The 61095-nt window shown below is 46.0% G+C and overlaps 8 protein-coding genes across 9 annotated transcripts; 6 read left to right on the top strand and 2 right to left on the bottom strand.

Moving 5' to 3' along the window:
• Positions 1–1163: 1163 nt before the first annotated feature.
• On the bottom strand, positions 1164–12011 carry arih1 (ariadne ubiquitin-conjugating enzyme E2 binding protein homolog 1 (Drosophila)). 2 transcript variants are annotated; one of them, XM_056598398.1, is made up of 14 exons: positions 11524–12011; positions 9488–9555; positions 9245–9392; positions 7831–7923; positions 7682–7737; positions 6867–6933; positions 6651–6757; positions 5728–5770; positions 5354–5425; positions 4786–4916; positions 4569–4629; positions 4056–4316; positions 1369–1481; positions 1164–1250 (listed from the first exon to the last, which is right to left on the bottom strand). In XM_056598398.1, the coding sequence occupies exons 1-14, from the start codon at positions 11809–11811 to the stop codon at positions 1166–1168; spliced, it is 1593 nt and encodes a 530-aa protein (XP_056454373.1). In that variant the 5' UTR covers positions 11812–12011; the 3' UTR covers positions 1164–1165. The 2 variants fall into 2 exon arrangements, with proteins under 2 accessions (XP_056454373.1, XP_056454374.1); XM_056598399.1 differs by having other exon boundaries at positions 4572–4629.
• Positions 12012–12340: 329 nt separating this feature from the next.
• hexa (hexosaminidase A (alpha polypeptide)) lies at positions 12341–19839 on the top strand. Its single transcript, XM_056598400.1, has 14 exons — positions 12341–12657; positions 14082–14186; positions 14313–14378; positions 14594–14640; positions 14742–14852; positions 14935–15036; positions 15299–15431; positions 15728–15908; positions 16033–16119; positions 16512–16584; positions 17483–17663; positions 17898–17988; positions 18090–18197; positions 18467–19839. Exons 1-14 carry the CDS (start codon positions 12417–12419, stop codon positions 18528–18530), a joined length of 1590 nt encoding a protein of 529 aa, XP_056454375.1. The 5' UTR covers positions 12341–12416; the 3' UTR covers positions 18531–19839.
• A 1551-nt stretch (positions 19840–21390) lies between these two features.
• On the top strand, positions 21391–23892 carry LOC130389774 (photoreceptor-specific nuclear receptor-like). The gene is made up of 8 exons (XM_056599711.1): positions 21391–21481; positions 21616–21760; positions 21868–21971; positions 22117–22449; positions 22737–22918; positions 23034–23274; positions 23393–23498; positions 23650–23892. Exons 1-8 carry the CDS (start codon positions 21391–21393, stop codon positions 23780–23782), a joined length of 1335 nt encoding a protein of 444 aa, XP_056455686.1. The 3' UTR covers positions 23783–23892.
• A 157-nt stretch (positions 23893–24049) lies between these two features.
• On the top strand, positions 24050–27761 carry stoml1 (stomatin (EPB72)-like 1). The gene is made up of 7 exons (XM_056598405.1): positions 24050–24404; positions 24843–24949; positions 25046–25195; positions 26244–26447; positions 26707–26935; positions 27029–27226; positions 27409–27761. The coding sequence occupies exons 1-7, from the start codon at positions 24239–24241 to the stop codon at positions 27603–27605; spliced, it is 1251 nt and encodes a 416-aa protein (XP_056454380.1). The 5' UTR covers positions 24050–24238; the 3' UTR covers positions 27606–27761.
• A 6263-nt stretch (positions 27762–34024) lies between these two features.
• Positions 34025–38166, top strand: LOC130388842 (cholesterol side-chain cleavage enzyme, mitochondrial). Its single transcript, XM_056598402.1, has 9 exons — positions 34025–34299; positions 34474–34629; positions 34714–34913; positions 35281–35484; positions 35829–35986; positions 36073–36239; positions 36486–36564; positions 36905–37096; positions 38017–38166. Exons 1-9 carry the CDS (start codon positions 34025–34027, stop codon positions 38137–38139), a joined length of 1554 nt encoding a protein of 517 aa, XP_056454377.1. The 3' UTR covers positions 38140–38166.
• A 3561-nt stretch (positions 38167–41727) lies between these two features.
• On the top strand, positions 41728–42780 carry LOC130389773 (stomatin-like protein 1). The gene is made up of 3 exons (XM_056599709.1): positions 41728–41941; positions 42035–42232; positions 42415–42780. Exons 1-3 carry the CDS (start codon positions 41728–41730, stop codon positions 42684–42686), a joined length of 684 nt encoding a protein of 227 aa, XP_056455684.1. The 3' UTR covers positions 42687–42780.
• Positions 42781–43090: 310 nt separating this feature from the next.
• On the top strand, positions 43091–47081 carry LOC130388841 (cholesterol side-chain cleavage enzyme, mitochondrial-like). Its single transcript, XM_056598401.1, has 9 exons — positions 43091–43547; positions 43722–43877; positions 43962–44161; positions 44505–44708; positions 45053–45210; positions 45349–45515; positions 45759–45837; positions 46161–46352; positions 46746–47081. The coding sequence occupies exons 1-9, from the start codon at positions 43273–43275 to the stop codon at positions 46866–46868; spliced, it is 1554 nt and encodes a 517-aa protein (XP_056454376.1). The 5' UTR covers positions 43091–43272; the 3' UTR covers positions 46869–47081.
• Positions 47082–47380: 299 nt separating this feature from the next.
• On the bottom strand, positions 47381–55329 carry ccdc33 (coiled-coil domain containing 33). The gene is made up of 10 exons (XM_056599708.1): positions 55279–55329; positions 54451–54650; positions 54103–54166; positions 50711–50906; positions 49892–49980; positions 49660–49791; positions 49420–49516; positions 48798–48916; positions 47542–47631; positions 47381–47464 (listed from the first exon to the last, which is right to left on the bottom strand). Exons 1-10 carry the CDS (start codon positions 55327–55329, stop codon positions 47381–47383), a joined length of 1122 nt encoding a protein of 373 aa, XP_056455683.1.
• Positions 55330–61095: the final 5766 nt, after the last annotated feature.

Raw genomic sequence — 61095 nt, 5'->3', positions numbered from 1 at the left:
ATAGTGCAGTGTTCCCGCCCACCCCCACTGCACTGTCGGTGTACTGCCCTCGTCGGACCTCCCCCACCCAGAAGGTGCTTAAAGATGGCCATTCTAAGCCATGTCGTGAAGGAGGGAAAAACAAGAATAAGAGTGAATGTCACTCAGTTTCACGTAAATAATCATTGCTGTATTAATGTTAAACATCCATTTTTCTTTTTAGGGGGGAGGGAGGGGCTACATTAAAGCATTAGCATCGGGGCAGAAGGACAGGTCAGGTGGATTCCATCACACCTGCCATCTTTTCTGTTTGATTCCTAAACCTGCTGTGCACAGCCAAGGAGTCCTTAGTTTAATCACTTGGCAACCGATATAAAGCCCCAAGTCACCGTAGAGTGGAAGAATGTGACAGGTGCAGTGAACAGATGGGAGGACGATGCCCAGGATCGCTGCAGACCACCTTATTGCAAAGGGGGGAACAGAGACTCTACGAACACCGCAGAAATACACCTTTTTATATTGGTAAAGAATAAATATTTCTAAATTTAAAATGATGCAAACACGTGCCACTCTTGCTCTTTAACTTCCATGCATATGGATTATTTACAAATTGAAAAATACAGACTCGCTTATTTATCTTTTTTCTTTTTAAAAGATGTTTTTCTTTTTCCCTTTCTCTTTCCAAAAACGTGTTTCGCCCGTTCGATTCAGCCAATCCACATTAAGCAACCCAGACAAGAATCTCACCACATAAAGCAGACATGGCCTGGACACTTAAAGCTGTGTTGAAAACGTTGTCACACTATAAAAAAAAAAAAACGGAACAAAAGTCAAAATCAAAACACAAAAGATTCACAAGCAGAAAACAAAAAAATAAGGGAAAAAACAAATAGTTGAGCGGAGTTGTTGCAACACAAGCCAAAGAGGACGTACTTATTGGATTCTCTGCGGTCTCAAGACTCATTCTGTTGCTAACAATACTGTAGTACATTTAATCGTTTAATTTTACTCACTATTTCTTTAAATATAATTTGTTTTGACGGTTTTGTTAAACAAATCCAGGAAAAGAAAAATGATGCAAAAGTGGTTGGTTTGCCGAGGGAGAGGTTTCAGGCTGCCCTGTTTAATTGCATCTGCGCTCTAGTTTGTCAAGAGACTCAAGAGTCTGTTGCATGGGGACGTGTCCTCAATCCTCAATGTACTCCCACAGGTCCTTCTCGTAGCCTTCATGCACGTGTTGTAGTAGGACTCTTCGTCTGCTCTCACAGTATCTACAACCCCACACACACACACACGCACACACACAAACAACAAGAGTTAGCAAGTTCTTAACTCATCAGTGTACTTGGGGCGGCTTCGGACTTGGGCATCAGCGTTTCACAGACCTACCTGTACTTATCTTGCACTTTCTGCTTGATGTCCTGCAAGGAATCCTGTGAAATGTCTCGCTCCAAGTAGCCAGAAAGCACCTCGGTAGCATTTTCCAGATCAGCCTGGTTGTTCTGATAACGCACACAAACAATCAATTACATTTCACCCTCCACATTGTCGACTTGCGCACTTTGCTGCGTCACTTTAAGATCCCGGGGACTCTGACACAAAGGGGATGGATAAGAAATTATGAGGTGCAAAATGACACAAAAATAACAACTTGAACGTATTGTACATACATTATCATAAATTTCCCCCGGGCCGTCATATAACATGCTTTCTGTACGGGATCAAATGAGTACAGATTCCTAGTTCACCTGGCCTGACAATGCCACACCAATTCAAAACAGTTTGGACCCTCCAAGATCATTCTCGATTCCCATGGCTCGTCATCAACGTGTGGAGACCAAAATAGCTCTGGACGCAAACGGAGAGACCTACCACCAATCATAGCCACCAACCGGTGGTGGGATGCTTATTACCGCCCCCCCCGCTTATTACCGCTTATTACCGCCCAGTTGGAAAATTCTACTTTTAGCAAATTCTGTTAGAAGTACAGCAAACACAACTCCTCTGCTGTAAAGGCGGCATGCCTATGGAAAACCTTCCCGAAGAACATCAGTACAATAAATAAACTGGATCCCTTCAAAGTTGCGCTAGCCAAACTACTGAAGTCATTCCCTGACACATAGCCAACCAAAGGCTATACAGCGACGAATGATAACTCACTTCTTGTGTGGCACCTGTAGAAAGGATCTATCGACGGGGTGATGGGTGGACATACATGATACTGTTGACCCGATGCGATCCCTGCCGGACCTACTCTATGAAGAACACATCTTCTCAACAAAAGCCTCTTAAAAAAGATGCTAGGGTTCTTCTAAAAATATATAAATTCCAGTTTCTTTAATACAGTGGCAGAAGCGTTTCAACAAGCTTGACTCCTCAGAGGTAAGTCACTTTGGATGAACAAATCTGTCTGCCAAATGCGATAAATGTAAAATAAACTGCAGGAATGGCGCTCCTCTGTCCAGTCATTGTATCAAACCTGCCCTGTGTGGATACAGGGTTGTGATTGGCCGAGCTGGGTCAGGTCTGCTTGAGATCTGACTGACCCGGAGGGGACCAAAGCAAATAAAACATGACTCAGATCAGTCTGGGTCCTAGGCTAGGAGTTGATGATATGGGCAACAAAAAAATATGTCATTTTGACTTTTTTTCATTTTGACTGAAAACGAAGCAGTCACTTGTAAATGAAAGCAGCAAACAGATTCAAACATTAAGAAGTTGTGTAACATAACTAACAATAGATGAAAAAAATAAAAATAGCAATATTAGCCTCTAAAAAACAGCATGTTTGTGGAAAGCTCATTGTGGGACAGGCTCGTAGTGGCTGTTATTCTGCACCACGGCTGAATTTCTTGAACGTCTTCAAATACTGTATTAGGGGCCCACTAACACCTATATAAAAGCATCCATAAAGTAGCCCGCCATGGGATCTTTAAGTCCCGTCAGAGACGGTTGGATGTCCTGAATGGTGACGTTTGTGGGTAACTAAAACAGACTCCTTTGAAGAAGTAAATGTGCTTCACATCAGGCACGTAATGAACAACCATCCCGGTTGAATTATCCGGACACATGGATATGGAATCATGTCAACTATTTACATCAGTGAGGAAACGAAAATGAGCTCTTTCCAACAATTTTAAACCCTCTCAGCCTCATGTAGGCTATTGAAGACAAGCTCCGTCTTTTCACCGAAATATCTAGAGGATTCAATAATAATGGAATTTCACCAGACTAAAAGAGAGCAGCGAATGGCAGTGTGCTACACTACATACTGAAGAGGGCCCATCTAGTCCGGAGCTAATTCACTTCGGAAACTCTTGTTACCAAGAAAATGGGGGCGGAGCTTGTTCTGGCCCTGTTGGTCTTTCCAGAGCAACAGCTTGCATCAGACAAACTATCCATGTCTAACAGTGGTTTCCCTCCCTCCCCACAAGGGCGCTTTATCCCTGCGCTCTTAGCCACTTTTCTACGACTGAACAACGGCCGTGTACACAGGCCCTAAAAGCTGCCTTCACACTTATAGCTCAGTAGACTCTGCCCCATTCGGAGGTGAAGATTCTTTGTTGCGCTTTAATTTTGGTTTGGTTGTTGGCTTGTCTCCTGGATAGACCATCCGGGGGAAATGGAAATTTCTTCCTTTTTGCGGACAATCCTAATGAAGAACATCAACTTTGTGTGGTCATGGGTTTTTACATTTTGCTCCTACAACTTAAAAATAACTACGTTTCCACCATTCAGCCACTGAATAATTAATAACCCTCCCTGTTTCAGTGAGTAACCACCAAATTGCTTTATATAGTCGTCAGACCGTATTTTGACGAAGGCTTTGAACTCCAATGCCAGGTCTGGTGTGGCTCATGACTCATTTTAACCTGGGATGAGGTAACGTACACCTGGCTGTTTACCTTTATTCATTTCCAGTTTGCAGCCAAAGACATTCAACCCAGAACGTATTGTTGCTTGGTTGTCTTCCTATAGTTGGGTGGCTTCACGCCCACGCCTGATAACACCATCTCCAAACCAATAAATGCTTTTCCACATAATTCAACAACGCTGCAATTTAACAGTAGACGCACCTCAAAAATGATGGACTGGTTGTTCTTCTTGAGGTAGAAGGCAAAGACGTAGGTGAACATGAGCGTGGAGCGGCACTGGCACAGCACGTCCACAGCCTTCTTCAGGAACTGCACCTCGATCCACGACATGTTGTGCTGCTGCATCTCCTCCATCTTCTGCTTGACCTGCGCGTACAGCTTGTGCTCGAAGCGCAGGCTCTGCATGTGGTTCATGTAGCGGTTGCAGTAGAAAAGGTACCTCTGCAAGGCCGCCCTGGAACGCTGCGAGAGAGCACAACACCTCCTTTTGTTACAGTGAAGAGGCAGCGCTGCCTCCTGCTGGGCAAGCGGGTGCAGCCAGGCCAACGTGTGCTACGGTACCGTTCAGAGTGGGGGGGGACATGATCCCTTCGTCTCGGCAGTGTGGGAATACGAGGTTAGCAGAGGACACATTGTATGGTACATTGTATGGTACATTGTATGGTAGCGAATTCAAATATAATCAAGGGTACAGGAGGCTAGAAACATCACTACAACCTCCTGTGCGTCGCGGGCTGCCTTGGCGTCATCCTCGTTGTAGCGGTTGCAGTTGTACCTTAAAAAAAAACAATAATTGCATTATCACATTAGGTTACCAAATGATCACACATAAGCATATTATTTGCAAACATTATTCAATTAAATATTCTATGAATGTGACAGATGTATGACACACAAACACACACACACAGAATTTGTTGTCTTAACATACCAGGCAGAGCCATGAGGTTCCCATGGGCCTAGACATACCCAGCAGAACTCAGCTTTGCAGTTCTGGTTCCGACAAACCATGTGATTGCAGCCTCCATCTTTCTCAATAGTCACATGGCATTTCGGACACTCCTGTTGGAAGAGGAGGAGAATGGGACAGAGTACAGCGTGGCCGTGAGCAGAGTTCCGGTCAGCGTGTTCACGGGGACATACACGCTTGCAAAATTAAAACGATTGGTCATTGAAAATACGTAATGCTATATAGCAACGTGTAGTCGTTTAGCAGATGTTTTTATCAAGAGCAACTGACAAGTGAGACTGGCAACAAACAAGTTGCATAGAACAACAAGCATACCGGCCAGTCAATCATGATATTCATTAAAAGAACAATTGTTATTGCGAAAAAGATTTGGTTGATGGTGCATTGGACAAAAAAATTAGCCATCAATGGCACAGCTGTCAATTAAAGTGCAGAAATAGGGTTATCATTTTAAGGTAAGAGAAAGGTGAATGAAACCACAGTTAATATTTTACATTTAAACACTCATGGTTCTTAGACTAGTGCCTACCTTGGTATTTGCGGCAATCCAATTTGATGTCTCACTGTCATCATCACATTTCTTAATCCACTTCCGCAACCACTGAAATAAACAAACCAGAGTCAGTGAGAAGCGCTCAAACAATTGAACAGCAGGTCAGTTTTGAGGCAAGTCAGGAACGGCACTAATGGTGTTGTGGGCATGGTCTGGGTCCCACTTCCTGTGAGAAAACTGTCTCCTGCAGGCTCTGCAGCACACCGAATGGGAGGCTAGAAGCCTTTGTTTCAGTTCTTCAGCCGCATTATACAAAAAAATTAAGGAAAAAACCTTTCAAACATCTCAAGTCACGAGGAGGGGGGGGGGGGGGGGGGGGGGGTCAAGAGTAAAAGTTTGTTTGAACATACCTTGCACTTTACAGGATCATGCCAGTTCTCTCCACAGTTGAAGCTGCAATGAAAGACAAATGATAAATAATTGAGTTGGAACCAATTCCTTTTAGTATCGCTCTAATCGCTGTTCCACGAGTCGTACTATGTTACAGCAGAACTTTTAGGGGGGGGAGGAGGCACAGAGCCTGACCAGGAAACCAGATACTACAGGGGGCGGACACACGCCTTACTTCCTGTTGCGTAGGGAGATATTAGACCGTCCAACTCCAAGCTTTCAGAAGGGATTTTAATAAGTGTATTGGTACAGGTCAGGACATGTTTTAGTTTTTTTGATTGACTAGTGCCGAATGGGTGTTCGCTTCCTACGCTCCTCCAGGTCCCCGCTTCCAGCAACATGATTGATCGATACAAATAAGAACCGTAAGAAAGAGAAATCCCCTGGTTCACCCAGCTCGTCTGCCATCAGACTTTGGCTATTAAATGTAAAATATTAATCTAAAGACTGAATTGTTAGACTATCGTTCAAACTAGTGCTCTTAATATTAACAAAATGTTACTAAAAATAAAAGTAGCCAATAGGAGGAATCAACAGTGTTTACATCAACTGTGATTATAACCATGGGGAACACACTACTGTTGGTCTTCATTGACCGCAGAGGACTGGGAACCTCCCACAAGCTGATGTTTTAAAGCCATATTAAACAACAAGCTATAAACAGCACGACGGCTGCTTTGGCTAGGCTCTATGCATGCACATTGCTGATGTCCAGATGGATCCAGGAATCCTGGGGAGGCTCCAAGAGTGTCCTGCTGGCTCATCTATGCCACAGGCCGAGCGGTGGCTTGTGAGCAGACTACGTCCTTTGAAGGTATAAGTAACGCTCCACTTTTAGGGGAGCTGGAGGGCAGCTGTGGGCCCGGCCATGACTTGCTCTTACCAGAACTGCCGGCCGCACTTGCACCTCACAGGCTTGGCGTCGGGGTACTGCACTTTGACGACGTGATGGCAGTCTGGCGCAGGGCACCACTTTAACAGTCTATTACACTGAAGAGGGAGACACGGAGAACAGTATGAGATCACGTACACCATGTGAAAGCCGGGGCATAAATCCATAGATGGCATGTTGCGTGGCAGGGATATCAGGCCATCTTACCTCTACAAAACTATTTGTAATTAAATGCTGGTACTTCAACTTCACTTTTGAATCTGTTATGAGGCGCCTGCAGGGAAGATCAACACAAACATTAGCATCCATTGCATTGAACCAGCATCTGAGGTCACATGTCCCATGGTGAAAACAAAACTGCCACAATACGGAGGACAAAGCTCTGCGTTTCTAATGGCGATATGCCAGCAATGCAAGCAAGAACCTCATTGAGGAATGGCACAACGCCTATGAGGCCAACTGTTGGGCCAAAGTTAAATTAGTGTTATACATAGTTCCACTTTATAGCGGTAGTATTCATAGATGTCCTTTTTGTGTATGAATCGCCATACAAGCTAACCTGATAACACATTATCCACCACCCTTATAGAGAGGGGGGCCAAGATGTGGATTAAGACATTACTATCAGCCTCAGCACTATGCCAACAGAGTAGCCTAGATGCCAATACAACAAGGACAACCTCCAATCTCGGCCTGTCCCACCATGTGCAGGGGATGGGAGAGTAAACCAGAAATCACCAGAGGATACAGCGTTTTCATATATGTCTTTGTACTCTGTTAATTCATCAGGGTTATTAATTCTTAGAGGTAGAGCCAGCCGATTAGACAGGCTGTCAGCAGGAGGTTCAATTTTTTTCAATCAAAAGACTGACTTCACTAATCACAATACAGAGCAAATGAATACAATACAACATGGTTCAAGGTTTAATTCAGAGATACTGTTATGGCTAAATGGGCGGTCCATTCAGAAAAAATGACATCCTGGGTGGCAAATACAAATGAGGCAAAAACAAGATACTCACATAACTGTGTTGTCATCAACCAAAATGTCACAACTATGAGCGGGACAAGAAATTGTCTGGAAAGAAGAGGGGGAAAACACAGGGGAATGACTGATTTGTCTGCTCTTGAAATATGCTCATCTAAACATTTGGTCGGTGCTGGTAAATACCTGGCCCATCCCTTCCTCTATGATTTTGGTGGTCAGGTAATCTCCCCAGCACTGCATGCAAAACTTGTGTCCACACTCCAGGCCAGTGAAGTACTGTGAAAAGGGAAGAAGATGATGCACCAGGGATAATAACCAAGCCACAATTACATGCATAACAGCAAGAGGTAACACAACTGAGGAAGGCAATGTAGGAAAAGCTGTTCTCCCACCCATCTGTGGAGGGCTGAGCGGTGCAACAGTGTGACTGCCGTGTGACACACCGGTGTGTCGATAGTACACCCGCAAGAACCACCCCAACCAACCCAGCACTGCCTATTCCCCCCCATCGACCAGGACAACAGCACTGTGTGCTGTGCTTGCAGATTATTTGTGTCCATTTAAGTTGATATGATTTAATGAGTGGTGTGCTGAAATATTGTATCTTCTTTGATAGTCTCCTCTAATTTGGTTCTGAAAACACGGCTGATTTAGAAATTAGACGGACATTACTTAAATCTCAAGCTACGTCTTGCTTTCGAAAGATGAATGCATGCATTTATAAAATCACATAACAGTTACAATCAAAAACAATAAGACACACGATATAGCCCATTAGGCCTACTAAGGAAAGCCTCAGTAGGAGATATGGATCTAATAATAATAATGGCAAAAGTAAGATTTTCTAATTACATAATAATAATAATTGGAACCAATGAATAATAACCACTCACGTAGTTGAGAAGTTGGTTATGACTATTTAGTGTATAGTGTATCAATGTACAATTTGGGACAGTTTCTTAAATATTGAGACATCATATATTTGGTATACAAGTATATTGTATGTGAACAATACACAAACATAACAGTGATATCTCAGCGCGGTGCCATCATGACTGATCTCCTTAGCTTCCAGCGTAGCGCTTTTATCTGGTGACGCTGGTTTTGGATCTAACGGCCCACCGAGCCTCATGGGCATTTCATCCTGCTCAGACGGCCACGCGGGGCTTTTGTCCCGAGGGTCATTCATTGCAACGTTGGGGTGCATGAGAAATATACCATCAAACAACTCTAAGAATATTCAGAAACTATTGAGCCCCTCTAGAGTGTGTATTATTAGGAGAAGAAATATGATACTGAATACAAAACAGGTATGTGCAACAAGTCTGTGCAGAACAGTGTGGAACTGGAGATTTGGACTAAGAATCTTAAAGAAAAGAAGTAAAAATGAATTGTTTCTGCAAATCAGACCATGAAAAGGGGATCGTGGTCTGTCCACCGAATGAAACGTGCCCGTTACATATCTCAGAGGGTCAAGTCGACACACCGTCTATTGCACACATGCACAGCTCACGGAGAAAAAAGACAGAAGACGGGTGACCGAGAGATTCCCAGATGGTAGTCAGTCTCAATGTCCATGCACTGTGAGGAAACTCACCGAGTTGGGGTAGTTGAGATAGCAAATCTGACATGGCATGTCCTGTGCAGATGATCTCGTGTTGATGGATGGACGGGTCCGAGACTTCTTACTAGGGTTGATCACATGACACTCTGAGAACAGCTTGTCCAGGTTACCATCAAAATATCTGGAGGGATGAAAATTAAGAGAATACATCAATAAAAGATGGCGTATGAGCGTCAAATGGAAGTAGATGCACCTTTGAATTGCAGTTATACGTGCCTTTCCATGAGCTTCTCTTTGTCCCAGTTGAAGTGACTGAGAAGAATACGGGTAATTGTTGCTGGATTCTGGAGGGAAGAACATTGATATACATCAACATGCAGTTTGTATCAACTCTACAACGCCTGCTATTGGGCCTTTAAGGTCAAATAAAGTTTCCTATGTTTGGTCGAGGCCACCAGCATAACATATTTAAAGCATTGGGCTCAGCGTAGGGATTGTTTTTACTTTGACTGCCTGATGTAACATGCAAATGTCAGTCTCAGAAAGTCTTACAGCAGTGTACAAAATGTCAAGTGACGACAGAGAAAGATCACTGCGGCGATGACACATTTTTCGGAGTTCATATATGCATCTTTGGGGTGGCTGGGGTGGCCACCAGGTGGCAAACCTGGTGGCTGTACTATGAGGGTTTAGTGGCCTAGACATCTACTAGTGTGAAGGTGCAATTCCGACCCAATTAAGTTCAAGAGCTAATCAATTTGGATCATGATTTGAGTGCAAGATATTTTGACACTGGGGAGATTCCAGAGCAGGACAGTCAAGAGGTCAGGGTGTTTCCATTTCAGAATGATTCTGGGTTCAAATCCCAATGTCTGCAGGTTAGGCACCCCTGAACAAGAGGCATGACACCCATCTGCTCATTGATGACCTGCATCTAAAAAACGTCTCCCCTGCTGTACGTCTTTGCAACAGTTATCCCTTTACAATAGCAAGGATTTTCCAACTATAAATACCAGCATAATTTCACAAGGTATAGGTCACAGCCTATACTAGCAAGATATAACCGGAGTATTTCCATTTCATTAAACTATCTCGCTAACTTTAGTTAGTATTCTGCATGGTTTATAAAATGATCTATTTGTATTTTGACTGCAATGTTTGCTGCGAGCCTCCCAGCTTGTCATTCCCGCATTAATGTCCCCCAGTGGTAACTCTGCCTCAAGTCTGTCACAGAAGCGTTCAACACCTCGGGACGCACACCTGCCAACGCACACCGTTACAAAGTCAACAAATCACACTGACTTAAGTCTATCAATCACTGATATGCTCAGGTGCTTTGTATTAAATGTTATTTTATATACATTTGACAGCGTCTTCGGTCAGCTTTTATTCTCTCTATTTCCACCAAGAGAAAGTAATATGCCTCAATGCTATTTTTAGTAGACACCCCACCAGTGTCTACTGCCCTCATGTCAGCTTGGATTGCGTAAGGATACCTTTATTTGTGTTTGGCAGGATCAAGCAACAATAATAACACTGTGTTATAGTGTTAATCTTTGTTGTCATGTCAAAGTCTAACTACAAGGCCTAAATAAGGTCAGGTCACGACCAGGCTCATGTGTCGCCTCAGACCACACTGAGAAGTGCCAGTAAGACAATTAGCTTTAATCAGAATAGAGCCACGGTCTTCCAGTAAAGCCTACATGGGATGTCTGGTTTGGAATCATTTGAACGGGTAAAGGTTTGAGATGAGAGAACGCGTCAACAGGATTTGACTAGCCGCTAGCGATAGCAGCTCTAGCTTCGCTAGCGCGATGACAAATCCTTCCTTACCCTGGCGAAGATATTAACTTATTAAATCGCACACTAATCATGACACAGGACAATGTTTGGCACTGGGGGGATTGCTCGGGTGCTAGCTAACTACACAAACAAACGATTACAAGGATGTATTTTTTATTTAGTCTGTTAAGTCACAGCTAATCGGTCGTTAGCTGGGAAAGCGATGCTAGGTGCCAACTTCTCAGTCGGGAGCCGACTACTCCCCGGGATCCATTACATCGCAACAGTAACAACTTAAACGTGGGTAATCTAATTTTTCTTAATGGTTTGAACAATTACCACCATCCCAAAATGATTACTTTATTAAGAATGGTTCCAAGTCATCCTAACAGTTACTTTTAAACACTGCTGACTGTGACACTGACACTCCAGCAAGTAGCCTAGCCCTAGCCGGCTAAGCTAACGGCCTGCTCGGGATCCACTCCCACCACCCCAGGTTCTCCTCCATGGCTGACATATCAAAACCCTACCTGGATGACCTCGTTGACCTCCCGTATACACTCCACCATATGCTGGAGGATCTGCTCCGCGGTCAGCACTTCAAAACGGTAGTCTTCTTCCTCCTGCCCGGGGCCGTGTCCACTGCCCCCGGTGTCGCCGCCGCAGTCGTCCCGCTCCCCGCCCGCAACCACGGGGTCGACCAGCTCCACCTCGCCGAGCTCCAGGGTGTCGTCCTCGGGCTCCTCTTCCACGCTGTCCTCGCTGCATTCCTCCTCCTCGTCGTCGAACTCATAGTTATAGCCCTCGTCCGAGTCCATTCCTAGGAGTGGTTATCAACGGGGTGACAAGCACTGAGCCTGAGGACCTTATCCGTGTGAAACGGTGTTCTGTATAATCTCACGAATTCGTCCCGACCCTAATTTTCCACCTCAGCCGAAAAATAACAACAAAACGTCGCGGCGGCTGCTACTAAGCCAACAAAGAGAGCCAGCGTCGCTCTCTGACGAGGCCCTTACGTCAGATCACGGAGCCCGTACAAATCCAATAAAACCAAAACAACCCCAGTGCATGTTGAAAAACACGTGCAACGACATAATATTATAGTTCTGAAGCGTTGCCTTAATAAAAAATATTATATATGCGGGTTATTGCAATGCAAAGTATTTCACACCTCTGCAGAGGTTCATGCACATTGCACATATTTTGTGGTGCATTATAAGTCTGTTAAAACAACTTGCCATCGGCATTGTTTGCTTATGTATTTATTTATTTTATTTATTTAGTCTTTAATTGTTGTACCCATGATAACCACACCTTGTCCCTACCCGTAAGTCATGTGACTGCTTGACTGGGAGCACCTGACTACCCGGTACTACCAGCGCTGAAACCTAGTGGAGCCTGCCCTACAATCTGACCGTCGGTAATGGCGAGCTGTACAATATGTCTGCCTGCGCTGATGATGTTAGTGTTGGACCTTAACACAGTGGAAAGCATGTGGCCTTTACCACAGAAACTTGCCATTTCAGAGGAACGGTATCCATTGAGCCCGACTCATTTCAACTTCTATTATGGAGAAGATCAAGCCTCCATTATGAAAGACTGCTCTCTATTGGACTCTGCGTTTATCAGATATTTTCCTCTGATCTTCCCAGATCTGACTTCAGGTAAGCCAGTTTTAAAGTAAAAAGGCTTCGTGCAGGCGCTCAGCCCACCCACTACTCTCCCAGGCTAGATATAGTTGTAGTTGTACTTCTTTATACGACGCTGAAGTTGGCATCCGATTCGCAGCATCCGATTCAGCAGCTGGTCCACTTTAAATCGGTCCTGATTGAAAACCACTACACCTAGACTCTTCAAATCTGGACTAAATTATCACAGTGAGGCTATACATTATAATAAACATAGTTACAGATTTGTGAAACATTTTTTCTATTTGTGAAAATGCAATACAGGCTTATTTTAATGCTTTTTAGGGGTCCAGACCGCATTAGAACGGGTCCTGATTGAAAACCACTACACCTAGACTCTTCAAATCTAGACTAAATTATCACAGTGAGGCTATACATTATGTAAAACATAGTTTCAGATTTGTGAAACCTTTAACCTATTTGTGAAAATGCAATGCGGTCTGGACCCCTAAAAAGCATTCAAATAAGCCTGTATTGCATTTTCACAAATAGGGTAAAGGTTTCACAAATCTGAAACTATGTTTTACATAATGTATAGCCTCACTGTGATAATGTAGTCCAAATTTGAAGAGTCTAGGTGTAGTGGTTTTCAATCAGGACCGATTTGAAGATTCTAAGTGGTTTTCAAGCCGAATCGGATGCTGCGAATCGGATGCCAACTTCAGCGTCGTCTTCTACATGGCGGTTGTGTTGGGTATGTGGTGGCATTGCAGTCGTGTCAGATATATGAGTGGCGGAATGCTTCATGGTCACTGCATTGTGGCGAGGGTTGTTTTGTTGTGTCAAGTCCTTTGTAGAGTCAATCATAATACCTATGCTTTATCCCCATAGTCAAAAGGTCTGGGGCCACCCAGATCTATTGTCTATGAGTATAATGCAGTTATTATGATATTACTTTTAATCGTGCCTTCCATAACATTTCAAGGGGTATAAGATAGCCTATATGAGGGTGTATAATAAAAACAATAAACAACATAAAGGTGAGCTGCTGTTGATAGAAGTCATTGTAGCATGCATGACATTGTCCAGCTTACTATGTTTTGTGTCTAGAATGCACTTTACCAACTTAGTCAAGTTTGCTCAGTTTCAAAACGTATGGCCCGTATAATATTGCATAGATGGACTTAAGCACAGTTTATTACTTTTAAACCTGTATAATATAAGGTAATATGTGTGTTACACTCCACCGGTTCTCTTTTTGCTTTTCATTGGTAGAGCCAGTGGGATTCACTTCTTCTTAACAGAGATTTTAAACCATGGTGGACGTTTAGAAACTTGAGGCGTATCCTGGTTAATGACGTTTTAGTTTATAAACGCCAGCAAACACAATGTATTGTGCAATGTAATAGGATACTCTCACCATGTTCTACGCTAACTTATAAACTCTCTAAACTCTCTAGGTAATGGTGTCCTCCCTTCAACTGAGGAAAAAGCGTTTTCTTTGGTGGTCACGATGCACCAAAAAGATTGCGATGGCTACCCAAATGAAGGCTCATCGGAAAGATGTAAGGAAGAAATTAATGTGAATGTTAAACCCGTCATTATGTGTCTGACACGTTTAACAGGGGTTCTGGCAAAGTTTACCATTATGTATTGTTTTGTCTCTCTAATGGCTCCTGCGTGTGTTGTAGACCAGCTGAATGTATCTGCAGGACAGGCAGTTCTGAACTCAGACACGGTGTGGGGTGCTCTCAGAGGTAATAACCTACCTTGCCATACTGTGTTTTATCATGGAGGAAAAAGGATTACAATGCATTATTTCAATTCATCAAAGTTAGTCAACTAGCTCTGTTAAGAAAGGTGATCCACACATTTTTTTGATACAAAATGTTGTGCCATTGTTGACTTATTGGTTGATAAAATCAGGGAAAGGTTATGTGGTATCTAGCAATTGTGTTCTCTGTTTGAACAGGTCTGGAAACCTTCAGCCAACTGGTTCAACAAGATGAAGACGGCACTGTGAGAGAGGAGTGTCTATTTTAAGTATACAATTATTTTCTTTCTTTCTTCCATCAAGTATTGACGTCCGGTCTTTTCCCACCCTGTGCCGTTTATTGTAGTACTTCATAAACAAGACAGAGATTGAGGACTTTCCAAGCTTCCAGTACAGAGGGATTTTGTTGGACACTTCCCGCCACTTCTTGCCATTGAAGGCCATTTTAAACACCCTGGTAATACTCAAGGGACTCTGATACAACAAGTATGTGTTTCAATATTCAACAGCCATACAAACCCAAATTCCTTGTGTTTCAGGACGCCATGGCCTATAGTAAATTTAATGTGTTCCACTGGCACATCGTGGATGATCCCTCATTCCCCTACCAGAGTCGTACCTTTCCAGACCTAAGCAGTAAGGTGAGGCTAACATTCTGCCCCCTCAGTGCTGCCGAACACATGTATTAGTCCTACAAAATGATTGATTGAAACAAGAGCTGACGAAGCAGTGCTAGGCATTATTTCGCTACAAATTTCAAATGTAACATTTCACAAGTATGTTCATAAACAACATGATATTTTGGATATATTCCGAGGCATATGGTATGTAAAAAAAACCTCAATATTGTAAATATTTGAATACAAATGAATGAAATCCGCTCTGACCTTTTATTTGACCCAGGGTGCCTACCACCCCATGAGTCACATCTACACCCAGTCTGATGTGCGGAGGGTGCTTACCCACGCCAGGCTCAGAGGGATCCGTGTTATCCCAGAGTTCGACTCACCCGGCCACACGCAGTCATGGGGGAAAGGTACGGTTAATATCCACCCTCACACCTAGTGACATAAGTAAAGTGGTGGATGTTATTATTGTAGCTTTTGTGCATATGTGCTACATTTAGTCTTCAGAGCCGCGTTATTTTAACTGCTGATTGCTTATGTTTTTCCCCTCACCTTTTTGTAAATTGTGTCCATAAAAAGTATTATTATCTAGTACTTTAAACTATTGCTGTTTTTTTACTCCACTTGTCTCTAATCGTCTGGGTATGGTGTAATGGATTAAATGGCCCTCCGGTTCCTCTCCTCTCCCAATTCCTTTCCTATGCAGGGCAGCCCAATTTGTTGACCCCTTGTTACAAAGGTAGCTCCCCGTCGGGGACATTTGGACCGATTAACCCAGCGTCCGCCCTCAGCTACACATTCATGAGCCAGTTCCTCAAGGAAGTGACTTCAGTGTTCCCTGATCCATATTTCCACTTGGGGGGAGACGAGGTCAACTTTAGCTGCTGGTAGGTCTGAACTTGATGGATCATAAAATAAGTCCCTCATAATGTAGTTCAAACAAGTCTTCATCTAAAAAGTATGTTTTACTAACCAAAATCAATATAAATGACATGAATACATATCCTATAGGCAGTCCAACCCTGATGTCCGGGCATTCATGCAGAAGATGGGATTTGGGAAAGATTACACCAAACTGGAATCCTTCTATATGGAGAAGTGAGTAGCAGGATATTAGTAGTCATGTTTATAAATGGTATATTTGCCATAATAATTGCCATAAACAAGTGTTTTCAAACCCTGGAAGGGATGCCCTGATTGGTCAGAAATGAGCCGGAAGCTTTCTAAAATCTAATAAGGCTCATTCAAAGTCGCACACAGTCAACACAAACAAATATTCTCACAGTGCATTTCACTAACTAACAGATGAACAAATATACCGTTTCGAACAAATTACACTTAGGTTAAAAGCTCTTCAATCTTACTGACAGCACCATTAACATATATTGATCCGAGTGGAACTACATGTGGGTTCTCCTGTAAAGGGGCTTGTACATTGTTGGGGGGAACGTGTTGCCGCATGTAACAGAGGACGCTTTCCGTATTCCCAGCATAGTAAACATCACTTCAAATTTAAACAAGACTTCTATCGTGTGGCAAGATGTTTTCGACTACCATGAGCGGGTAAGTCACAACTTCAGTCTTCTACTTCCACTTGAGTATTTTAATGTATAACTTAATGTCATCAAGATTAACGTCATACCACAAACCATGTCCAACCAATTGGTTGGACTTTATCTAAATTAATTATGATTTTTGTTTTTTAATTTATGTTTTGAGAAAAAAAGAGATGATTGTTTCACAGCACAGTTTTCTAAAAGTGGTGGAGGTATGGAGAAGGGGCTGCTATCTGTGTGAGCTCCGCAAGGTGACTAAGGCAGGGCTGCAGGCGATTCTGGCCTCTCCCTGGTATCTAGACCAGCCAGTGCCCATACGCAACTGGGCCCGCTACTACAAAGTGTGGCCCCTCGCATTCAAGGGTCAGCGCCAACCATGTGTGCTGTGTTGGATTGCAGTCGATGTGTCTTGATGTGGCTTCTTTTATTTTAGTGTTTTGTGGTGTTTTTGCAAAGATTTCTTTCGATCATGCCCATAGTATGTGTGTATTGATCAATATACCACTAGGTGGCACTAAAGATTTGAAGTGACAATTTCTCTTGACTTCGCCGTGCCCTTCTGGATTGCTTCTTTATAATCAGATCCGTTTTAGTCATCTCTTTTAATCCAAATATAATTTTCTTTTCACTAATTCAATGGGAAACCATTGTAATGACTTTCACGTTTAACTTAAGGCTATTCACTAGCAACATTGAATTAGTTGTGGCTGCAGGAAAAAGCTTTGTTTCAGAATTAAAACTCTGAAGCATTACATTCTTTTTAATGTGGGTCTTAACCATGTCTTAACTAACCAGTATGATATGTTGCTGTGTTTATATGTCCTACTGGCATTATGTGTGCATATAATGTATGTATAATAGAGCAGATGAGCAAAACAATACTTATGGTCAATGCCTACACTTAGATTCCCAAGGACACGATTCTGCACATTTGGAAAGGGCTCCCTGCTCAATATAAAGCAGAGACGAGCAGGATGACAAAGGCGGGCCACCGGGTCCTGCTGGGAGCTCCGTGGTACATCAACCACATCGCCTATGGCCAGGACTGGCGGATCTCTTACAATGTGCAGCCACTGAACTTCTCTGGTGTGTGTGCCATGGCTCATGTAGTATTAGGTGGTGGTGGTGGTGCTTACTTATTGAGGAGAATGGTAGGACGCACGTAGACACACTTACACAGGCTTGTCATGCATGCCTTTTTAAACACAAAATGGCTTACTTTGAACACTAACCTCTTGTTGATGGATTGTTGTGATGAGGCGTGGATGCAGAAGATAGTATAATTAAGGCAACTGAGAGTTTCACGTGTTGTGTCCCCAGGTACGGAGGAGCAGAAGAAGCTGGTGATCGGTGGCGAGGTCAGCATGTGGGGGGAATATGTCGACGCCACCAACCTCTCTCCTCGCCTCTGGTAGGAGACAGTAACTCTTTCTCGTCAGGGCTCAAAAGAAGCCATGGGGAGAATTGATGCATTGCGCTGTACGTCTCATTGCTGTGGCCGTGTGTGTGCAGGCCGAGAGCGTGTGCCGCAGCGGAGAGACTGTGGAGCGATGAGAGCCAGACACGCAGTGCGGAGGCGGCCTTCCCCCGTCTGCAGGCGTTCCGCTGCAGCCTTCTCAGGTGAGCGGCCGCTAGTTTTTGTTCTAGAGAATGCAATCCAGAAAGACTTGGAACTGAATTAGACCGCTTATGGTCCCAATCCTCCCCAAAAACAACTGAGATGAGTAGTAATTATAGTAGGTGAGTATTACTTATAGTAGGAGGCTTACTTACTAGGTTTTGTTTAGGAAGATGATCAATATTTGTATGAGCCTCACTAGTGTCTGGGGATTGTATGTTCAACATTTAATAAACAAGGTTCGTGAGTTAAAGTCTTCTTTCCTCCCAAGGCGTGGCGTCCGGGCGGAGCCTCTTAGCCCTGGCCACTGCAGCGACGAGTACCGGGGAATCTGAGGAAGAAAACCTTTTTTTTTGTAAGGAATAGTTCACATTTTTGGATACCTCATGCACCCTATCAAAAGGCCTGTATGACGTGTCTGTTCAGGGATTATTATGTTGCAAGTTTTTAGTTTGTTATGGCCAGTTGTTGCATTTAACTATTTTAGTTTGGTTGCACAAAATATAGTGGACATCCTACCATTGAAAAAAAGTTGGTTCTCAAATTGCTGTTAGATTGTGGGATGCATGCAGTGGAGGGGTAAACCTTGGTTGAATTGTTTCCAGACATAAAGATGAATCTATGCTAGAAAGGATGGTAAGAATGTGGAGCAGGCCTCTGTGGACTTTGAACACATCTTTCTTCTGTTGAATGTACTTGTTCAGTAACCACGACATTGGCCCAGACAGAGCCGCCCTCACACATCTCATTGTGGGGATTACAGCCATGCTACTCCTACAGCAGATGGCAGGTTGGGGTGATCCCCTCGTAGTAGGGTAGTAGTGCTGACGCCTCAATGCTGCTCTCAACCCCCCAACACACACACACCTGACTCCCCCACTCTGCTTAATTGCCAGAATAGCATTATAAGGAGAAATACGGTGGCTCGTGGAAACAAAGGCAGCTTGATTCTATACCCGTCCTCCTGAGATGAACTCACTTAATCAAAACGCACCAGCCTCGTGAGGTTCTTAATTACAAATGACGCCAAGTTATCCATTAGATCACAACACATTGTTCTGGAATTCTTTTGCTATTAAGGGTGTGAATTGAACTACTCTTCTTTTATTTTTAGCTTTGAGCTTATGAACACATTCATATTTTTTACTTTTTCTAATCATTAAATGCACTATATGAATTGGATGATATTGTTTGATTTGGGCCATCCTTATTATTAATCATTTTTGAAATAATAAAATCTTTGAATAAACCTAAGGTTTCCTGGACTTTGGAATCTGCCGCCTGAGGCCCCCACAACACTGCATTCAATGAGGCAAACAAACTCTTTGCTGTCGCCCTTTGACAAAATGTGACAATAAGGAGAGATATTTTTATTCAGAGAATTCTGGAAATGATACTGTATTATGTTACCTGTTGTTTGATTAGAGGATTGTTGGTTTACCAACACGCTACCGAAGCACATTCAGCTGTGAGCAGGCCCTAGCCACTATTTGTGGATTCAAAGTGTTGGGCCCCCATCACAATGTCCTTCCTTCCCTTCGGTTGCGGTCGCTTTCCCTCAGCCGGTACCTTACCTCCTGTCACCTGGCATTGACGGGAGCAGCAGGCAGGTCACTCACCTCCCCCTAAAGCTTCTGTGCCGCACTTTGTATGCGTCAGCGTGTTTCGCGATACTGCCGTAATCTGTTAGGAAAATGAAGAACAGTTAAACAGAACTTTTCAGCCATTCCATTGGCTCATTCAAATATACATTTAAATATAAAAGCGTATTTAATTGTAAACGTTAAAATACAGCATTGTTTACATTGATGATCACGGCAACATCTTAAAAAGACGGGCCTTGTGAGTGGCCCCCCAACTCAAGATTAAAGCGCTAGCAGAGACGAGGACAGCATTTAAAAAGAGTTTAAGAGCAGTTTGTAATCCTTTTACACACTGCTTAGGAGCAACAGAGAGAAGGGCTCTTGGCTCGCCCTGATCAGGAGTGACTTCATCAGACGTTCGACATGAAAGGGAGCAGGGCTGTGGCCGGTGCCTTCATGGCCACCCCATAGGCCTAGTGGCGCACTACACAGCCACCACGTTGTCCCACCGGCAGGACAGCTCAGTGGATACCTGGAAGTTATAGTAATCCTGTCTTAAGTCATATGTTCAACTAAATCCACTTATCAAGGAAAAGAGGACAAAACGCTGACCTCGGGACAACAACGAGTAGTCAGTTTCACGTCGGCCGGCTAATGAGACCGTAGGGGCTTGCAAAGAGCAGCAACCATATGGCACCAGCATGGACTAACGGGTCAAGTCGTTAGTGCTCTTTCAATCTTGGAGCTAATGGTTCCATGATCCCTCTCAGACAACAAAACATTTCATGGTGGTGTAAGCTACTTTGCTACTTTAGGGCAGATTTGGGTGTCTGTTCTATGTCTTTTTTTTCCCAAAGCCAGATGGCAAGGGTATTGCTGTTAAGTGTCATCGATGAAGACCAAGAAAAGGAATACCCAAACATTCAAAAAAAATCATACAAATATTAACCATTTCTTTCTTCAACATCCTCCTCATAATTCCAGATTTCTCAGTGTCATTTTTCATGTCCCATGTCTCAAATTCACTCAAATTAATTTGAGATGCGTAAATAATTGATGTTGTCCATTGTTGGCCACAAAAAGGACCTGTTCAATGTTAAAGATGGTTTGGATGTACCACTTGTTCACTCCCTAAAGGCTGTGACCGAGTCTTACCCTTAAGGACAGTAAAGATTAAGAGGATGACAAATCAGCCTTTGCTAACACAGCGCCTAGTGCTAAGCTCCTTGTTTTCAAGAAGCAACCCCCCCCCCCCCCCCCCCCCCCAAACAACTTTGGTTCACATACTCATTTTGGAAGCCAGATGGAAAATAAGAAGAGGGTGAAGTAGTGTCTGCTCCTGCAACTTCAATAGCATCTTCAGTGACCTCAAGACACTTCAGGAACAGCCAGCAGAAGGACCTCTACACATGGGAAGGGACCTTGCATGTTCTGCCCTCAAATAAACTATATTGGGACCTGCCTTGGTTCAGCCTGGTTCTTCCTCACTGGATGGACCTTTTAACCATTGATAGAATTAGGAAGCTGCTTCACAATCCAGTTTGGAAGTGTAGGTACTCAGAAGAACAGGATCCTCTTCACAGAAGATACTTTGTGCAGCAGTATTCTCAGGATGGAAGAGCCCATGTCTAAGAGCAACATGTCACATCCTGAAAACATAAATGACTTAGGAATTCAGCATATTGCCGATGGACCTCAAACAGGTAAGCCACCAAAAATCACTTTTACATTCCATTTTAAAAAAGACGACGAAACAGTGTGAATTAGACCAACATTTGAGATTTAAAATTGCAACTAACTATTTAACTAGTTCTACTCTGCTTTCGGGTATCCATAGGCAGATCCCCCCCTCACGGAGCAGTCCGGGGTCTGGTGTGCCGAGTGTGTGCTGACTCCAGCAGCGGTAAACACTACGGAATCCACGCCTGCAATGGCTGCAGCGGGTTCTTCAAGCGCAGCATCCGGCGGCGACTCCTCTACAGGTGAGGGGGGACGCAATGCCTTTTTAACAATCCTGTGCGCCACGTGGCTTTCTGTAGGTGGTCTTTCAAATGATACATGTGTCTGCTTGGTGGGGTTCTGGTGTCAGGTGTCAGACGGGTACCGGAACATGCGTTGTTGACAAGGCTCATCGGAACCAGTGTCAAGCTTGTAGACTGCAAAGATGTCTGCAAGCTGGCATGAACAGAGAGGGTGAGTGAACAGAATCCATATCCATCTCTGAATATTAGAAAACGAACCATAGAAATGTGGCGGCTGGCAAAACTCAACCCTCTCATCCAGTGACTGCCTCTCCCTCTCAAGACAACCTCTCCGTGCCTTGATTTTTTCTGCTCAGCCGTGCAACACGAGCGACAGCCCCGAAGTATGGCGCGGGTCGGCCTGGACTCTGTGAGCTCAGACGTTGAGAAGGAAAACCTCCCCGACGCGCGGGACCCTGCCTGCAGTCCGCCCGGAACGTTGCCCCCCGGCCGCCCCCTCCTCTGCTCCTCTGTCAGTTCAGCCGCCAGCACGCCGCCCTTCAGCACTAGCCCTGAGGACCGCCCCCACCTGCAGGGTCTCAGCAACCCTCCCAGCAGCAGCAGCTGCAGCAGCAGTCCCAGGAAGCAGCACAGGCTGATGGTTAGCCTGTTGACAGCAGAGACCTGTGCCAAGCGGGACCCTGGAGAGAGTGAGGAGAACAGAGTGCAGAATACGTGCTGGTTTATACTGGAAGCACCATTTGAATTTTGCTTCTTCTTTAATCCGGTGACTAAGAGAAAAGCGATTGATTTTGAAGTGGCAAGCAAATGAACAAATCGGATTTGTTACCAGACAGTCAGAAATATATTTTTTAGTGCTGCTGACATGTGTTTGACAAAATATGTTGTGTTGCACAGTAGGGGTGTAGACAAGGAGGGTGCAGTAATAACAACAACACAAAAACACGAGTGTGATCATGTGTGTTTCGGTCTCCAGTGGAGGAGACCCCTGATATGACTACAGAGGGGCCAAAGAGGGAGCAGAGCCAGGCACCCTGCAGGGTCTATCCCCTGTCCGGCCCGGAGAGCTTGGACCACGTCTCCGCCCACCTACTCTTCATGGCAGTGAGATGGGCCAAAAACATGCCAGTGTTTTCCCACCTTCCGTTTCGAGACCAGGTCAGGTTCAGTCACACAGAACACCATTCAAAACTCTCATGGTCCTTATAGACCATGCCACTGAGCTCACGGGAGGTTTCTAGAGTCATTCCTTATATTCCTTTCTTGTTTCCAGGTGATTCTACTGGAGGAGGCCTGGAGTGAGTTGTTTCTGCTCAGTGCTATCCAGTGGGCCCTGCCCATGGACAAGTGTCCCCTCCTCTCTCGTCCAGACCGCCCCTCCTCTGAGCAGCCAAAGGCCAGTCTCCCAACAGTGGACCTACACTGCCTGGGAGATGTCTTTGACCGCTTCAAGGTCCTGGCTGTGGATCCCACAGAGTTTGCCTGTCTGAAGGCGATCGTCCTGTTCAAGCCAGGTGAGATACGCTCTGTTTGGGTTTGTTGGGGTTGCATGCATGCATGGATTATAACACACATTTATATTTTTGTTAATCTACGTAATGCTAAAGATGTCTGTTTGACTCTCTGATACAGAGGCACGCGGTCTGAAGGATCCAGACCAAGTGGAGAGTCTGCAGGACCAGTCCCAGGTATTACTGGGCCAGCACATCCATTCCCTTCACCCCAGTCAGAGTGCAAGGTAGGCCAGTACCCAACCCCATTAACAATTCCTTTGATATCACTTGACCTGAAATGAACACAAACCCAAAGACTGATCAGACATCCTGCAGCAATCTTGTTTCGATGCCACAGCGCAAACAAGTTTTCTCTTTGTTCTTCACTGATCACAGGTTCGGGAGGCTGTTGCTTCTGCTGCCATCATTCCACTCTGTGAGCTCAGAGAAGATAGAGCAGACGTTCTTCCGCAGCACCATTGGCAGTACTCCCATGGAGAAGCTACTCTGTGACATGTTCAGAAACTAAAGACGCCTCCACACCAGAACATTCACTCGTGACCCTAATGGTAGCATTTTCTTTTTCTGCTGCTCTCTTTTCTATGTTCTGTCTTTTCAATTACAATAAACATTTCCCGAAAATGCCTTTCAACATTTCACTGCAGAATATGAATAATAACTCATTATTTGTAGCTACTGATTATACCCATTGTTGACTTTTTGAGGCCTAAATCAGATATAACCCGCTATCACTCTGACTGCCTGTTCCCACGTACACCACAGTGTGGCAGTGATGCACCGCTAGGCCTTTGAACGCCAAATTTAAAGTGTAGAGGAAAAATATACGGAAGCACCAAACACAACAACGGTTCAGTGGGAAGTCCTACCTGTCATTATTTTGTATTTTGGGCAAGGCGTTTTAGAGGAACACGCTTAAAAGAATGAAGTTGTGCAATTCTATACATACCAACTTACGATCACCTGTATGACAATGTTCGGCAAAGCGCCTGGCTACAAGTACAACCCTCTGGAGAAGAGCAGTCCTGGGGGTGTCTCTCATGGGTTATTCAGTGGCAGAGATCAGCAGCCCTACCACAACAAAGTGCACTCATTTGACTACATCCCGAAGATAATAGACAACGACTTCTCTGGTAAGTAACGTTAGTCATAGCAACTCAAAGTAGGATGTTTGTATAATTCATTATCTGTCTTTGTCCCCTGACCCTCCCACAGCAACACAATAAACACAATAACAGCGATCCCCCCACCCCCCTCTCGTTTTCATCTTTCAAGTCCTGAAAACAAATATGATACACAATATGAATCTATATTCATATTGAATATTCAATATGAATGCCCACAAACCTGGCTTTATTAAATTTGTTAATGAGTGCTACACTATATAACCATGTTATGGCCAAAACACCGGTGATGGCATGTATGAGGAAGCACCACACTATTATTATACAGATTTTTGCTGACTATCTCAAACCCCTTATTTTGCTTGTTAAGCCTGAGATCCTTCCGACATAATATGCTGACAACTTACATTTTCATGCTGCAGCTAATCTTTTCCTCATTCTATTAAGATTCCTCCCAAGGATGGCTGTCATGGATTTGCAACATGATTGTCATATTCCTGGCCTATATCTGCACGTTCATAAGCTTCCCCATATCAGGATGGTTTGTCCTCAAAGTAAGCCTAATCCTGATCAGTTATTATACTACATCTAATACAATGGTTGGCTGCTGATAATATTAACTGTGCTCTCTGGTTCTAAACGGTTCTCAGACGGTTCCTAACTACCAGCGGCTGGTGGTGTTCCGTCTGGGCCGGGTCTGTCCCCCCAGGGGTCCTGGCGTTGTTCTCCTTCTCCCTCTCATCGACCAATGGCAGAGGGTCGACCTCCGCACGCGCGCCTTCAACATACCTCCATGCCAGGTAGAACGGCCACAGTATCACTTTTTAATAGTTCTGGTTTCTTTAGAACGGATTTGTGACTAATAACACTTTCTTGTAAGACACTTCATTGTGTTATTTGGTTAAATGGAGTCTGATCATGGGAAGACCCACTTGCCGCATGGACTGAGCATCTTTAGAGAAACTTGTGTGAATGATAACTAAATGAAACGACACAATAGAGAGAGATGATGGTAGCAGTATCAGACTTTTTGTCGATAGGGGCGATATAAATTCTAGCAAACGTAACACAGTTCGATTGGAGATAGGAAGGGACCTAGCGATTACTATAATGTAATACACCTTTGTATAAATGATCCTTGTCCCTAGAGAAAGCTCCATTCCTCTCTCTAATTACATATGTTGCGTTAGTTAGCATTTTTATCACCATTGTGGCCAAGACGTGAATTGTCAATGGACTGGTTTCTAATTCACACAGTGAAGCCCCCTTTTAGTTGAATGTTTTCCCTTCTTTAAATCACACCTGAATGGTTCCAAGGTACAATCCGTCACTTTGACACAGAGCGTTTATGGGTTTATGGGGAGAGTGTAAATGGGTGCTGCAGTCCAAAGTCACAACATTGGAGAGAGTTGTCTCCTCCTGCTCCGACTCCGCTGTCTCAAAGCTCAAAGGGTTGAACTTCAAAGGCAAAAACACAGGTGCATTGTGGTCGGAAAAGCTAGTATTTGGTATGTTTATGTCATCTCATGGTCATTTTAGGATTTACTACATTGCATTTGTTACATATTTTACCTTACGTCAGTGCAAACCCCTTCTAGATTTGGTTTCTTTAGATCTGTTGTGCTTACAATGTGATATTTCGTAAGTCTCGTACGATTAATAATTTTTCACCACTAGCTGTCTCCCTTCTATACACCCTTCGTCCATTTAGACGGCGGTTTCTCGAAAGTCTGACCTAACTCTTTCATAGAGATAGGTCACATTTAAGAGATCTCCCATTATCTGAGCCAGGGCCATTTTGTGGCTATATGTGAAGAGCTGAGCAGATCCCTAACGCTACCATGCTAGGTCACAACACGGGATGGGGGCATTATGCTGATGGGAGCCGACATTCAGTTCCGGATCTGGAACCCGGTCATGTCGGTGGCGTGCGTCCAGGACCTCAACGCCTCAACCAGGCTGACCGCGCAGAACGCCATGACCCACAGCCTGAGCAAGAAGACGGTCCGCGAGGTCCAGGGGGAGAGGCTCAAACTGGAGGAATACCTCGGGGTGAGACCCAGGGCGCCTACTGGATGTCCTTCATAGCGCATGCTTATCCACTCACGCACGCACGCACGCACGCACGCACGCACGCACACACACACACACACACACACACACACACACACACACACACACACACACACACACACACACACACACACACACACACACACACACACACACACACACACACACACACACACACACACACACACGCACACACCACAAGCGTGGTTGATGTTATACGAGCCATCTCCCTCCGCAGGTGGACATCAACGAGATGACGCGGCCCTGGGGGCTGGAGGTGGACCGGGTGGAGCTCACCCTGGGCGCCGTGCTGAAGCCCCCGGACGAGGCCTACACGGGGGGCTTCATCCTGCCCCCGTCCGTGCCTGGCCTGGAGGGCTTGGAGGGCCTGGCGGGTCCCATTCAGCAGCTTGCCATGCATTTCATGGGCCAGGGTGGAGCTCCACCGCCCCAGACGGGTTCCCCAGGTCAGCCGACGGGATTCAGAGAGCAAAACGGAAGAAAATGTCAAAGTTGATTTGCATGGATTCTGAATGCTTCTCTTGTGTGTCTGCTCCCAGGGGACAGCGTCGCGTTTACGGATGAGGTGAGCGGCGCAGCGCCGGCCGTGAGCCCGGCCGGGTCGGTGGATCAGCTGCTGGGGGTGGTCCGGCTGCTGCTCTCGGAAAGCCTGGTCAACAGGGTGGGGGCCTGCTTCCATTTCCGGATCAGCTCCAGCGACGGAGAGTGCAAGAGCTACTATGTGGACCTGAGTCAAGGTGGGTGGTCGTTGTGGCCCTGGGCTCGGACGCCCATGTCCACAGCCTCCCGGTGTCTACAAAGAAAAATCAAGGCACTTAAAATGAAGGAGTGAATATTAAGTAGTAGTTTAATAATCAAGGCTCATGCGGATCTTGTTGAAGTGAATCCCAACGTTGTGTCTCAACGCGTGTCCCTCCAGGCGCCGGCGATGCAGGGCTCGGCGCTCCTCTGCGGGAGCCGGACGTGACTCTGAGCATCAGCGACAGCGACCTGCTGGCCCTGTTCGAAGGCAGCCTCCGGCCGTACGGAGCGTACGCCAGCGGGAGGCTGCGGGTCGAGGGCGACCTCAACACCGCCATGAGGCTGGAGGAGCTCATTAAGCTGTTCAGGGCTTAGCAGTTTCTAACCGTTTTATTCCTCCTGCTGTTTATTCAGCTGGGATTGTTGTGTTCGACTCTTGGCGGAACGTGACCTTACTTTGTGAGAAGCCTATTTATTATGTCTTTATTTATCTTTCAATTCTACGTTAACTTTATCTTTGACTGAACTTTGTTAAATAAAATTGAAAAAAATAAATGTTTCTGTTTTGTTTGACAGTTGACTTCTGTGTGAGTGGCTCAAACAAGGCCTTATCTCTAAACAACATCTGACAATTTGAACACATAAAAGAAGATCATGTCGCACAAAGCAAATGGTCATAGATCTATAGCTCCAATAGCATGAAAAGTGATTCAACACTTGCACTGCAAATCTAGGTTTTGATGAAATGTTTAAACCCGCCCCCAAACCATTTCCCAGTGTAGCTCCCCTCCCACGGACCCCCCATAAGCGAAACACTGATCGTCACTGCGCTGAATTTGAGTCAGGGAGGGCAGGATCGCTTCACTGGTGGACTGAGTAAAAAAATTCGGTAATACATTTGTCTTTCAAGAAGGTTGTGTGATATCTGGCTGGAGGTGAGTTTGGTAACTTAAGATTCCTTTTGTTTTGAATTGCGATTGCTAGATTTAACTTTTGATCTGTTATTGCAGTTTGATTGTAGCCTTGTCGGTTGTGATCAGCGAAGTGGTCGTTCTTAGTAGTATCGGCTACTTGGGTGGAAACAAAAGCCGTGATAGCTGGGCGGAGCCAAGTCTGTCTGAGCTGCCTTTGCCCACTTAAGGGCTAGCTGTTTTTCGCGTCGGCTGTAGCGTCAGGACCCGGCAAACGAAGACTAAGGGAGTCTCTCTGCGGGAGTCCCGCGAGGAAGCCCGGGGAGGCCCCCTGCCCTATTGCAGCTATGTGTCATACTTCAATCATTGTCAGGATTTCACCCCGCAGACGGCGCTACCATTGCTCCTCTGCAATGTAGATTTGGCGAAGATTAGTAACCCGTCTAATCTTCGCCATCCACCCACCCATGCTTACACTGACCTAGAGGTCATGGGAGGACTCTGGAACTGCCAGTCGCCGGTCAAGAAGGCGGACTCGATTTCAGCCTACGCGTCCCTCATGACCCTTCACTTCCTGGCCCTGACAGAGACCTGGATCACTCCAGAGAACTCTGCTACTCCTGCTGCCCTCTCCACCGTCTACTCATTCTCGCACACCCCTAGACCATCCGGGCGAGGAGGGGGGACCGGACTCCTCATCTCGCCCATTTGGTCCTACCAGATCCTTCCACTAGAACACTTGGCCAGATCTGCGTTTGAACTCCACGCTGTCACGGTCACCATTCCTATCAAGCTCTCCATTGTGGTAATCTACCGTCCTCCAGTTCCCTTCCGGGACTTCTACGACGAGATGGATGCCCTCCTCAGCTGCTTTCCTGAGGATGGCACCCCACTCGTTATCCTAGGCGACTTCAACATCCTGCCAGAGAAGTTGCACTCACCTGAACTAACCAACTTTTTCGCCACCTTTGACTTAACACTAACCCCTTCTCCTCCCACACACAGGGCCGGGAACCAACTTGACCTAATATTCACCAGGTCCTGCGGCACCTCTGCTCTCTCCGTTACCCCTCTCCCTGTGTCTGACCATCACTTTGTTGATTTTTCTCTCCCCTTGAAATCCTCTCCCTCCCTCCTCTCTAGTTCCCACATTGTCACCACTCGCCGTAACCTCAAATCCCTCTCTCACTCTACGTTTGCCTCTACTGTTCTGTTTTCACTTCCTTGTAGAACAAAGCTGCGAGCAGCGGAGAGGAAATGGAAGAGATCAGACTGTCCTAATGATCTATCTCACTATCTTTTCCTTCTTTCAGATTTCACCTCTTGTGTGTCAACAACCAAATCTGCCTTCTACCGGAACAAAATCAACTCCTCTGCCTCAAACCCCAGGAAACTGTTCTCCCTGTTCTTGTCCCTCCTGAACCCTCCCTCACCCCCACCTCCTTCCTGCCTCACTGCTGATGACTTTGTTAACTACTTTACCCAGAAAGTGAAGGACATTAGTTCCTCTTTTATCCCTGCCTCCATTCTCCCTCCTCCCATCCCCTCCTCTGTCTTTACCCAATTTATCCCTCTTACCTCTGACGAGGTCAACAGAATAATAACATCTAACCATGCCACCACCTGCCCCCTTGACGCCATCCCCTCCTCTCTCCTCCAGGATGTCTCAAGCGACATTCTGCCATTTCTCACATCAACTATCAATTCCTCCCTCACTTCAAGCATCGTTCCAGCGTCTTTCAAGACTGCCAGAATAAAGCCTCTCCTCAAAAAACCAACTCTTAATACCACCGACATCCAGAACTACAGACCGGTATCTCTTCTTTCGTTCCTGTCTAAAACACTGGAACGGGCCGTTGCTAACCAACTGTCCTCCTATCTCTCATCTAACAACCTCCTTGACCCTCACCAGTCAGGCTTCAAGAAAGCACACTCCACCGAGACGGCTCTCCTCGCGGTGACTGAGTCCCTCCGTGCTGCCAGAGCCTCGTCCCTCTCATCGGTCCTCATTCTGCTCGAACTGTCAGCAGCATTTGACACGGTGAAGCACCAGATCCTTCTTGCCACTCTTGCCGAACTTGGAATCGCTGAATCTGCTCTTTCCTGGTTCACATCCTACCTGACGAACCGCACCTATCAAGTGACATGGAATGGCTCCTTGTCCAAACCTTGCGCGCTCGAAACTGGTGTCCCTCAAGGCTCTGTACTGGGGCCTCTTCTGTTCTCCCTCTATACCAGGTCTCTAGGCTCGGTAATTGCATTACACGGCTTTTCCTATCACTGCTATGCTGACGACACTCAGTTATTTCTCTCTTTCCCCTCATCTGAGAAAACCCTGATTGCAACACGCATATCGGAATGTCTGGCGGATGTCAGCACCTGGACAACTGCCAATCACCTGAGGCTTAACCTCAACAAAACCCAACTGCCAGAAACCTCGGTGTGGTATTGGACAACCAGTTATGCTGCACTGCAAACATAACTTAAGATTCCTTTTGTTTTGAATTGCGATTACTAGATTTAACTTTTGATCTGTTATTGCAGTTTGATTGTAGCCTTGTCGGTTGTGATCAGCTAAGTGGTCGTTCTTGGTAGTATCGGCTACTTGGGTGGAAATAAAAGCCGTGATAGCTGGGCGGAGCCAAGTCTGTCTATTTAGAAGAGTGAGGAAGTAGAGTAAATTCAGTAATACATTTGTCTTTCAAGAAGGTTGTGTGATATCTGGCTGGAGGTGAGTTTGGTAACTTAAGATTCCTTTTGTTTTGAATTGCGATTGCTAGATTTAACTTTTGATCTGTTATTGCAGTTTGATTGTAGCCTTGTCGGTTGTGATCAGCTAAGTGGTCGTTCTTGGTAGTATCGGCTACTTGGGTGGAAACAAAAGCCATGATAGCTGGGTGGAGCCAAGTCTGTCTGAGCTGCCTTTGCCCACTTAAGGGCTAGCTGTTTTTCGCGTCAGCTGTAGCGTCAGGACCCGGCAAACGAAGACTAAGGGAGTCTCTCTGCGGGAGTCCCGCGAGGAAGCCCGGGGAGGCCCCCTGCCCTATTGCAGCTATGTGTCATACTTCAATCATTGTCAGGATTTCACCCCGCAGACGGCGCTACCATTGCTCCTCTGCTCGGCGCAGTAACCCGTCTAATCTTCGCCATCCACCCACCCGTGCTTACACTGACCTAGAGGTCATGGGAGGACTCTGGAACTGCCAGTCGGCGGTCAAGAAGGCGGACTCGATTTCAGCCTAGGCGTCCCTCATGCACCTTCACTTCCTGGCCCTGACAGAGACCTGGATCACTCCAGAGAACTCTGCTACTCCTGCTGCCCTCTCCACCGTCTACTCATTCTCGCACACCCCTAGACCATCCGGGCGAGGAGGGGGGACCGGACTCCTCATCTCGCCCATGTGGTCCTACCAGGTCCTTCCACTAGAACACTTGGCCAGATCTGCGTTTGAACTCCACGCTGTCACGGTCACCATTCCTATCAAGCTCTCCATTGTGGTGATCTACCGTCCTCCAGGTCCCTTCCGTGACTTCTACGACGAGATGGATGCCCTCCTCAGCTGCTTTCCTGAGGATGGCACCCCACTCGTTATCCTAGGCGACTTCAACATCCTGCCAGAGAAGTTGCACTCACCTGAACTAACCAACTTTTTCGCCACCTTTGACTTAACACTAACCCCTTCTCCTCCCACACACAGGGCCGGGAACCAACTTGACCTAATATTCACCAGGTCCTGCGGCACCTCTGCTCTCTCCGTTACCCCTCTCCCTGTGTCTGACCATCACTTTGTTGATTTTTCTCTCCCCTTGAAATCCTCTCCCTCCCTCCTATCTAGTTCCCATATTGTCACCACTCGCCGTAACCTCAAATCCCTCTCTCCCTCTACGTTTGCCTCTACTGTTCTGTTTTCACTTCCTTCTATCGAACGATTCTCTCAACTATCTCCAGATGAATCTTCATACACTCTGCTATCCTCCCTCTCCTCCTCCTTGGATTCCCTCTGTCCCTTCCACTCCAGACCAGCGCGATCCTCACCGCCCCCGCCTTGGCTGTCCCATCCTCTACGGTCTTGTAGAACAAAGCTGCGGGCAGCGAAGAGGAAATGGAAGAGATCAGACTGTCCTAATGATCTATCTCACTGTCTTTTCCTTCTTTCAGATTTCACCTCTTGTGTGTCAACAACCAAATCTGCCTTCTACCGGAACTAAATCAACTCCTCTGCCTCAAACCCCAGGAAACTGTTCTCCCTGTTCTCGTCCCTCCTCAACCCTCCCTCAACCCCACCTCCTTCCTGCCTCACTGCTGATGACTTTGTTAACTACTTTACCCAGAAAGTGAAGGACATTAGTTCCTCTTTTATCCCTGCCTCCATTCTCCCTCCTCCCATCCCCTCCTCTGTCTTTACCCAATTTATCCCTCTTACCTCTGACGAGGTCAACAGAATAATAACATCTAACCATGCCACCACCTGCCCCCTTGACGCCATCCCCTCCTCTCTCCTCCAGGATGTCTCAAGCGACATTCTGCCATTTCTCACATCAACTATCAATTCCTCCCTCACTTCAGGCATCGTTCCAGCGTCTTTCAAGACTGCCAGAATAAAGCCTCTCCTCAAAAAAACAACTCTTAATACCACCGACATCCAGAACTACAGACCGGTATCTCTTCTTTCGTTCCTGTCTAAAACACTGGAACGTGCCGTTGCTAACCAACTGTCCTCCTATCTCTCATCTAACAACCTCCTTGACCCTCACCAGTCAGGCTTCAAGAAAGCACACTCCACCGAGACGGCTCTCCTCGCGGTGACTGAGTCCCTCCGTGCTGCCAGAGCCTCGTCCCTCTTATCGGTCCTCATTCTGCTCGAACTGTCAGCAGCATTTGACACGGTGAAGCACCAGATCCTTCTTGCCACTCTTGCCGAACTTGGAATCGCTGAATCTGCTCTTTCCTGGTTCACATCCTACCTGACGAACCGCACCTATCAAGTGACATGGAATGGCTCCTTGTCCAAACCTTGCGCGCTCGAAACTGGTGTCCCTCAAGGCTCTGTACTGGGGCCTCTTCTGTTCTCCCTCTATACCAGGTCTCTAGGCTCGGTAATTGCATCACACGGCTTTTCCTATCACTGCTATGCTGACGACACTCAGTTATTTCTCTCTTTCCCCTCATCTGAGAAAACCCTGATTGCAACACGCATATCGGAATGTCTGGCGGATGTCAGCACCTGGACAACTGCCAATCACCTGAGGCTTAACCTCAACAAAACCCAACTGCCAGAAACCTCGGTGTGGTATTGGACAACCAGTTATGCTGCACTGCAAACATCACTGCTCTCAGGACCGCAGAGTCGCTCACTATCTTCCAAAAAGGACTCAAGACTCACCTGTTCAGAGTTCACCTCGACTCTGCATAGCCACCTTTCCTCTTCTGACCACCATTGTACACTGTATTATAGTGTATTGTATTGTATTGTACTGTAGCACTTAATAGTAGTGTATTGTATTGTAGCACTTAACTGTGTAGCAACTGCAGCAGCTGCTATCATGTCTGTAATACGGGGAATTGATTAGCCTAGCGATTGTGGTACTTGCACTTGGTTCTATGAACATCCTTTCTGTACCGACAGCGATATATTGATGCACTTCTTATGACAAATGTACTTATTGTAAGTCGCTTTGGATAAAAGCGTCTGCTAAATGCCCTAAATGTAAATGTAAATGTAAAAAGAGTGGTTGAGAGGCCGCTTATCCAAAAAAACCTGCCCCCTTGTATTAGCCAGAACATCCCTGCAGTGAGAGACAGCGTCCACCACCGCAGGCACCGGCCAGTCGCCAGCGGTCTGTGTAAAAGGTACCAGCAGAGGGGACTGTGTATTAGCTGGGATGGCCCGGTGGCACATGCTGCGCTGCAGCCCTATGGGTCTGCCTCGGTCCTGGGCTGAGGGTCTTCCGAGCGTGAGCCTGCGCCGTAGCAGCAGCGTGCCGGTGGTCAGGGACGTGGACCCAGAGAACAGCAGCTTAGTCCGACCGTTCCATGAGATTCCTGGGCTCTGGAAGAACGGGGCAGCAAACCTGTATGCCTTCTGGAAACAAGATGGCTTCAAGAATCTTCACCACATCATGGTGAACAACTTCAACAAATTTGGACCAATCTACAGGTAAATGAGGGATTTATTTTCTGAATAAGGATTATTGTGTTCATAAAGAGTCTCAGAGATTTGGATGTCCTATGATGCCATAGGACCTTTTTCCTTTGTATTTGATAAGATAGATACAGAATCTTGTTTTATCCTGACAAAGATGTCTCAATGCTGTCTCTTTTTATCCAACAGGGAGAAGATAGGTTACTATGACAGTGTGAACATCATCAAGCCTGTGGACGCAGCCACCCTGTTCAGAGCAGAGGGCTACTATCCCAAGAGGCTGAGGATCGAAGCATGGACATCATACAGGGACTACAGGAATCGCAAATATGGAGTTCTACTCAAGTATCTATTTTAATAAACCCATTCACACTATCTCAGACCAATTCAGACTACCAACGATTAATTATACCCCTCCTCTTGCATCAGGGATGGAGAAGACTGGAGGTCCAACAGGGTTATTCTCAACAAGGAAGTCATTTCTCCAAAGATGCTTGGGAACTTTGCCCCGTTACTGGATGAAGTTGGCCAGGACTTTGTGGCTAGGATTCACAAAAAGATAGAGAGAAGTGGACAGAACAAATGGACAACAGACCTATCTCAAGAACTTTTTAAATACGCCCTGGAATGTAAGCAATGATTGTGTATATATATATATATATACAATCATTTAGACAAGCCTTCCCCACCTATCTCCCACCTTATTCTTCATGTTTAACCTCTGTTTTTCTTTTAATCCTAGTCTGTTTTAATATATATCTGTAACATAGTTGAGATAGGGCAATATGTAAAGCGTCTTAGAGTACCATATTAAGCGCTATATAAATGTAATTTATTATTATATATATGTATATACATTTGACTCATTTTAATGAAAGATCTGAAGGAAACTTGTTTTATATGTTTTATCATGATGCCCTTGTTGTGTCTCTCGTATCTTGTCTTGTGTTAATATAACTGGTGTGTGATTCCTCCACGTCCCCTCCACCCTGTCAGCGGTGGGCTCGGTGCTGTACGGAGAGCGGCTGGGTCTGCTGCTGGACTACATCGACCCAGAGGCCCAGCACTTCATCGACTGCATCACCCTGATGTTCAAGACCACCTCTCCCATGCTGTACATCCCCCCAGCCCTGCTGAGGACGCTCGGGGCCAAGGTCTGGAGGGACCACGTCCAGGCCTGGGACGGCATCTTCGGCCAAGGTAGGACCGCCCTGACCTTTTATAACGACTGCTGCTGAATCATGACCGCGGAAGACACCCGAAGGGTTCTCAATCAAAAAGGTGCGGTTTCTAACCCCAACGTCAGCACTGCCTTGTACCTGTAAGCATTTTTAAGCAAGAAGACTAACTCCTATATGCTCCTGAATGACATGCACTTTATCTGAATGAACCTCAAGTGACTTTGGATAAAGGCATCTCCTGCACTGCAAATATTATAATTGAGCCGTGCTGCCACACACATTAATATCGGTCATTGATGTGTAGAATTACAGGCGTCTTTTAACCCGTGAATAAAAGAGTTTGACTTTCCCATCCCTCTCCAGCCGACCGCTGCATTCAGAACATTTACAGGAAGTTGAAGGAACCGGTTAAGTCCGATAAATACCCGGGGGTCCTGGCCAGCCTGCTCATGCTTGACAAGCTGTCCATCGAGGATATCAAGGCCAGCGTGACGGAGCTGATGGCCGGGGGGGTGGACACGGTAAAGACGACCACGACACTGGAGACACACACTATCAGGAGTCTCTCAGCACAAGGACTGAGGCTCTGACACGGCTGTGCCCCCAGACCTCCATCACCCTGCTGTGGACCCTGTACGAGCTGGCCCGACACCCCGCCCTGCAGGAGGAGCTGAGGGCCGAGGTGGCCACCGCCCGCGCCCAGAGCCAGGGGGACCTGCTGGGCATGCTCAAGAGGATCCCCCTGCTGAAGGGGGCGCTGAAGGAGACCCTACGGTAGGGCAGACCGGGTCCCTATGAGGCCCTGCTTCAGCCCCTGTAACAACAGAGCCAGGCTGTGGTGATCCTAGTCCATTGGAAAATGTTTCAGCCTTTTTACCTTGAGTTTCAAGAGGCAAACAAATAGGAAGAACAGGTCTAACCATAGGTTTTTTTCACCAAGTTTTGCATAATAGTTTTGATATTCTGTATGCTTTTTATATGGTGCTACAACGTACATACCTCTGTTCTTCCGTCTTCTAGGCTACACCCAGTTGCAGTGAGCTTGCAAAGATACATCACAGAGGACATTGCCATCCAAAACTACCACATACCATCAGGGGTAAGAACACCTTCTTTGGTGCATTTGGTTGCCAAGTGTAACCTCAGTGAGTACGTCTTAATCGAAGTATCCATCTTGTGTGTGAAAACATTGACTCTCTTAAAATGCAGTGTATGTCTCTTGTATGATATTGACTGATCTTTAAATATTGACTGATGTTTTAATGTATCATACTGCATCTTATATATATATATATATATATCTGTAAGCCTTGTTCGTAGAGGATGATGGTTATCCAGTGGTTATCCAGACTAAGTATCTCCCCAAGGACAACGCTTTGATACGCACTATAATGCAACGTGTCAGACACTTTTTTAACAACGTGTGCGCTTGTGTGTAGACTTTGGTCCAGCTAGGGCTGTTTGCGATGGGCCGAGACCCCTCGGTGTTCCCTCGACCAGAGCAGTACCAGCCCTCCCGCTGGCTGCGGACGGAGAACAACTACTTCCGCAGCCTGGGCTTCGGATTCGGCCCCCGCCAGTGTTTGGGCCGCCGCATCGCCGAGACGGAGATGCAGCTCTTCCTCATCCACGTGAGATATTGCACGCGTAATATAACCCCATCAGGAACATATGTGCGTCATCGCGGCCATGCTCCAGAGGGAGAGACATCTGTTTCAGTAACAAGTGTGTTCGAAACCGCGTACTTGCTTACTACTCCTACTAACTATGACGTCAAATTGAGTATGCAGAACGTAGTAAGCGAGTTTTAGGTAAGCGAGTAGTATCCGAATGTCTTCTACTTCCGGAAAGATTTTGAGTAAGCATCGCCAGCTTACTAGAAGTACTCAACTGCCCCAGAATGCACTGCGTCTATTCAAAAGAACAGTGGAAGCAATGGCGCTAAACGGGGAGCCGCAGCAGCAGTGCTTTTAATAATTGTTTGATAATTGTTTTTAACATATCACCGCAAATCCTTAGGTTGAAGATGTACTGTGACGTTAAATGTGACGTTTATATATTTATTTATAATATTTATTAACGGCGCCCGGCCGGTAGGTTATTGACACGTCATTTGATTCACGTCATCTGAGGTGGTTAAGTAAGGACGGTCTTCTGAACGTCGATTACTCAAATGGATTACTCAATCATTATTTAAGGATTCGAGAAGTAAGCCAAATATTTAGTAGGTAGTAAGCAGTAAGCAAGTACGCGGTTTAGCAGTGAGAGGCAGGAATGGGCGGGACTTCCACTAGAGGGACATCCGTTTCTGTTAAATGTTAAGGGTATTGCCTTTTTCAAATTCTTCATAAAAGATGCATGTTTATTTTCTAAAATTTTGGTGATATTCTTGTCATTTTCTGATCCCCCCATAAATTAGAAAGAGGAGAACAGAAAATTAGTTTTGGGACGACAGGTACTACGGTAAAGGCCACAAACCTTTGCCGCATTACCTAAAAACGTTATGTGTCACATTTTCACCGGTTAACCAAGACCTGCCATGACTTTTCAGATGCTTGAGAACTTCAGAGTGGAGAAACAGAGGCACGTAGAAGTGAGGAGCACCTTCCAGCTCATTGTTCTACCGGAGACGCCCATCATATTGACCATCAAGCCTCTGCAAGGCCAACGATGACTGGGAACCTCACAGGAAACAAGCAGGAATGACACATAAGACAATAAATATTTTATAGAATATAAAATATACTTTCATAGATCACGTGTATTATTTTTGAATATTTGTAACTAAAAGTAGCATTTGACTGTGATAATCAAATCCAAAAGCATTACACAGTAGTCTTACAAAATCTTTTTTTATCTTAAAAAAATAAATGTTCTCTGTGCCATTTGATATGGGTTTGTTATTGATTACTTTGGTCATGCTTGCAACTGGAAATGCAATCACGCACGTACGCACGCAGACACACACACACACACACACACACACACACACACACACACACACACACACACACACACACACACACACACACACACACACACACACACACACACACACACACACACACACACAGGGACGTGCACAGGGGGGTTGCTCAGGTTGCTTGGGCAACTGCCCATATGCCCTCCTCGACTCAGGTTGCCCTTCCGAGGAAAAAAAAAATATATATATATATATTTTTTTTTAATCATTTAATGGATGCAGAATTTCATGTAGGTCTAGATAATAAAAATCGCCACTCGAAACATTTCATAAAGTAAGCGTAGCCTCATTCAATTCCGTTCGGACACTGAGAGTGAAAGTCAGTAGGGGGAGGGCAAACTCTGCCGCGCGGCAACAGCCGCTTTTGCCGCCTCCCCTCTGCCGCCCTTCCCCCATTGAAATGAATGGAGGTGGCGAGTTGCCGCGCGGCGTGTGAAAGCTGCTTTACGTAGCTGCAGCGCTGCACGCGACCGGTGTTACACCGGTGTAAGTACCATATTGGCTCGGCTACCAGATCGGCTCGGGGTCCGTCGTCTGCTGATTACGTTACACAATATCATTGGCTGTACGCTTGAATGGGCGTAGGCTACATTGTGATTGGCTGCTAAGGGACAGTTGTGATTGGCTGTTTTGTGCTGTAATAATAGCAACCACAGCGAGCACATGTGTGAGCGCGAGTAGGTCTGTCTAGTTTCGGTTTGTGTTGCCAGATTGGGCATATATCCCGTTTTTCCAGCCTAACGTGATTCAAAGTAGCCAAATCAGGCTGAAAATGTGCCCAATCTGGCAACACGGACGGCTTATCTTAACAGCCAAGATGATTCCGAGGGATGTTTTGTTTTTAGAAGAAAACTATCCATACAGATAGGTTGGGAATGGTCTATGTTCAAAATGAAAGATCATTACAGGCTCTTTAATTTAAGCCATAAAAGACCTTATTGCTGTAGATAGCGTATTGTGTGACGTAATCAGCAGACGACGGACCCCGAGCCGATCTGGTAGCCGAGCCAATATGGAACTTACACCGGCACCTGTGAGACGACTGCCTTGATGTTCTCGGAAAAGGTGAATTTGGGATGTATAACAAAAAAATAATCATCATCACGTTTTATGAAATGAATTACAATCTTCATAAATCCAGGCTCAGTTTGCCACCGTTTAGCCTAAATAATCAGACAGCTAGCTAGCTTGCAGATGAGCAGCCCGTTATCACATAGTCTACACATTTTTTGGTAGGCAAACTAAGCTACATGTCTGCTGATAGTTAGTTTCTAACATTTCGTTTTAACAAGAAGAATAAATGATGGAAGTAATGCATCACATGAATTCTTTCATTCAAAATGGTTCATGCCTAAATCTTATCACTATTTTGGGTATTGTTTGTTATTGTTAAGTGAAGCCGAAATGCCCAGTAAAAAGAGGAGGATTCAGGAGAGAGAGAGACAACTAAAGGAGGCAGCAAAGAGGAGCACATCACTACAGGGTAGTCGTGATGTGCTCCGAAATCCGAAATCAGTGTGGTCAAGAGCGGCTGTCTGACCTCCTCCTGCTGTCCATAGAGAAGGACATACGACACACGCACACACACACACACACACACACACACACACACACACACACACACACACACACACACACACACACACACACACACACACACACACACACACACACACACACACACACACACACACACACATACACTCACACACATGCAGACACACACACACACACACACACACAAAAATATTGGCACCTTATAAAATATCAGATTACATGAGGTCATATTGGCTTCATCCCAATCCATGTCTGGTCTCACTGAGTCTGGTCAACATTTCCTGTTTCTCCTCCCCCCATAGTTTACAGTTCTCTGCCAGCTGTAAATAAAATAAAATAAATAAAAACAAAAAAACTACTGATCTTAGTATGCTGAGAGTCAGGTTTTTTGTCTCTACCTGAGTCTCCCGTGTTCGTATTCTTGCTTCAGATGTTTCTAATTTGTGAAACAAAGCGAGTCTCTCCTCTTCTGGAAACACCTTTGGTGCCTGAGAAAGGGAAATTAATATTTATTTTACCATAGAACCGTGTTTCATAGAACAACAAATAGGATTATCAAAGGTCATTCAAACGGCATGAAAGAATAATGACTACCTATGTAAGGATTATTTGGTTTTGTTTTGGTGGTACTTTGAGATGCATGAAGACAATCAAAATGTAAATATCTACCAATTGGCAGTATAGTGTAGTGTACTCCCAGACAGAAATATACTGAGATAGATCCTCAATGACTGCATCCTAACTATGAGCTTCTTAGGGGCCACTCACACTAGGGCCGCGGCCCTGTGCCCGAGCTCATTTGCATACTAAAGTCTAGAACGTTTGGCTAGTGGGACCCGTATTCCAGCACGGAACAGACCCTTGGAATCGTGCTGAATCTTTCTGCAGCACGGTACATGCAAACGGCCCTAGTGTGAGTGGCCCCCTGGAGCCAAATGACCAAAACCTACCTGCTCTTTTAAAAGGCCCCTATATTACCACCAGTTGTGAGTGTTATCAGCCACTACAAGCCGTTTCAAACTGATGTCACTAAGGCACAGGAAAAGGCAGATTTTGAAACGGATTGTAATGGCTGATTACACTCACACCTGGTGGTATAATAGGGACCCTTTAAGACATGCAAATGTTGGCTAAAAAAAGGGGCTAAAGAGTGATTAGTATCTCTGGAACCAACTGTAGCACGCCCTTATTTTAAACACCATAGTGTAAGATTGTCGGAATCGGTGTGTGTGTGTTTATCAAAGTCACCTGTCCTGAGTGCTGCACCCGAGAGGCATAAATCTGCTGATTCAGCAGCTCTAGCTCACGCTTTATCCCAGCGTTCTCTCCGGCCAGGGCCCGCTCCATCTCTGCTCTGCCAGCGTCAACTACACACAAACACGCACACACAGACACACACACAAACACGCACTCAAACAAACACACATACAGACACACACACACACACACACACACACACACACACACACACACACACATACACATACACACACACATACAGACACAAACACACACAGACAAACAACTAGACAGACACACACACAGACACACACACACACACACACACACACACACACACACACACACACACACACACACACACACACACACACACACACACACACACACACACACACACACACACACACACACACACACACACACCACAAGCGTGGTTGATGTTATATGAGCCATCTCCCTCTGCAGGTGGACATCAACGAGATGACGCGTCCCTGGGGTCTGGAGGTGGACCGGGTGGAGCTCACCCTGGGCGCTGTGCTGAAGCCCCCGGAGGAGGCCTCCACGGGGGGCTTCATCCTGCCCCCGTCCGTGCCTGGCCTGGAGGGCTTGGAGGGCCTGGCGGGTCCCATTCAGCAGCTTGCCATGCATTTCATGGGCCAGGGTGGAGCTCCACCGCCCCAGACGGGTTCCCCAGGTCAGCCGACGGGATTCAGAGAGCAAAACGGAAGAAAATGTCAAAGTTGATTTGCATGGATTCTGAATGCTTCTCTTGTGTGTCTGCTCCCAGGGGACAGCGCCGCATTCACGGATGAGGTGAGCGGCGCAGCGCCGGCCGTGAGCCCGGCCGGGTCGGTGGATCAGCTGCTGGGGGTGGTCCGGCTGCTGCTCTCTGAAAGCCTGGTCAACAGGGTGGGGGCCTGCTTCCATTTCCGGATCAGCTCCAGCGACGGAGAGTGCAAGAGCTACTATGTGGACCTGAGTCAAGGTGGGTGCTCGTTGTGGCCCTGGGCTCGGACGCCCATGTCCACAGCCTCCCGGTGTCTACAAAGAAAAATCAAGGCACTTAAAATGAAGGAGTGAATATTAAGTAGTAGTTTAATAAGCAAGGCTCATGCGGGTCTTGTTGAAGTGAATCCCAACGTTGTGTCTCAACGCGTGTCCCTCCAGGCGCCGGCGATGCAGGGCTGGGCGCTCCTCTGCGGGAGCCGGACGTGACTCTGAGCATCAGCGACAGCGACCTGCTGGCCCTGTTCGAAGGCAGCCTCCGGCCGTACGGAGCGTACGCCAGCGGGAGGCTGCGGGTCGAGGGCGACCTCAACACCGCCATGAGGCTGGAGGAGCTCATTAAGCTGTTCAGGGCTTTGCAGTTTCTAACCGTTTTATTCCTCCTGCTGTTTATTCAGCTGGGATTGTTGTGTTCGACTCTTGGCAGAACGTGACCTTACTTTGTGAGAAGCCTATTTATTATGTCTTTATTTATCTTTCAATTCTACGCTAACTTTATCTTTGACTGAACTTTGTTAAATAAAATTGAAAAACATAAATGTTTCTGTTTTGTTTGACCGTTGCCTTCTGTGTGAGTGGCTCAAACAAGGCCTTATCTCTAAACAACATCTGACTATTTGAACACATTAAAAGAAGATCATGTCGCACAAAGCAAATGGTCATAGATCTATAGCTCCATTGGCATGAAAAGTGATTCAACACTTATGTAAATCTAGGTTTTGATGAAAGGTTTAAACCCGCCCCCAAAACCATTTCCCAGTGTAGCTCCCCTCCCACGGACCCCCCATAAGTGAAACACTGATTGTCACTGCGCTGAATTTGAGTCAGGGAGGGCAGGATCGCTTCACTGGTGGACTGAGTAAAAGAGTGGTTGAGAGGCCGCTTATCCAAAAAACCTGCCCCCTTGTATTAGCCAGAACCTCCCCGCAGGGAGGGACAGCGTCCACCACCGCAGGCACCGGCCGGTCGCCAGTGGTCTGTATAAAAGGCACCAGCAGAGGGGACTGTGTATTAGCTGGGATGGCCCGGTGGCACGTGCTGCGCTGCAGCCCTATGGGGCTGCCTCGGTCCTGGGCTGAGGGTCTTCCGAGCGTGAGCATGCGCCGTAGCAGCAGCGTGCCGGTGGTCAGGGACGTGTACCCAGAGAACAGCAGCTTAGTCCGACCGTTCCATGAGATTCCTGGGCTCTGGAAGAACGGGGCGGCAAACCTGTATGCCTTCTGGAAACAAGATGGCTTCAAGAACCTTCACCACATCATGGTGAACAACTTCAACAAATTTGGACCTATCTACAGGTAAAGGAGGGATTTATTTACTGAATAAGGATTATTGTGTTCATAAAAATTCTCAGAGGTTTGGATGTCCTATGATGCCATAGGACCTTTTTCCTTTGTATTTGAAAAGATAGATACAGAATCTTGTTTTATCCTGACAAAGATGTCTCAATGCTGTCTCTTTTTATCCAACAGGGAGAAGATAGGTTACTATGACAGTGTGAACATCATCAAGCCTGTGGACGCAGCCACCCTGTTCAGAGCAGAGGGCTACTATCCCAAGAGGCTGAGGGTCGAAGCATGGACATCATACAGGGACTACAGGAATCGCAAATATGGAGTTCTACTCAAGTATCTATTTTAATAAACCCATTCACACTATCTTAGACCCATTCAGACAACCAACGATTAATTATACCCCTCCTCTTGCATCAGGGACGGGGAAGACTGGAGGTCCAACAGGGTTATTCTCAACAAGGAAGTCATTTCTCCAAAGATGCTTGGGAACTTTGCCCCGTTACTGGATGAAGTTGGCCAGGACTTTGTGGCTAGGATTCACAAAAAGATTGAGAGAAGTGGACAGAACAAATGGACAACAGACCTATCTCAAGAACTTTTTAAATACGCCCTGGAATGTAAGCAATGATTGTATATATCTTCCCCACCTATCTCCCACCTTATTCTTCATGTTTAACCTCTGTTTTTCTTTTAATCCTACTCTGTCTTAATATATATCTGTTACATAGTTTAGATAGGGCAATATGTAAAGCGTCTTAGAGTACCATATTAAGCGCTATATAAATTTAATTTATTATTATTATTATATATATGTATATACATTTGACTCATTTTAATGAAAGATCTGAAGGAAACTTGATTTATATGTTTTATCATGATGCCCTTGTTGTGTCTCTCGTATCTTGTCTTGTGTTACTATAACTGGTGTGTGATTCCTCCACGTCCCCTCCACCCTGTCAGCGGTGGGCTCGGTGCTGTACGGAGAGCGGCTGGGTCTGCTGCTGGACTACATCGACCCAGAGGCCCAGCACTTCATCGACTGCATCACCCTGATGTTCAAGACCACCTCTCCCATGCTGTACATCCCCCCAGCCCTGCTGAGGACGCTCGGGGCCAAGGTCTGGAGGGACCACGTCCAGGCCTGGGACGGCATCTTCGGCCAAGGTAGGACCGCCCTGACCTTTTATAACGACTGCTGCTGAATCATGACCGCGGAAGACATCCGAAGGGTTCTCAATCAAAAAGGTGCGGGTTCAAACCCCAACGTCAGCACTGCCTTGTACCTGTAAGCATTTTTAAGCAAGAAGACAAACTCCTATATGCTCCTGAATGACATGCACTTTATCTGAATGAACCTCAAGTGACTTTGGATAAAGGCATCTCCTGCACTGCAAATATTATAGTTGAGCCGTGCTGCCACACACATTAATATTGGTCATTGATGTGTAGAATTACAGGCGTCTTTTAACCCGTGAATAAAAGAGTTCGACTTTCCCATCCCTTTCCAGCCGACCGCTGCATTCAGAACATTTACAGGAAGTTGAAGGAACCGGTTCAGTCCGATAAATACCCGGGGGTCCTGGCCAGCCTGCTCATGCTTGACAAGCTGTCCATCGAGGATATCAAGGCCAGCGTGACGGAGCTGATGGCCGGGGGGGTGGACACGGTAAAGACGACCACGACACTGGAGACACACACTATCACGCCACTGGAGACACACACTATCACGCCACTGGAGACACACACTATCACGCAGGAGTCTCTCAGCACAAGGACTGAGGCTCTGACACGGCTGTGCCCCCAGACCTCCATCACCCTGCTGTGGACCCTGTACGAGCTGGCCCGACACCCCGCCCTGCAGGAGGAGCTGAGGGCCGAGGTGGCCACCGCCCGCGCCCAGAGCCAGGGGGACCTGCTGGGCATGCTCAAGAGGATCCCCCTGCTGAAGGGGGCGCTGAAGGAGACCCTACGGTAGGGCAGACCGGGTCCCTATCAACAGCTTCAGCCCCTGTAACAACAGAGCCAGGCTGCGGTGATCCTGGTCCATTGGAAAATGTTTCAGCCTTTTTACCTTGAGTTTCAAGAGGCAAACAAATAGGAAGGAAATGTTTAGCCATAGGTTTTTTTCACCAAGTTTTCGATAATTGTTTTGATATTCTGTATGCTTTTTATATAGTGCTACAACGACCATCCTTCTGTTCTTCCGTCTTCTAGACTACACCCAGTGGCAGTGAGCTTGCAAAGATACATCACAGAGGACATTGCCATCCAAAACTACCACATACCATCAGGGGTAAGAACACCTTCTTTAGTGCATTTGGTTGCCAAGTGTAACCTCAGTGAGTACGTCTTAATCGAAGTATCCATCTTGTGTGTGAAAACATTGACTCTCTTAAAATGCAGTGTATATCTCTTGTATGATATGGACTGATCTTTAAATATTGAGAGATGTTTTAATGTATCATACTGCATCTTATATATATCTGTAAGCCTTGTTCGAAGAGGATGATGGTTATCCAGTGGTTATCCAGACTAAGTATCTCCCCAAGGACAAAGCTTTGATACGCACTATAATGTGTCAGACACTTTTTTAACAACGTGTGCGCTTGTGTGTAGACTTTGGTCCAGCTAGGGCTGTTTGCGATGGGCCGAGACCCCTCGGTGTTCCCTCGACCAGAGCAGTACCAGCCCTCCCGCTGGCTGCGGACGGAGAACAACTACTTCCGCAGCCTGGGCTTCGGATTCGGCCCCCGCCAGTGTTTGGGCCGCCGCATCGCCGAGACGGAGATGCAGCTCTTCCTCATCCACGTGAGATATTACACACGTAATGTAACCCCATCAGGAACATATGTGCGTCATCGCGGCCATGCTCCAGAGGGAGAGGCATCTGTTTCAGTAACAAGGTTTAGCAGTGAGAGGCAGGGATGGGCGGGACTTCCACTAGAGGGACATCCGTTTCTGTTAAATGTTTAGGGTATTGCCTTTTTCAAATTCTTCATAAAAACTGCATGTTTATTTTCTACAATTTTGGTGGTATTCTTGTCATTTTCTTATCCCCCCATAAATTAGAAAGAGGAGAACGGAAAATTTGTTTGGGGACGACAGGTACTGCGGTAAAGGCCACAAACCTTTACCGCAGTACCGACAAACGTTATATGTCACTTTATCACCGGTTAACCAAGACCTGCCATGCCTTTTCAGATGCTTGAGAACTTCAGAGTGGAGAAACAGAGGCACGTAGAAGTGAGGAGCACCTTCCAGCTCATTGTTCTACCGGAGACGCCCATCATATTGACCATCAAGCCTCTGCAAGGCCAACGATGACTGGGAAGCTCACAGGAAACAAGCAGGAATGACGTATAATGACAATAAATATTTTATAGAATATTGTATACTTTCATAGATCATGTGTATTCTTTTTTAATATTTGTAACAAAAAGTAGCATTTCACTGTGATAATCAAATCCAAAAGCATTACACAGTAGTCTTACAAAATCGTTTTTATCTTAAAAAATAAATGTTCTCTGTGCCATTTGATATGGGTTTGTTATTGATTACTTTGGTCATGCTTTCAACTGGAAATGCAATCACGCACGTACTCACGCAGACACACACACACACACACACACGCACACACACACACACACACACACACACACACACACACACACACAAACACACACACACACACACACACACACACACACACACACACACACACACACACACACACACACACACACACACACACATACACTCACACACATGCAGACACACACACACACAAAAATATTGGCACCTTATAAAATATCAGATTACATGAGGTCATATTGGCTTCATCCCAATCCATGTCTGGTCTCACTGAGTCTGGTCAACATTTCCTGTTTCTCCTCCCCCCATAGTTTACAGTTCTCTGCCAGCTGTAAATAAAAGAAAATAAATAAAAACAAAAAAACAACTGCTCTTAGTATGCTGAGAGTCAGGTTTGTGTCTCTACCTGAGTCTCCAGTGTTCGTATTCTTGCTTCAGATGTTTCTAATTTGTGAAACAAAGTGAGTCTCTCCTCTTCTGGAAACACCTTTGGTGCCTGAGAAAGGGAAATTAATATTTATTTTACCATAGAACCGTGCTTCATAGAACAACAAAGAGGATTATCAAAGGTCATTCAAACTGCATGAAAAAATAATGACTACCTATGTAAGGATTATTTGGTTATGTTTTGGTGGTACTTTGAGATGCATGAAGACAATCAAAACGTAAATATCTACCAATTGGCAGTAAAGTGTAGTGTACTCCCAGACAGAAATATACTGAGATAGATCCTCAATGACTGCATCCTAACTATGAGCTTCTTAGGGGCCACTCACACTAGGGCCGCGGCCCCGTGCCCGAGCTCATTTGCATACTAAAGTCTAGAACGTTTGGCTAGTGGGACCACGCCATCCGTATTCCAGCACGGAACAGCCCCTTGGCCACGGCACACTCGGGAGAGGTGTGCCGTGGCCAAAGTACAGATGCTAATGAGATGACACGCGGATACGCAACGTGAGCTGGATGACGTAGTCCTTGCGCGACCCTTCTTTCTTTATAGGTCCATGCCCTTCTTCCCCACAACAATCATTTTAAACAATGGCGGCAAGCGGTTCATGAGTGGGTTTACGTTGGTGCGATAGTGAAGTCGAGTGTTTTCTTTGGGCCGACGACAGCATTCACGTTGTTGTTCTCCATTGTTGTTATGGTGGCGAGGACGCTTGGCGATGACGTATTTATCGTATTACGACGTGATGACGTATGTATGAAGGAGCAATCGTGCCCAGGCCAAGGCCTTTGGGAGCAGTGTGACCACAGGCCAGCGGGGGGAGTGGGGAGGGGGGGAATCGTGCTGAATCTTCCTGCAGCCTGGAACAGGCAAACGGCCCTAATGTGAGTTGCCCCTTAGAGCCAAATAACCAAAACCTACCTATTATTTTAAAGGGCGCCTATATTACCACCTGTTGTGAGCGTGATTAGCCATTAGAAGCCGTTTCAAACTGATGTCACTAAGGCACAGGAAACGGCAGATTTTCAAACGGATTGCAATGGCTGATTACACTCACACCTGGTGGTATAATAGGGACCCTTTAAGACATGCAAATGTTGGCTAAGGGGCTAAAGAGTGATTAGTATCTCTGGAACCAACTGTAGCACACCCTTATTTTAAACACCATAGTGTAAGATGGACGGAATCGGTGTGTGTGTGTTTATCAAAGTCACCTGTGCTGACTGCTGCACCCGAGAGGCATAAATCTGCTGATTCAGCAGCTCTAGCTCACGCTTTATCCCAGCGTTCTCTGCGGCCAGGGCCTGCTCCATCTCTGCTCTTCCAGCGTCAACTACACACAAACACGCACACACACACACACACACACACACACACACACACACACACACACACACACACACACACACACACACACACACACACACACACACACACACACACACACACACACACACAAACACACATACAGACACACACACACACACACACACACACACACACACACACACACACACACACACACACACACACACACACACACACACACACACACACACACACACACACACATACAGACACAAACATACACAGACAAACAGCTAGAAAGACACACACACACACACACACACACACACACAGACAGAGACACACACACACACACACACACACACACACACACACACACACACACACACACACACACACACACACACACACACACACACACACACACACACATACACATACATACACAGCCGGTTTGTAATTGTATACTACAGATGTAGAAGTTAGAGACAGGTGCAGTTATTTTGAAAATGTATTTAGCATCCGTACCTTCTGTCAGTTTTTTCCCAACATGCTTTTTGTCCTCACTCTTTCTATTCCTCTCTGTCAACCTGTTATCGAGCACTTTTTCCATCTTCTCAATCACCTGCACCAATAAAGAAGCACACCAACAAATTCACGCCTTGATCGAATGGACTTTAGCCAGATGTAACACAAAAATAGATATAAACTATAACTCAAAATGATATAAAATCATTTTGGTTAACAGAAGAGCTTGGGTGGGTGAACCTTCTCCTGCTGTTTCACCGTGGCCTCCAAGCTTGCCACCCGAGCCACATGACTCTGGCAGAGCTGCACCTCCTTTTGCTGCTCCTGGTAGGCCTTCTGCAGCCTCACGTGCTCCTTCTCATGGTCGTTCCTCTGCACCACATGCAAGAGAGCAAGAGTTAGGCAATATTCCACTCCCTGGTGAATTGTCCGCTCGTTGCAACAAGAGTATGTGGGGAGTTTGAATGCTGACCCTGATCATCTCGTTCTGCAGCTGCTGCACCTTGTCCCGGTGCCCACCAGCCTTCCTCATCTCACTGGCCAGCTTGAACTTCAGATAGGCTTTATCAGAGCACAACAAAGAAAAGGTGACTGTTACATAAACTGTGATGTCATATTCGGCTGAATTATCTGTCCCCCCCCGTCCCTCCCCCAATTCTGTCTTTGCGGTTCTTTCATAGAACGGATGGAGGGAGTTCGACAAACTCTCTAGACCGCCCGAGTGTTGTCAGGCGGTCTACGGCTTGATCATCTCTCGAGACATCCAGCTCACATCAAAGCTCCCAGCAGAACAGGTTTCCTGTGGGGAGACCAACTAATCTCCTCCTTTTGCTTTCTTTGGCTTTGATGCCAACCAAGGGGAACATGCCTTTACTGAGGGCCACACACTGTCCTTCAGCAGATAAGGGCTGCAGGCTCCACACGGTTTGTCAGGATCCTAGACGTAAATGAGCTGCCTTATCTCTGCATAACACAGACTGTTATAGTGGAGCACAGACACCCAGCCAACAAGGACTAACAGCACAGACAGATGTCCGCTGAAACCAATGAGTATTTGGACCTGGGATATATACCTTATAACAAATATGATATAAAAAATATTATGTTCAACCAAATCCCAAGTCAAATTAAGGAAATGAATATGATGTAGTTATAAACATGTCCCATAAAAACACTTTGGGAAATCAGTGCCCTTGTTATTTTTTCATGCATTTTCATGCATTTGACCACCAAGGAATTGAGGATCTTGAGGAGCAGCAGGGATACGCGTTGGGCTGCCGCGGCTCTCTACCTATCCGGTCCGCTATCTCAGCCTTGGTCATGACGTCGAAGTCGGCGTCGTCCAACAGCTGCTGGCCAAGGTCCTGGTGCAGCGACAGGTCGCAGAGGAGCCGGCTGTTCTCCGCCTCCAGGGTCACCACAAGCGTCCTCAGACCAACCATGTCCTCCGCCATCTTGTCCAGGGCCGAGCGGTAGCTCTCCACGTCCTGCCGGGGGGGGGGGGGGGGGGGACGACAAAATAATGTCCCTTTATTTTATTATAAAATAAAGGGACATGATACACGTAGATAACAACAAAAACATAAAACAGCATAGCGTACCTTATTTAACTCAGATATGAATCTACTTTAATTTGACTTATTTATTGGGTGTCTGAAATTCAACAATACGAAATGCTGGATAATTTCCTGAAGATACCTTTGCTTGAGTCATGTCTATTGAATGTGTGTATCACATTGACAGCCTCAAAGGGCCAGAAAAGGACCCTCCCCCTAACCCTTCACCCTGCACCTTCCAGAGGGAAGAGCCTTGAGATGAACTCAGTCAGAACAGGGAGCCGTGGTTCCAGGGACGGCGTGATAGGAAGCACATGAGCAGACATTAAACAGAACCCATACAAAGGCTGTGCAGAAGTGAGCTAGTAGAAAATAGTTGAATAGAAATTAGTTTGACATTGTGCAGCTGACTCTCAGTTGTTGGTCTGTTTCACCACTAGATGTCCCCTCTAGTCCATCTTATAACAGATTCAACAGGCCGAACGGAACCAAGGGTGCCAAGCAGGATTAAGACCGTTTATAATGTTGTAACATGGAAGACAATTCTTCATGCAGCTTACTGTCTAGGTAATTAACCTCGGTGTCTCTTGGTTTTCTCTGCAAGCAGGCGTCAACACAGACAGCCCGTGCGAATCTAATCAGGGGAGTTTTCTGTGCTTGCCATGGATTGCATGAGGTTGTGGTGCAATGCAACAATACCAGTGTTGACAAATTCGTTTTTAAAATATTCACCCCCCTCAAGGCAAAAAACAATGCACAGATATATGTGGAGTGAACTGTGAGATCTCGGATGGACAGGCAGACAGATCACAAGGAGGTCTGGCATTTTCAGAATCAGATTCAAAAGAAACAAATATTTCACGTATGCAGCTTTACAAATACATTTTCCTGGACACAAATGTCAGGGGACAAAAAGCCATCTCCCCAGCCTTGCCATATTGTACTGCCCCTTCTGTCCCTGAAGAATGTAAATGCAGCAGCGCTTTCACTGCCTTTGCACTGCGGCCTTGCATTGTCGCCCCCGAAGCAATTAGGAGCCCGTGCCCATTGTTGACGAGCTCTTTCATGAGGACCTCGCTCATGTCAGGCATGTGCCTGCAACACGCTGCTGCAGGGAACACGTTGCAGCATTGTTCCCTGTCTCCTGCTCTCTCCCACTCTATCAGCTGGGGTACTGAGAGCGAGAGAGAGAGAGAGAGAGAGAGAGAGAGAGAGAGAGAGAGAGAGAGAGAGAGAGAGAGAGAGAGAGAGAGAGAGAGAGAGAGAGAGAGAGAGAGAGAGAGAGAGAGAGAGAGAGAGAGAGAGAGAGCATGCATGTGTCTTATGTGTGTGTGTGTGTGTGTGTGTGTGTGTGTGTGTGTGTGTGTGTGTGTGTGTGTGTGTGTGTGTGTGTGTGTGTGTGTGTGTGTGTGTGTGTGTGTGTGTGTGTGTGTGTGAGTGCGTGTTTGCGTACGTGTTTGTGTGTGTGTGTGTGTGAGTATGTGTTTGCGCTTGTCTGCGTGCGTGTGTGTGTGTGTGTGTGTGTGTGTGTGTGTGTGTGTGTGTGTGTGTGTGTGTGTGTGTGTGTGTGTGTGTGTGTGTGTGTGTGTGCGTGCGTGCATGAACGATTTGATGCAGGAGGGGGCTTGAATGATTAGGAGACTCCAATCCAGGTTGATGTGCTTGTAGCTCCCGTGGGACAGCGGGGTGAAATGGAGCATTTCATTGAGAGGGGGCAGGGCCAAGGGGTGGGACCGGGGGGACTGAGACCCCGTGATCTGGTCCCAGCAGGCATGATGGAAGAGATGACTTCTTCCATGGAGTCATCATGGAGTTGAATAGGGTGAAGCTAGCTGGGAGATATCCAACCTTTTACAGGCTTTTACGTCGACTATTCAATGACACTTCCAACGGACGTTAACATATTTTGTTTCTTCATACCAACTCGCTGTCCAGTCATGGTGAAATCATCATATAAGGAAAGCTTCACCTTTCAAATATTCTCAGTTTGTAAATTGACTGACATCCTCTTTTTTATATAATTAACTATATTAATCATGAATAAAAGAGAATGTTTGATTTATAGAAAAAAAACTGCCTTATGTGATCCTGTAAAAAAAATACGTTAAAGCATGCAGAAAAAACTCTAGATTCCCCCCGGCTAAAATGCTGCAAATATCAGCCCAATCAACACGGTCTCGTTTAGAGTGCAATCAGTCTCAAAATAAATGTTAATCTATTCCACTGGCTGCCATTTTGTCCCTCCGCAGTGTGCAGGGAGGAGAACATGTGTGACATGAGAAGGAGAGGCCGTTCAGTGAGCTCTGCCAGCAGCCTGCGTCACCCTGGACTTTATAATAGCAGACATCTCAGCATGGCGTCCAATCCACCCGCTATTATCTACGCTCTTATAGTAGGGAAGGATCTCAAAAAACTGGATTTATTATTTTCAAAAGCAGATATTATACAAACCTAATGCTGAAGATATAGGACTTCACTATCTCAAGGCTATCTAACACTTTTCTTACATTTTTCCCATCACTCAAATTTTAATTTTCAGAAAGATATAATGTTTAGTGTTCATTTTGCAAACAGTTTACTCTGTAACAGTATACAGTGGATATATGCCCCACATATATGCCCAACATATATGTGGGGCATATACACTGTATACTGAAGCAATGTTCTCCTTAGAGCAGGGGTTCTCAAAGTTTTGACAGCTGAGGGCCAATTTAGGAACCCAAAATTTGACTGAGGGTCGGCAGACGTCAGCAGCCCAGTGGTGAAAAAAAACATTGCACAGTGGACCACTGGGAGTGAGGTCAAGTGAGGTCTAAATCACAAAACTGAGGTTCATCCTTTCAAAGTAATGTACAGTCGGATTAAAACTAACAAATAACAGGATTTAATTGAAAGCTAGAGAGTCGACTTTTCTCTTTATATTTATTACATTTATGTTTAAATTAATTTTGTTATTAAAAATCTTTCTTTTTTTAACTTACATCTATATGTCATTGCGGGCCGCCAGGAATGTTTCTGCGGGCCACCATTGGCCCGCGGGCTGCACTTTGAGAGCCAATGCCTTAGAGAGACAAGTTGAAGGAAAATTCTCATGAGAGAGCTGTGTTTTAGGTCAGTGTAAACTCACCTTGGTCTGAAGGGTAAGCCTCTCAGATGTGTTTTCCTCGGCCTTAAAATCAGGTAGAGGTAGCCTGAAATATGAACATAAAATCAGCGTTAAATAACACCACATCTAGATCAGTAACATGTTGAGTGTTGAACTTTAATCAATGATGAAATAAAAAATGATAATAATTAAGAATATTAAATAATCAAATCAATAATAATTACAAATAAATACAAATACAAATCATTTGTCTGTCTTGATAATTATCAAGTTAAAAACACGTCATACAATTAAAAATCGAATCAAAAACACGTCATAATAACAATTGTTGCCGAACATTTCCAGGCTTGTGTTTGTGTGTGACGCTACCGTTTGTGTGCATGCAGAACCTGGTAGGTCTTCCCCGGCTGGGACGGGGAGGCCGGCTGCCCCTCGCTGGGCATGGCTCCTCTCCCCTCAGCCGGAGGGCTCTGGGAGGCCGACCCCCCGGGGCTGACTGGCTGCCGGTCTTCTGGAAGGATCGGAGCCAGTGCATTGTGGGACGGAAGGTCAAACGTGCTGCTCAGGAGCTGAGGGAGAATTCAGCCCATGGTCGATAGATGTTTTATCCACAAGTCCTTCTTAACTGCCAACTCTCCTCAAAACAGATGTGAGATTAATATTTAATATTGTATCAGAATGTAACGCAAACAGACTATAGGCTGATATTATGGAGCGCATGTTAGCCGACGCCGCTACCCAAGATAAACAGCAACAACACTTTTGCAACCATGTGTGGGCGGACGTGTGTCGTGTGTGAATGCAGAACCAAAGCATCCACTCATAAGTACCCAGGAGCCTCTCTCCACGCAGAGTTACTCTAACCTTTCCCTGCCCGTTTTGCTTGCATGGCCTGCAACACCCACTTGGATATTCATAGAGGTTCTTGCGTTATTCTGCATAACAGCCAGAGACACATAAGTGGCCACTCAGCTCCAGCGGTCAACACCCCGGCAGAGCTCCGTACGGGCTTATTATTAATCCACCTCGATGGACGCCATTCACCGGGATTTGCTATGGTTGCCAAGCAACATCATTAGATGATGAAAACATAGTGAACAAGTATTTGTTCAAAAATCTATTCCTGGTTGATATGCATATATTATTTTACATACATACATGTATAGGCTATCATGTTTGCGGGGTCATAAGGCATACCTTACTGGTTTTGTGGTTGCTGGCTGGCCTCGTCTCTGGTTTAGATGTCATCCTTAGATGGGGAATATGGGTCCTGGTTGCACGTGTGAAACCCGCTCACCCAGCAGATGAACTGAAAGCAGCACTCTCATGCGTGACTAATCTCCAGTAACCACAACACAACACAGGCGTAGCAACTTCAAAACGCCACCAAGGAGGATCACTATTATCCAGGGACACAATGCACTCCTGAAATTATTCATTCAACCGTTTCGACTCATAACACATGATACAACCTCCGCCTCAACGAATGAAACTCTGATTATGGACCGACTAAATAGAATACAACCTTTAAAATCAAGCAGCGACTACGGGCCAAAAGCACAGAAGACAACCTTTCAAAAATGATTTAGAGACTATGGAATTAGAATGATGCATGGCACCAGGTAATAATGAAAAGCAATAATCCATGATCAAGTTTAACACGCCAGCTGGGATGCCCTGGGGTTCTCCGCAGCATTAGAAATCAATCTGGATCAACGGTGATCTCCATGAGGTGAAGTGGCATGTGAACAGAATCAATGGAATCAGAGCAGGTGTCAGCGCAGTTGAATGCCAGCGCCTGGACGGTCTCACCGTCGTTATGGAGATGAGAGGGACGGGACTAATGAGGTCCGGGAAGGGGAGACGTGCGCAGTGATACCTGTGTCTCTCTCTCTCTCTCTCTCTCTCTCTCTCTCTCTCTCTCTCTCTCTCTCTCTCTCTCTCTCTCTCTCTCTCTCTCTCTCTCTCTCTCTCTCTCTCTCTCTCTCTCTCTCTCTCTCTCTCTCTCTCTCTCTCTCTCTCTCTCTCTCTATATATATATATATATATATTTGTATTACCAGACAGTATAATCCTGCAACATATAGCACCACACAAATACCAAGTCAAACCAATAATTGGTGTGCATCCATATATACATCTAATTATCTTTGATGGATAGCTAAGGGAATCATTGATTCAATTGAATTTCTGTGAAACCTTGACTGTATAAGTAGGCCTAGGTAGGGGACTGTGTGTGTGTGTGTGTGTGTGTGTGTGTGTGTGTGTGTGTGTGTGTGTGTGTGTGTGTGTGTGTGTGTGTGTGTGTGTGTGTGTGTGTGTGTGTGTGTGTGTGTGTGTTTGCCTTTGTGCTTTGTATACAAATGTGTTTGTCTTGTGATTTCCTTTACATGATCAAAGCAAACAGATTGTGACACAATAGAAAACCATTCCATTCTGGATGCAGGTCAGGAATACAGGTAGCATGAGGGCCATGTTGTGATTCTGGCTAAATTTACATTTCAAACCATTTTCAAAAGGTTCAGATGAGATCCATATCATTTATATTATTATTTATTATTATTTATAACGGTTGTCAGTAAATCCGTAGCCAAATTCCCTGCATGAATATATGTGGTTTTGTATTCTGTTCTGTTAAGTACTTAAATTAATATTTTCTTAACTGTCTCATTTAATACATGCTAAATAATTCACTGTATCCTTGCAGCTATGTGCTCGTGTAGGAGGCGTAAACTCCTTCACTCCATCGAGGGAGACCCTGTTAACCCCAAAACACTTGCAATTTATTCCAACAAATTTGTCAAACCAAACTGTACACATCCTCCACCAGGATTTGGCAGTCACTGCGGCTGTTTTTTATTTTCAAGCGCTGATACATAACCACAGTGGATCTAAAAATGGCAGCAGTACGATCCTCGTCCCCCCATCCTGCAGAGGAAGTGGGGACCTCTGTGCCAACAGAGAGCTGGGGACACAGCAGTCATCAGCATTTCACGCACGACCTGCAAAGTGCAGAAAAATGGGCCGTCTTCCTCTGGATTGACAGCCCAGAGTCTGCTGCCACATGGAGCCTCAATTAGCCTTCCAGAACGAGGACTCTCCCTGGAGCCTTCTCCCCCCCTCTGCTCATCGCCTTCTCCCCTCCTCCCCCTCTCCCCCTCCCTCTGACCCAGTCCTGCAGCTCCACAGCCTCTCTCTCACTGCTGCCTGTCTCCGGTTCCCACCTACCTACTGGGGACCACAGCCAGGTGGGGTGTTAATGGGGATGAAGGGAAACAACGTTTTCTGGGGAAAGCTTAGGCGGGAGGCTGTTGAGAGAGAAGGATCCAACAGTGCAAAATAATACTGAATTAAATAACAGGATACATCTGGTTACACAACCCGGAGACACCGAGATCAGAGTGGTGGTTATTGTTCTGTGAAATAAATGGATTTGAGTCTCTTCATAAATTTCAAAAGCCAATGGCGAATACAATTGGTCTAGTGAATAGAAAACAATTATAAACTACAGTTAAGGCTCTGACTAATTACACAGATGTGATTTATTTCCAGAATATTATTCCAAATAATTATTTTAGAGCCATTTAAAAGCTATTTAAAATAGGCCTAATTCAATTGATACTTTTTTATTTACATTTTTCATTTGATGTATTTGATACACCTACTCAATTATTTATCTGATGAACAACCGATCATATCAATCCAATAAGGATACATTTTAGAATATGAATGATAATCAATGATGATAATTCAATCATCACTACATATATATATGTGTCTGATCCCATCAATGCGTTTGGGTGCATGGCAAATTGGATCGACTGAATTCCCATGAGCAAACCGTTGATTGTTTTCTATGTAATGAAATCTGTGCTCTGTCAGCAAAATCAAAAAAGGAAATTGTTGTGTGTGTGTGTGTGCATGTGTGTGTGAGTGCACCTGTGTGTGTGTGTGTGTGTGTGTGTGCGTGCGTGCGTGCGTGTGTGTGTGTGTGTGTGAAGTCTGTGTGTATGCCTGTTGGTTTCAAGGACATCATGCAGCCTTGAGTCAAGGACACGGAGGGCTGTCAGCCAACGCCAATCCCATTGAGCTCCAGAGCAACACTAAAGCTACGCATGTCAGTAAATCACGACCCGTGATAAACGCTAAGCCACGCTGTACGGTTGTTGCTCTTAAGGCTCCACAGACAAACTAGCTTGGCCTTAATCATATAAGCTGAGTAAGTGATCCTCGTGATATGTATTCAATACACAGGAATTTATTAATGCTAAAATGTATTTTTTAAAGCATCCAAAGTGTGGCTATGATGAATTTGCGTGTTTAATTGAATGTTTAATGAAGTGTTACAATTGGAAACGAACACTTGATGGAAGACAGTATTTATCTTACATAAAACCTTTAATTCACCAATGTTAAGTATCACATTTTAATAATAGAAAGTCAACTGCAATATCACCAACCTTCAAATCGTTTTATCTCATATCTGACAATGTGCCCCAAAGGTGCGTTCAGCCTTCCTAGATACTCGCACCCGATCCCAATCAACCAGTGAAGAAATCCCTCCCAGCGCCCACAGCAGTGGGACCCGTGAGCGCTGAGACCGTCTCAAAGAGTAAACATATAGCTTAGCAAAGCCTTCTCAGAGTAAGCCTGCAGCTCAGAGTTTAGGGTGCTGCAGGCAGCGCCCCGGCCAACCAAGCAGCCCCATCAGCGGCTGCATTTATTTCCAATCTCCCTCCGCGTGGCGTGACCTTTCCGATAGAAGCGGCGTGGCCCTGGCTTAATGACTAACACACCGGTTGACATTTACAGGAAACAGTTGACGTGAGAAGGAACATGAACATGAAGAAACGTGAAAAACCATAACATTGTTTTGTAGCCAAACGGCTTCTAAATAATGGAAGGTGTAAAACGTCCCTACAGTGCACCATAAATTGGGGAATAATAGATGACAGAATTAACACCAATGCACAGGAATGCCCAGGACTGTGGGCAGCGTACAGCCAGCGATGGTTTGCGGTGGAGAAAGGGGTGATTCACGTGTGCACGTCTCCGGCCCTGATGCATCACTTGGGGTTTGACCGGGCTGTCAGCGCTATTGGATTTATATCAGACAACGCCCCTCCCCCCCCCCGTCCCCCCGCTCCAAAATAAAACACAGATCAGAGGTCAGCCGGTCCAGTGATGATGTGTTTAAAGTGCTCAGAGGCATTGGTGGATGTGGCGATGTCTGAGACCTGACTGAAGGTCTAAGCCACCTATTGCCTCTACTTCTCCGACAGGCATGTGCTCTATGACCAGATTCTCCATAGCACTGTGTGAACTGAACAAGAAAATATAAACAACAAATTAAACAAGGAGCGAGGATCAGGTGAAACCAGCGTCCTGTTCAGCGTGCACACACATTGTATTCAAAGGGCAGCGTTTGGGGGTCCCTCATCAGCCAGTTAGTCTACACAGCCTTGTACACCCCATTCGTCATGAGCATAGAGGCAGGGATGGCATTATCCAGGGGTCCATGGGAGGGTTAAAGATCTACATTAGCGTTCCATCGACCTCGTAGGCACCGGGGGAGGGGAGGGGTGCGGTGTGTGGGGGGTGGGGGGGTTATTGTGCACTCTGGAAGCCCACGTCTCTAGAATCAGATAGGAGCATGGAATAGAGTAGTTAACCTCTCGATTCCCCTTCGCCGCGTGGGACAATGCAGCCTTCTGTAACGAGCATGGCTCGGCTATTTACTGCCCGTCGGCTGACGGACAGCCCTGGTTAGACGGAGAGCAGACCATTAGTGGAGCCGGAGACGGCAGAGACAGCCAGACAATAGGCAGCACACTAGTGCTGGGACGACTTCATCGCACCACAGTACGCCTGTGCACAGAGGTGAGGAGTCGCTTGTGTTATTTAGCTGAACGGGAGACTGGGGTGGAGGTGGGAACAAGGCGGGAATAAGCTGTAAATCTAGCTACACGCTCTCTCTCTCCTCCTCTCCCTCTCGCTGCTCCAGCTGTGGGGAGCAGATACAGGCCTGCATGTCTGGGACTTCAAACGGTCTGGTCCCGGTCCAACCCAACCTGCGCTCCAAGCAGAAGCCAAGCCCCCCCCCCCTGTCTCCCCCCCGTACCCACTGTTTCCCCCCCCTCTCCCCCTGGCTCTCCTGCTCGGTGCTTATCTGAGCGCCCCAGGTGGACGCGGTAAACACACAGCGGTTGGTATTGGCGGTAAATAAGGCCGATAGTGGACGTCTTAACGAGTGTTGCCGTGTCCTGAAGACGCGGAGGGAGGGGGGCCGGGGATGTTTGCACACAGCCCTTCGTCAGCGCCATTTCCTGTTTAGACTCAAGGGCCAATCTGCGCCAGAAAAGGATTGAACCTTTATTGAACATCGCCGACATTTAATATGTTTTTTACATTTTGGAAATACATGAAAAACAACAACCACAAAGACAGCATGTCAACAGGATATTATCTGCTATTATTTTAACGTGGTAACATGTTGTAACCATCATTTATGGATTGTTTGTTTTTGCAATTCGTTGAGTTCATGTTAAGGTTGGGCTGTGGAGGGGGTAGGGGGAGGCGAGGGAAGGGAGGAGGGAGGGAAGGAGACCTTGACCACGCAAGGTTATCAACAACTGAGGATTTTTGTGTTGTTGTTTCGTCACTGACTCTGAAACCAGATTGTAATAAGTTGATAGATGGTGTAATTGACACAATTACACCATCCATCAACTTATTACAATCCAGCCCGATGAATACATGCTTGTAGCCCGTCAGTGTTGAAACCAACAACACAGACATCCTCGCTGTTGATAACCTTGCGTGGTCGAGGTCTCCCCCTCCTCCCTCTCCCTCCTCCCTCTCCCTCCTCCCTCTCCCTTCTCCCTCTCCCTCCTCCCTCTCCCTCCCCAGCCAGTCTGCCCCCTCCCACGCCTCGCCCTCCGCCCACACACACGCTCCCAGTCCTCTCCACCGCCAACACCATGCGCTGGTCTTCAAGGCTGCTGTGCACGTGCA

The sequence above is a fragment of the Gadus chalcogrammus genome, chromosome 9 (genome assembly GCF_026213295.1).
Source record: "Gadus chalcogrammus isolate NIFS_2021 chromosome 9, NIFS_Gcha_1.0, whole genome shotgun sequence".
Taxonomy (NCBI): domain Eukaryota; kingdom Metazoa; phylum Chordata; class Actinopteri; order Gadiformes; family Gadidae; genus Gadus; species Gadus chalcogrammus.
The sequence above is the reverse complement of the archived record's forward strand: the minus strand, read 5'-3'. Positions and strand labels throughout refer to the sequence as shown.

Bases quoted from the DNA above. Each gene is read 5' to 3' on its own strand.
- LOC130388842 (XM_056598402.1), top strand. From the start codon at position 34,025: ATGGCCCGGTGGCACATGCTGCGCTGCAGCCCTATGGGTCTGCCTCGG. The intron at 34,630-34,713 runs GTATCTATTTTA...CTCTTGCATCAG, and splicing joins AAATATGGAGTTCTACTCAA to GGATGGAGAAGACTGGAGGT. The intron at 35,987-36,072 runs GTAAAGACGACC...CTGTGCCCCCAG, and splicing joins TGGCCGGGGGGGTGGACACG to ACCTCCATCACCCTGCTGTG.
- stoml1 (XM_056598405.1), top strand. From the start codon at position 24,239: ATGACAATGTTCGGCAAAGCGCCTGGCTACAAGTACAACCCTCTGGAG. The intron at 24,950-25,045 runs GTAAGCCTAATC...AACGGTTCTCAG, and splicing joins CAGGATGGTTTGTCCTCAAA to ACGGTTCCTAACTACCAGCG. The intron at 26,448-26,706 runs GTGAGACCCAGG...CTCCCTCCGCAG, and splicing joins AACTGGAGGAATACCTCGGG to GTGGACATCAACGAGATGAC.
- hexa (XM_056598400.1), top strand. From the start codon at position 12,417: ATGGCGAGCTGTACAATATGTCTGCCTGCGCTGATGATGTTAGTGTTG. The intron at 12,658-14,081 runs GTAAGCCAGTTT...TAAACTCTCTAG, and splicing joins CTTCCCAGATCTGACTTCAG to GTAATGGTGTCCTCCCTTCA. The intron at 16,585-17,482 runs GTAAGTCACAAC...GCCTACACTTAG, and splicing joins TTTTCGACTACCATGAGCGG to ATTCCCAAGGACACGATTCT.
- LOC130388841 (XM_056598401.1), top strand. From the start codon at position 43,273: ATGGCCCGGTGGCACGTGCTGCGCTGCAGCCCTATGGGGCTGCCTCGG. The intron at 43,548-43,721 runs GTAAAGGAGGGA...TTTATCCAACAG, and splicing joins AAATTTGGACCTATCTACAG to GGAGAAGATAGGTTACTATG. The intron at 46,353-46,745 runs GTGAGATATTAC...ATGCCTTTTCAG, and splicing joins TGCAGCTCTTCCTCATCCAC to ATGCTTGAGAACTTCAGAGT.
- ccdc33 (XM_056599708.1), bottom strand. From the start codon at position 55,329: ATGACATCTAAACCAGAGACGAGGCCAGCCAGCAACCACAAAACCAGT. The intron at 48,917-49,419 runs GTACGGATGCTA...GTTTGTGTGTAG, and splicing joins TGGGAAAAAACTGACAGAAG to TTGACGCTGGAAGAGCAGAG. The intron at 47,465-47,541 runs GTAGAGACACAA...TTTTATTTACAG, and splicing joins TACGAACACTGGAGACTCAG to CTGGCAGAGAACTGTAAACT.
- arih1 (XM_056598398.1), bottom strand. From the start codon at position 11,811: ATGGACTCGGACGAGGGCTATAACTATGAGTTCGACGACGAGGAGGAG. The intron at 9,556-11,523 runs GTAGGGTTTTGA...TCTTCCCTCCAG, and splicing joins AGGTCAACGAGGTCATCCAG to AATCCAGCAACAATTACCCG. The intron at 6,758-6,866 runs GTAAGATGGCCT...CTCCCTCTTCAG, and splicing joins TTACAAATAGTTTTGTAGAG to TGTAATAGACTGTTAAAGTG.
- LOC130389773 (XM_056599709.1), top strand. From the start codon at position 41,728: ATGACGCGTCCCTGGGGTCTGGAGGTGGACCGGGTGGAGCTCACCCTG. The intron at 41,942-42,034 runs GTCAGCCGACGG...GTCTGCTCCCAG, and splicing joins GCCCCAGACGGGTTCCCCAG to GGGACAGCGCCGCATTCACG. The intron at 42,233-42,414 runs GTGGGTGCTCGT...GTGTCCCTCCAG, and splicing joins CTATGTGGACCTGAGTCAAG to GCGCCGGCGATGCAGGGCTG.
- LOC130389774 (XM_056599711.1), top strand. From the start codon at position 21,391: ATGGAAGAGCCCATGTCTAAGAGCAACATGTCACATCCTGAAAACATA. The intron at 21,761-21,867 runs GTGAGGGGGGAC...TTCTGGTGTCAG, and splicing joins CGGCGGCGACTCCTCTACAG to GTGTCAGACGGGTACCGGAA. The intron at 21,972-22,116 runs GTGAGTGAACAG...TTTTCTGCTCAG, and splicing joins AGCTGGCATGAACAGAGAGG to CCGTGCAACACGAGCGACAG.